Source organism: Anopheles cruzii, chromosome 2, assembly GCF_943734635.1.
Source record: "Anopheles cruzii chromosome 2, idAnoCruzAS_RS32_06, whole genome shotgun sequence".
Lineage (NCBI taxonomy): Eukaryota > Metazoa > Arthropoda > Insecta > Diptera > Culicidae > Anopheles > Anopheles cruzii.
The window spans coordinates 5,879,174-5,950,953 of NC_069144.1; the positions used below are offsets into that span (position 1 = coordinate 5,879,174).

Here is a 71,780-nt window from a genome sequence, read left to right on the forward strand (position 1 = left end):
ATCAGAAATGGTTTCCGCGAGACGCGCGTTTCCGGGACGACGACAAATTCCGACGCAACGCCCGCCTCGTACCAGTGCGTCGCGAGCCACACTTCGTCACCGATTTCTAGCCCACTTTTGGTCCCATTGCCAACGGCTTCCACGATACCGGCACAGGATCGACCCAGCACGAGCGGAAGTTCCGGGTCGTACGTGCTGTTGTACGATCGTATCAGCCGCCGAAGGGTTCGCCCGTAGCCGAAGGCAATGCGTCGATCGATACGATTCAGGGAGGCAGCCCTGACGCGCACCAAGATATCGGAGGACGATTGGAACTGTGGGACGGCCGTTTGGCAGACGACTACGTTGTCCGGATCGCGGAACGAGGTGGAAGCGATCGACTTCATGATCGGCGTTGGTAGGTGGGGTCGGGCGAGCCACATACCGAGCATGAACCCACCGGTCGTACCGAATCCGAGACCGATCAGTAACAGGAACGCATTATGCCGTGCAACTGTAACCGAAAGGAAGGGATTAATTCAAAGCCGCGGTTGGTTCAGGATAAACTTACTTTCGTCTCGAAATATGATGCGCAGTTCTTCGACCAACACCGACGGATCGAGCACATCGCGGGCGGTACTCTTCAGTCGTTCAATCAGCTGGATAAAGCTGCTCCAGGCATTCCGTAGGATTGGACCCGCTTCACTGTTTGCTTCGTTCAGTGCCTGCGGGGCAGAAAATGGGACACGAAGCAAGGTTTTACTTTAGCTCAGCGGATTACGCACCGGTTTACGGCCTTACTCGCATCGCTATGTTGCGTCCCTCGTCGGAGTACTGGCGCACCACGCGCAGACCGCTTTCGGTGGCCATGGTAATGTTATTCTTCGAGCAAGAAAAAGGGCAGTGGAACGTTGGGTTAAATTGTAGCGGCACAGTAGGCTTTCTTTAGTGTCCCGCCTTGTAATGCGATTTGTTTGTGGTTTTCGATGGCTCACTCAATGTGCTGGTGTTTAGTGCTGGATGAATGTACAACCCACGATTGATACGACCGGGTACCGTTCCCGAAAAAGCACAACAAACCGATGGCGATAGAAGAAGTTAGGGAAATGAAAATGGTTACATAAGACACATATCCATCATTTACCACCCAAACCGGTTAGTTAGAGTGATAATTTGTTAGCCAATGTAATGCAATGTAGTAAGAAGCAAAAGGAATAGATAGAAAGTACGGAAATTACGGAATTACCTGCACTTGGCCAACCATATCTCCCACCCGTTGTTTGGCGTTATCCATCGCAGAAAGTCGGCTCGGAACGGTGATCTGGGTAGTGCACTGATCATTAACCTTTGGGTGGTTTTGTACTCCTTCCCTGCAATCGTTTAGAATCGTTCTAATGGGCAGCTCTACGGATCTTTCAAGGTCTTCGAACTTTGGTCGTTTCCTTTCTCGAAAACGAAGACCGAAAGCAGGACAATGTCCTCCGGTGTGCCAAGACGGCGGTGTGCCTCACGATGAGATTTCCATGTTTCTGCAACCAAATTTTTGTAGATTAGATCTTGGGCTTGCGTTTCAATAGTGGCGCAACTACCTGGCAAAAACCTTTTGGAGTTTCACTTATTGCTCCAGACTACCTTTGCTTTCTCTGTAAGTTACTCAGCTGGGTCAAAGCAGAACGAACAAAAACAAAACAAACAGCCACATACAGGAGCTGTCAAAAATGCGCCCGCTAGAGGACGCTTGGGGCATGAGAAAGAAATAGTGATTGTCGTGTTTAAATAAACCGTTGTTCAACAACCGGTGCGCCTATAAACAATAGTTAGTGTTCCAGTGTCAATATTCCTCTGGTTTGCTTACTACTTTAAAAATACATTTTTACCAACCATCGTGACATATCTTCATGACAACAATGGGCGGGTAGATGAGAATGTTATGATTATTTAGGAGTATTATTTGTTTAAATTAAAAAAAATGGGGAACGATACAGCAAACAGTAATTCCATCAACAACATCCGGCAAGGCCTCTTGAGCAACGTGAGCGTGACGGGTTGCATTTTCTTTTTCAGATAATCGTATCGGCAAACAGAGGGAAAAAAGCGATGGAAAATGATTAACGACCCTGGCGCGCATAACATAATAACTTTCAACTGTTCTTTTTTTCGCACTCTCCGTGCCGTGGAGTGTGGAGAGTGCACTACGAGCCTGAGTTTTGCAATCGGACATTATGTTGTGGAGCAGCGGTGTTGTAAGCGTTATTAATTATAAATTTATTGACACCCACAAAACCACCGCGGGCGGTATATTCAGCCACCACTAGCATCACCAGAGTGTGAATAAATTATTGCGCCAGACCCAGGAATCGATCGTGACGTGCGTGCGACGTTTTTTGCTTTGGCTTCATAATCATTGGAAAAAACTACACCGATAACATTTACTTTGCATGTTCAAACGGTGTCAAATGGAGCATCAAAATCTCACCAAAAGCGAGTGATAACACTCGATCGCCTAAGGCACGCGTACGATACGTGGCTCATTTGAGTGTTTGGCTTTCTGGGAAAAAGCAAAGTCCTTAAAATGATCGAGAAAGTGCGACGAGACGGACAGCACAGTTTTCCGTTCACCGTTTTATCGGGCACATAAACGAACGTCGTCGCTCCAAAGCGATAGCAGATAACGAACGAAATGAGTATCTTTATTATGCACCGCTTTATGTGCCGGAAGGGCCAAGTGGAGGAAAACGCAGCGCAGAGCAAAAAATGTGGAAAGAATATAGACCTCTTCGTAAATGTGACTTCCGTTTCCACGGCCACCAAGGACCACGATGGACGGTTGAAAAGCAAGAAAATCGGCGACATGAGCTAGGATTGAGAGAGCTAGAACGAGAGAGACGAAGCGAGAGAAAGAGAGAGAGTAGTCGCCCAGAAGAGGAGACAAAGAACCTTTTTATGCTACGATACCCCCCCGAGTGAAAGAGAGGACAGTGAGACGGTGGAAAAAATAAACGAAGCATAAGCATAGAGTAGCATAAAAGCTTTCAGCCAGTAAGAGAGTCCAAAGAGGGTCAGCCCAAACCCCATCTTAAAAAGCCACGCCTTTTTAAAGTTAAATTTATGCTGCGATGTCGCTTTTTATTTCGCGGTCCATGTGAGGCGCGAAGAGGTTCGTTGGAACCAGCGACTTAGGTTGGGTTTTATGCTCCGGCAGGGCCAGGAGTTTTGGGGTGGTATATGGGGTATATGGTTCGAAATGGAAAACCAGCATTTTTGCCTTTTTTCCTCCTTCAGTAAAGGTGTCCGCAGTTAATATGCTTTAATTTTGCGGTTTACTTTGGCTTCGTTTTTTTTCACGTGCCGTGGTCGGTGCCAAACAAATATGGTTTAACTTTGGTATCGAAAAGACGATAATACAAATAAAAAACAAATGTTTCACTAACTCTGGATAACATAACTCAGGGGCTGCAAAGTCCCGAGTCTAATATAGAAAACGCGTTTGTTTGTTTAAAATTTGCTTTATTCATTAACGTCATCTCATTCAAGAGCCATACAATCATTCCAGTAACGCTCTAACATTTTAATAACACTTTTGTAGAACGATTCATCTTTTGCCTCAAAATAGCCCTCAGTTTCAGCGATGACCACTTCATCGATTTTTGGATGGATGGATGGTCGTTCAAATCCCAAAACACGAGACCATAACCTTTCTAGACAACTAATGTGCTTTATTAGTACAATATCTCATTAACTTATGATTAACAAAGCAAACTTATGAGTAGAATATCATGAAATTTTAACATCCTTCTTTCCTATCCTAAAAAGCGAGGTTCATGACTTTTGCGATCCATGTGTTAGCTAAGAAATGTGAAAAAAGAAATTGCATTCTGTTGCAGATGTTAAAACTTGGAACATAAACCATTCCGCTAGCAACCGGCTAATGAACTGGCCACACCAAAAGCGCGCCCCGAAAGTGGTCGGCTGATCCTTGCCGATCGACCGGGTGAAAAGAAGCGTTCCATATTGCATCAATTATTGGCACTACATCTCCGTCAAAAGTCATTAGCTACTGGCCTCGAAACTGGCGAGCCGGAGAACATTAGTGGCGCGTCCTGGGCGATTCGGGAGACCCATTTTCTCGGAAGACAACTCGGAACATGGGCATGCCCGGGCCTTCTGGAGCCTCCGGTAGGTTGTTAGCTAATTTTTCAATCTCCCACACGACACGTTTGATACTCTACGCCCGGTCCGAGCCGTGGGGAGGCCGACCTAAATATGGAGAAATCTCTAAAACCGTCGCCCGTGTCGAGTGATTGTGTAGCAGCATAATGCATTGTTAAGTATGACAAATTTCCACAGACAGCATCAGCCCAATCCACAGCAGCATCCATCGCGATGGGTGTTTTGTTGCGGACCGTAGTGTCGTTGTTTTCGGCCAGCTGTGACACGCTCTTCTGGGCTGGGGTCCTGTGGCTTAGTAGTGTCACCCAACCGCTGGTGGAGCTGGTGGAGTGAAAATTTGTAAATATATTTATCCTAATCAAGTATGCACACATTATAGGTACACCGTGGCGCTCTGGGCTGCACCCGGGGGCTCGCCGGACTCTCGGCGCTAATCTTGGTGGCGCCTCTGGAGTTGTTGTGGTTTTTGGAAATGCAGCAGCAGAATGAATGAATAATTCCACCGACATGGTCGCAACATAAAACAGTGCTTCCCCGAGCTCGTAAGTCAACCTACAAACCGTTGCGTGGACATTTGACCGCGGTAAGGCATAGTTTGGGCGACGAGTGTTGGTGTGTCAAAATAATTATTAAACCAGTGAGCTGGCCTAGTAGCTGCCTTTGACTAAAATGCCCGATTGCTTGGGAGGTTCGGGACCAAACTTCTCAATTAGGCTTAAAATGATTTAAAGAGACCCCTAGGATAGCCCAAAAAGGAGGCTACAAATCAATAAATTAGCACCACATCGAGTCGAAGGCGCACACTTCTAGCGTGTGCAAATATGTACAAGGGCCAACACTGTCATTTGCGCCACTGATTCCGGAATCGGTACGGAAGGCGTAATGTTCCGGTCTGAACATTGCGAAGTTTTCCCCCGACCGGCAAACAAAAACCGCCTGCAAGGATTACCGAGCTCGCCGATGTCCGGCGTCTAGCCTGGTCCGGAACTCCGGTACCATGTTGGCGGCGTGGTGCGTGTTGATCGGATCGGGGAGACTCATGACAAAAAGCGGGCAGGCTATCATTTCGACATCAATCTTATTACCGCAGTTTGACATCTTTATTTACATTAAATCAATACTGTTTTGCACAAAGCTTATTGGTCCCATGCCGACACACGGCCGGGCACGGTTCCGACCGAGGACTCCATCCGTCCGGGAACACAGCGGGTTCAGGCAGGCACAGGCGGCCCCCAGCGACAAACGGTAGCGGCTGATGGATGCTGGTTTGGTGAGTGAGAGTCTACCAAAAATTGTTAATTAATGTGTAATATTTTTTCATACAGTCGGCACGGGCCAGCCGGTCGGCACCGGCACCATCGGCCACCGCCACTCGGGTTTAATATCGTAAAAATGAAGTTTCCCACCGGAACTGACCGCAGCTCGTTCGGTTAGGCGGTCCCTGGTGAAGCCGAATAAATATTAGCATAAGTTTTTAGCGACCAACCAACGGTGGCAGCTTTACCGCAGTGGCGCTGTTAAGTTTGTGCCCTCTCGCCCTTTTTATTGTGTTGTTCCGTAATTTTTGGTCAATTTTTTTGATGCGCCATACACACACTCACACATGCGGGGCTACGTTTGAGTCTGTTTCGGGTGGGTGAGTTATTTTTCAATCATGCTGCCCGTGGCCGCTATGGCTGCAGTACTCCACACTCCGTTTCATTTAATGATAATAACAGAAAATCAATAAAATATTGATAAACCTCAAAAACAGTCGAAGGCAGGAAGAGGACACGTTGGCCACTACAATATTTTCCAACACAAATACCTTATTTTTGAGTTATCTTGTGGGTTCAAATAATATTTTTTCGAATTACTTTTTACTTCCGATTAATATCCGTTTACTAATCTGCTTCCTCTACAGTTTACCTTTGCACATGCCATTCTTAAAAGTATCCGTCTCGGGAAGGTAACCCGAGCACCTCAGGAAAAGGTTGGGAAAATTGGGCCAATTACCGCTCTTCCAAGAGGGCCAATTAGGCTGTTTGCCAGATTAAACGGTGTGCCAGTGTTTCATCTCCGCCAGGACGTGTGTTCTTTGCCACCAAAGTGCCACGCCACGGTTCCACAAACTCAGGTTAGAAGGCCTCTACGATGTCGACTGCCGCTCCACTGTCACTGCCGTCGAGTTTCAAGTGGTACACTTTCTTCCTCTGATGGGCTCTACCTTTAGCACGACCGAAAGCAAAGCAAAAAGCTGGAAAACAGTTGCACATGAAGTAGGTACTTCTACCCACGAAAGAGACAGTACGCCATCAGGGCAACATCAATAAAAATTCTCTGTCTTTCGCGTGCTTAACCTGGCGTAAAGATCCTTATCGCCCAACGCTCCGTTCCTCCGGCAAACCCAGGATTGGGGCGGGTTGATGGGCCCGTTTATTGCCGAGATCCGTTCACGTTGGCAGCAAGCCGCACACGGGGCCCGACGGACGGTGCCCGGGACAGGCACACGGCTTGCCACCATGGCCGTGTTTCGCAAATGTACCGGGAATATGAAAACATTAAAATTAATATCATCGTGCGGCCTCCGAGGGGATGCGGTGCACACGCACTGGGCGGAGTCGCCGGTCGGTTGCCAAAACGGCCGGCAGTTTTTCGCAATATTAAACCCCGGGAGCGGACTGGGACTTGTTGGACTGGTGTAGTAGATTTGCATAATGAAAGTTTCCCCTGGTGTAATAATATTGCGATTTTCCTACCGAACTGGCTCCCTGGCTCGCGCTTGATTAGGCACTGAACTCGGCCCCCGGCCCGACCGTTGTGGCGAGGGATTTGTGGTTACTGTACTGGCTTCTTTAGGCAAACTTTTTCCCTTTCACGCGAAAAGAGAAAGAACCGAGTTAGCCTAGTGTTGGAGTTATTTTCACACTGACAAACGCAGGCTTCGACACGTTTGCGTGGACGGACATTGGAATCTATTGCCACTTTTTGCCATCCGGCTTCAGGATCCGTCAGCTTCCGCGCCACATCAACTTAATCCAATTATAAGGGTCACCATCTGACAGCGAGAGGCGCCTCACGGCCTAGTCCCGGAGTCCCGGACTGGCGCCGGACCAACGGTCTCCGGTTCAACCTCTCAGGATCAGCTAAACGAAGCGTGGCTGCTAATCCGTGATGCATGAATTCTTTTTATCTGATTTTTTCCCCAACTTGTCCCGCTTTTTTTTCTTCCGCCGTCATAAGGACGACCGGTGGCGATTGTGGCGGAGAAAATCACACTCTTGTCAGAGATTTCACTGTGACTTGTTTTTCACCGAGTTTTATTTTGTGCTTCCGTGACTTTTGGTGCCCGCCCCGATGGACTGGGCGCCGGGAATGTTGTTAGGTGAGAAAGATTTAATTAACTGAAATTACACCTACTTGTTAACGATGGCGTTTGCGTTTGATACGAAGGACACGGGTTTTTGCGCGCTTCCCTGTAAATTGCTCTTTGATCTTTCGGAGATTAATAGTTGGAGCACTTTCAGCAATGTTCTGTCTGCATATTCCGTGGGCTAAAAAGAAGGTAAGTTTTTATAGATTTCTTCAAAAAATATTTTTCATCGCAGCTATTCCTTTGAAAATTGAAGGTAAAAGCTGAAATACTCTAAGTTGGTTTGTACACCATCATATGTCTCTCAATTACCGAAAACTTATTCAAAAATAGTTCTATTTGTGAAAGCCTAACATCTTTTTAACCCACCGAATGCTGTAACGGCAAACGCAAATAATTTACGCTTGTTTTACGAACAAGAAAAAATCACAAACTTTTTGAATTAAAAAACTCAGCGTCTGTGAAAGAGAAGCAATAGACAAAAAAAAATGTGCCAAAGGCAGCCCGGAATCTTATCATTTAATTACTTTCACTTGATACCTTTTGGCCGCGCGGATGCGAAATAAAAAGACACAAGTCCGTGCACCAAACCGTGACAAAGTGTTACCGGGCGATAGTGAAGTAAGAGAGAAATAAAAGCACAAAAAATGGAAAACAGAATTTCAAGTTGTTTTAACTGTTCCTTAATTAAATTATGTGACAAGTTTAAGGTCCCGGATCCCGGCGCCACTTGGCCCCGTCCTCCGTCGACAAACCTTTCTTCTGGGTTGTTGGTTTTTTATCGGGCCGAAAATGGCGTGAAAAAAATTTAATAAGCATACCGAGTCCGAGGGAGTGAAGAATCCGGCCACGCACCGGTCTTCCGGTCTGCCGTTTTTTTTTCCTTCTCTCTATCGGTTGCCCTCGTTTGTATCGGTTTTCTCGCATTTCGGTGTTCAAGTGTCCGGGCGTCGAGTCTTCGGAAATCGCGGGAGAAAGGCATGCAGTTGGAATTGATATCCGGAACCGACGAAAAAAAAGGAGGATAACTCGAAGATGTTTTGCCTCGCGAAGAAGGTGGAAATTAATTAAGCGCCGTTGTCTTCCCAATTGGCGCGCCTCATCCGGCAGCAATTGGAATCTCGGACGCTTCAACACTCGGGACGAAATTAAGTAATATATTTTAAAGCGGATTTTTTGTGTGAAATGCATCCCCCAAAGCAGTCGGATTCCGCTGCTGTTCCGGTGGTCGTCGTGGCAATCGGATCGTCTTCGGAAATGAGTCAAAGCTCATGAAACTGGCCGTACGGCGAGATGTATGTTGTGTGCCGTTGTGATTAACCCCTCGATGTGTTGACTGATGCCCACTCTCGAAGGCAAGGAGACTCGCTCATGGCCCGATCCGCCTCGGTTCGGCCTCGAGGAACGGCATGGTAGCGCACGCAAAGAAGCGGTGCAACCCGCTCTCCAGGGCCAACTAGGTCGAAAAGGAAGTGGGATGTGCGAGAAGTCGGCGGCCAAGACGGGGGACATCGGTTGCATCTTTCGCAAGTAACAATATAATTTGCATTGAATGGATTCATTCATCCACCGATAGACCGCCGTACATAAATATCGCATTGGCAAAATATTTCGCTCCCTCACTTCCCCCCTCAGTAGGCGGCGCGCGTCTGTGTGTGCGTCGCTGCTGTCATCGAAGTTCCCGGCCGGGAACGCTTTAAACGGTTCCGGGGATCGCAGGCGGCTGCTTCCGAAGGTATGCTAAGTACAAGGGCCGGAGCCAGTCGGCTTCTCTGCACGGGTGAAGTGTTGGAAAACATATGTACCCAGCGGCGGCGGCGGCAGCATCGGCACCCCATCGGACCGGCAGCCCAGCGGGAGGCCTCGGCTTTTCCTTCCCGGGGACCGGGCAGAGGGATAACGCCGAGTCGCTAGACACAGCGTCGCATGCCAATGGCGTGTGTGTGTATTGGGCCCCTTCTTTAGTCATCGACCCACCGCACGATTTAAGTGAATTTTTCTTGCGTCAAATCGGCGACGATTGGCGTAGAATGTCCTACTCGATTGCAATCGGAGTTTTATAGCCTTTATTACGTTTAATATCAAACATTTACCCTAGTTGTAAATATAATATAGAAACAGCTTTCTTTACGCTTGTTACGAGTTTAATAAAAATTAGTTTTGACTGAACATTACCAACAGTTGGGATGAATGGAATCTTTAAATTTTATATTATGTTTTGGTTATTTTCATTATTTAAAAAACACTAGTTTTGCTGAATACTTGGGCACTCTTGAATTTGCTTAAAGGACCTGTAAATGATCAGAAATCGATTCTGTAATTGCAACACCCTGCATATGGCAAACAACGCTGTCCACGCGCTGTCCTCGATTGATGAACCGACCTACGGTGTACACAGTGTGGCAAAAACATGTCGAGACCGAGGAAAGATCTCGTCCGTCGGATGTCACTACTCGTTGCTGAGATACTGTTTCGATCTCGAAACATTATGGTCACAGTGTACTCAGCTTCCCTCAGATGGCAAACAAGTTCCGGAAAAAGTATGCTCCCGGCCAACCCGGCGGCACGGTTCGCGAAACCGCCAGCTCCGGAGCGAAGTGCCTGCGCGACAGTCACTTCACGCCGCGTTCACGCCATCAGTGCGCGCCCCGGTGCCGTGTGCCTACGATTTAGCACAATAAAAGCAATGAATAAATTGAATATTAAAATTTCTCCACTTTTATTGTTTTTGAATACCTTGAGCATCCCGCGGAGCTACTGTGCATTCCTCCGCAGGCCTCCTGGCGACATCGTCCGCTCGACGACGGCGACATCGAGACGTCCTTAAAAGGGGTTTTAAGGTTCGTGGTTCGTGGTGTTGGCGAAGTTTCTTAAAATGGTGCGCGGTTTGGGATCCCGTTTGGTGTTTCGGGACAGTGGATGAGGTTGGTTTGAAATTGAAGAATTTCCGATCAGGTTTACATTTGATTGAATTACGCTAATGGCTCCAATACCTGCTTGTTTCTTGTGTTTATTTTATCAAAATCTACTGTTAAATTTAAGGGAAACAGTAAACAGGAAGTGCTTTACTTTTGGCCACGTCTTCATCCAGCGTGCAACGGGTCGACCGATGCAGTAGTGCATTTCGAGAACAATGATAATTTCCAAGATAATTTCCTCTCGCTCGCGACGTCAACCGCCTTATCGCTGGCCGCTTTTGGGCATTAGAGAGGCCAACCCTCGGACCGGAAACAATGGCGGTGGACTTGACTTATTAAATTTCACGACTTATTGAAGGTGTAATGGTGATTAATCGGGCAATTACGATCAAGGAAAACACGCTGAGCTCGAGCCGTGACCGGCCATGGTTACCGCCGTTAGGTCATGCGGCTTCCTCGCAGGACTGTATTAACGAGCTGGCCGTCCTGGATTACCAGTCCCGCGGCCACTCACGCTGCGAAGGATCTCCAGGGAGTCTCCGTGGCGCGTTCTTTTCGCAAGTGCCACCTTCGCCTCGGACTCGGGAGAAGGTGTTGCGATTCGTCGCCAGATGAGGGTTAATGAAACGGCTTTTAGCAAAATTGCCACCATTGTTTTGGTCCGCTGCATGGGGTGCTGCTCGAACGTGGAGTTGACAGTACTGGAAACAGGATCTTCTGCTTGAGAGTAGGGGACAGGGCGGCAGCATTGCCCGAGGGAATGGAAAATGTCACGTCACTCTCTCTGGTTGTTGTCCGTCGTTAGTCGGGCTCCTGTTGATTGACAACGAAAAAACAAGATCGTATGATTGATGTTGCGATGAGTTCGGTGGGAAAATTATTCCAATAGATGCACATAGCTACACAAACTTATTTATTTATTTTTCTAATCTTATTAACTTATAATTAACTGAGTATTAAGAATTAATCAGTCATGAGCCCTTGATTCCCTTGATCGCCAACTCGGAGCATTTTAAATGAGATCGGTGGCGATTCTGGACATAAAGAGTCACAAACAGTCGGTAGGGTGGGACAATTTGGTCCAATACACCGCCGACGGTGACAACACTTCTCTCACAGGACTTTAGCACAGCCGAGACCGTTTAATACTTGATTTTTATTGCCGTGGAACGGAACAAGCAGAACTCCAATTCAAAAAATGTTTGGAAACGATAGTTGAACTGCTTTGTAAATCACGTTACGGGAAAACACACTACTCTTGTGCCTCGATAAAATAAAAGTATCAGAGTTCGGTTGTGTAGGACAGGGGAAAAGAATCTCTTGAGATGTGTTTAGGCTATTGTTCCTGCCCAGACAACGATTGCCACCGATGCTCGTTACACCATTCGCTAATTCGTCTCGCAACCAACGTAAATACAGTTGCGCAGCGCTGCCGTCAGGAGGAATCAATGAGAATCGTTTTGAATAATCAATAAATTACTCTTAAATTAGAGCCAATGAATATTTTAGCGTTCGTTCCCCGTTATTTATTGCCCCTGGCCCGATGGCTGCTTCCTTCTCTGCTTGCCCCGGGTTCCGGAGCAGGCAGGGTGCAGCTGCATCCTAGGAGATGCCGTTGCCCAAACATGGCCAACGAAGGACAAGACTCGATACCGGTCCTCAGGTCTAGGTCCGAGGAAGCTCCCTTTAAGAAGCATGTTCCGTCTTTCGCACACACTCTCTCGTGATGGTGAAGAATTTATTTACTAACAATCGGGCGAATCTGAGGCGAACCCGAAAGGGACTTCGGTCCCGAGACAAGAGAGGTCCTGTTCGATGTGGTGCGAAAAATACACTTATAAATCACTTCATTTGCTCCATTATGCACAATTATCGGTAATCGGCAGCGCGGCAGCGTAATTGGAACGCAGATATTTTAATAGATTTCGGTGGGACACGGGAAAAAGGAGGACGGTGATTTATTGCTCCGTGGCCACGTTGTTTCGCGCAAGGGGACCACTGTTCTAGATCTGCCCGATCTGGGGTTAGCAGGGTCTACGAAACTTTTAAACGCATTCCCGTGTTTTAACACCTCAGCAAAAGCTTCGGGACAACGGGACCGGGAAGTCGTCTCTTGGGCTGTTGGGTTCGGTTTTTTGTTTATGGCGAAACGATTGATACATTAAGAAGCAATAAACGCGTCACCGGAAACGGCGTGCTGGTTTTGGTGCAGTGGCAACAATCGGAAACACGCACACGGGACAGGCCGCCGATTGCAGGTTGCGGCCGGGGTTGTAGAAACGCCGCGGTACACCGGAACCAGCCTGGCGGTATTTATTGTTCTTTTAGCGAAACAACAATGATCCATTTCCTGACTTACCGACGACGGACCGATTAGGGCCGGTGCCCTTTGACGGGCCCAACGGTGCCCCGGGCCCAGGGTCTTGTAAAACAAGCTTCCGCCGGCTCGAGGCGGACCGGAATAGAGGATCTCTCATGCCCGTAAGTGCGGTCGCGCCCGCTCGGGGGTTCGGTTTCCACGAGCCCAACCGATCGCACGGTGGGCGGTCATCGGGCGGCGAAAAACAGGGTGGCCATTGTATGGAAAGGAGGGTAATGTAAATAAATTTCCCTCGTTTCGGTGGAACGCCAAGAAGACGGCGAAGAAGCATCGGTAGAAGTGATCCGAAGTGGGCGAAAGAGTTTACGTTAGCGCGATCCTTTTGAAGCGGTTTCATGTGTCCGACGCGTTGACGCGGCCCGCCCGGGTGTTAATGACGATGACGATGATGGTTATTGAGCGGCCCTCTTTTGTGCTCGCTGCCTCCGCCTGACATCGCCGTTGATCGTTGACACACTTCTTCGGCTCTGTAAAGTGGAAGTAAACAACTGAAACGGCACCCAAAACGGGTCCCGAAATTCTAATGCCACGACCGGAAGATTCCCAGCCCGGGCTGGAAAACGAATGGAAGCTGGGCGTTGGAATTGAATCAATTAGGCAAATTAGAAGTGCCATTAGGCAGGTCCTAGCGATGTTACCAGCCCGGGGCTCTGGGCCCAACCTGAGACCGGGGCAGGCAATAATTAAGTGTGTAACGTTAATCAAACAACGCGCCCTAAGGATTCGTTTCTGGATCCCCGGTCTGAGAAGTGGGAGGTAACTAATTCTTCAAACCACAATCTGCTACCCTCCGGGTTGTGCCCTTCAAAAGGGAATAAAAATTAGCAGTAATTAGACCACACGGCTCATGAGTGCCGGAAGTGGGTGGGCGTGTGGAACTAGCACTATTTGCACGGCTTTCTTTGTCGGAAAGCCAAATCCGGCCCTCTCAGGCCAAACCATTTATTTCGGCGCACAGTGCAAGGCGCACATTGGTACTTCCTGTTGCAGTTGCGATGGGCGAAAATTCTCTCTTTCTCTCGGTCTGGCGGTCGCTCTTTTTCTTCGATTTACACTCTTCCTGTTCCGACGATGCGAGCCGCCGGAGGACATCCGATACTGAATAGAATTCATTAAAAAATTAACACCTTTTTATGAGCTTTTTAGTTAATAGTTCTTGATGGATTTATTCATCACTTTCGGCCCGGAACGGTGCAAAGTGACCCAGGGTTCGGGTCACTCAGCCGGGCGTATTGATGCCGACACGGACGAGCCACGTAGAGGCACGGCCTCCGGTAGCTTGGCAGACAAGAAGCAAATATTTGAAATGTGAAATGGATTAAGATGTTCAAAGTGGCCACGTTGCCGGGCCCCCGGGGTGTGCAATAAACCGAAAGGCAGTGCCGCCGCCGGTTTTGGGACGCGCGTGAAATGGATTCCAGCTGTGGGGGTCCCAGGATGGCGGCGTACAGTGCGGGTCGAGCAGAAGACGGAAGTTCCGAGCGGGCTTATAGACGGTACGCCGCGGTCAATTTGTTTGAACTTACGATTGAGTAAATGACGAGATGGACCACCGATATGATGTTTGTTAATGCAATGAAAGGACAGAGCGAAGGAACATGCCCTACTATATTGAACAAAAATTCTCGGTCACTTAAAGATGCGTGAAAGGATCGCCGCTGATGAAATTTCGTCCGTGACTGTACCTCAGCGACGACGGGGATTTTGATCAACGTTCCTCCAATCCGTCAGTGGTCTGGCCGCTCGGTTGGTGGCTGGCCTGCGCGGCGTCGGCATTTGGTGTCCATCGAACGCCGACAGATCCTAATGAAGGGAAGCTTAGCTTGTGGCCAGCGGCTGGCAGGACTGTGGTGGAGCAGGATTGTAAAATCGTCTTAGACACCGGCCGGAGGAGGAGAGAAACTCTAAAAGGTTGTACCGGTCGATTGTCTTCGCCCCGTCTTCGGAGCAGGGAACGGCGAGCGGTCAGCGGTTGGACCTTGGACAGGATGAAAAATGACCGTCAGCAACTGCTACCGGTGTTGAAGATCATATTGAGGTAATATTTTTATTGATTCTATAATTTGCTTTACAAATTCATTCATAAGCCCGCGAATGGGTAGAGTGATAAAGGCCGAACCGTGAGACGAAGATGATAAAAGTGGTCTCTCTATCTCTCTCTCTCTCTACTTGGAACGAAGAAACATGAATGGTTTGGAGGTGCCTCTTAAAGACCGGTCCAAGATTGCGGTGTCCGAGGAGGACGAGGACAAAACTGGAATATCGCTTGAGTAGTGCGCCAAGCAGTCAATTCTTCGACAGCCGCTTCGCGGTGTATCGCGAACGCCAAACGCGCGAATCGCATGGATCTCTTGTCGCCACCGTGTGTCATGTGAATGAGGTAGCATTTGACAGCGCTATTGGCAGCTCAATTCGAAGAAATCCATCCAGGATTAGAGATAGTGTAAATTGAAACGCTGTAAAACGCTTGGGGCCAAGATTGGCGACAATAGCTGATTGAACTTTTGCGCTTGGTTCGATTTAAGATGGATTTTCGATGCCGCTTGGAATTGCTTCGGCTGGGAAAATCTCACGATAAGACTCTATTTTAGCAAGGATTGGCTAATTCAATACAATCGGCCATACGTTGCCAACAAATATCGCCAAAGACAGCAATTTGACATTTGAAGCAACGATTACAAATTAGCGGATCGGTTTCAAGGATATTATGAAGGTTACTTGGATGTCTGTGTGGTTGTGTAAAAGATTACTGTGTCGATGTTCGGTTTGTTCAACAAAATAACATTAAAGGAAGTCAAAATAGGTGAAACATAACATCTTACCTTCTTTTCCAATGTTTCTTTCGTATCTAGTCAAGAACAAACATCCAGTCTATGGTTTTGAAATAGGAAAGCAGATAAGGTTTGTTTTTATTGTTCTCTATAACAACGATTCGATTAAAGGGGGTAAGGGCGATGAGATGGTGAACGGAGGGAGCAAAGCGTCTCGTCCAGACGGTTCCCCATAAATCACTTTCACACCGCAACATATCCGCTCGGTTATGTCGGTCGGACTTGGTCGCTACACGTCTTCTGCCCATCACATCCACGCGGTCAGGGAGGGTGATGAACACGGGAACAAGGTCCTGATCTGGATCTCTTTTCGCTCATCACCGAAGGGAAACGTAACACTTATTGCACATGCTTCTAAACACTTTCGAGCTCGGAACGGAACGGAGTCTTCGGAACGGATTTCCATTTGTCTCCTGGGGCTTTGACAACTTTGCCAACTGACGGGGGGTACAGTAGGGTACGCAGGTAGGACACTGTTAATTTCGAGTTCGAGTGGTTCGAGTTTTATTCGATTCATAGCTTTCGGCCGTCGGTCGGTGCCCAGGACGCTGCGCTTGGGACTGCGTTTTGGTTTGTTTTGTGGTTGGTTGCGCACGTTGCGCGTTGTATAAAATATAAAAAGCATCGAAATCATTGCCCGCCATACTGGTAATAATAAATACACTAACGATAGTCTAATAAATAAACACCGTTTCCACTAAACGCCCCGCGGGGATGGTGGTTTTTAAGCATGAATTTTTCTAAAATCTGAATTCGCCGTGATGATCTTGCACCGGGGACAAGATTTGGACGATTCCTGTCGAGAGACGGGCAATGGATTAGACTGAGGCTCTGTCTCGAGCGGGGCACAGCGACTTACCGATTCCGTAACCCAACACTCCTCGCACAGATAGTGGCCGCAGATTTTCGATATGATTAATGTTTTACATTTTTCCTGGAGAAACGAAACAAAAGCAAGGCAGCTCGTTAGTGTGGCCGACCGAGTGGGGGCAACGAGTGGGGGTGCCTAGGGCCAAAGCCTGACCTTACATATGAAACACTTGTAGTGCGGTGATCCCTCCAGCTCCCGTATCCGGGCCTTAAGCTCTTCCAGTACCTGCGCCTTCGAGGACGGTTCCGCCGACTCCGAGGTGCTGACGTACGAGTCCGAGTTCGGGGTGGTTCCGGCCGTTCGCGAAGCCATCGAATCGGTCGCGGAATCGATCTCCACCGACGAGGTGGCCTCTTCCGTGCTGCGCCGTCCGAAGAGGAAGAGGCGGCAGAGTGGTTTAGGGACCTGGGGCCTGGATTGCTGGGGAGCGCCTCCGAGCTGACCTACCTGCCATTTTTGTCCTCACGCTGGGTCGCTCCAGGAGCTCCGTGACCGTTGGCCAGGGTCGGCGGAAGCGCTGGTCCGTGGCCGTTCAGTTGCGTCAGCTGGCCGGTTGTCGTCCGGGGCCGCTTGATGCACTCCTCGTCGTCGGTGTTGTCCACGATCACTTCCTCGTCGTTGTCGGTCACCATGTCCTGGCTGTGGTCGTGCTCGTAGTCGACGTCGATGCGCTGATCGCTGCTGGTCGGTGTGACGCGCGTTATCGAATGATCGGTCGGTACCGGTCCAACACCCGGTGGCCCGAGCTCGAAGTTGCTGCCCAGTAGCCGGGGCTTCAGACCCGCCGTTACCCACGGCCGAGGATCCTCCCCGCCGGGCTTACAGCCCAGGGGCAGAGTAAGCCGGGTCTTGCGGTCCCAGTGCGGTACGATGGAGCTGAGCGAACTGATGGCACTCTCCTCCAGTTTCGTCAGGTTGACGGTGTCCGGTTTGATGATGTTGTTGTTGTTGTTGTGGTTGCTGTTGTGAGCAGCGGCGGCGGCGGCGGCCGCACTGTGATGGCTGTGCAGCATCCCGGATGCACTCCCGGTGTGATGGATCACGTTCGATGACATGTTGATCGCTCCGTTGGACGTTTCGTCCCCGTAGCTCTCGACGTCGACCGTTTCGTCCTCATCCTGGGGCGACGATTGACCGGACCCAGGCGCTCCCGTTCCGGACGTCGGTTGCTGCGATCCTGCCGACCCCGCCGACGGGTGCTGGTGGTGCGGATGATGCGAATGGTGCGGATGGTGGTGCGCCGGATGTAGCGGGCCACTCGGGGGTTGCTGCTGCTGTTGTTGTTGTTGTTGCTGTTGCTGCTGGTGTTGGTGCTGGTGCTGTTGCTTGAGAAGTGGGAAAAGCATCGTAAAGGTCTACGTGAGATGTGGTTAGGCTTTGCAGTCGACAGAAGAGCTCACATCCCGCGTCTACTTGGATCGAGAGGTTATTCGAGAGGCTCAGAGCCTTGGCTCCGGATGACTCCGTGGGCATACCTTGCGGACGCACTCCTCGATGTGCTGCGCAATTTCCTCCTGCGTGCGCTGCAACCGCCCGTGGCACACCGGGCACGACTGGCAGTTGATGTTAGTCAGCTGCAGCCCGAAGCCATCCTCGCCGTCGAACTTCCGCTTCCGCAGCTTGCCGCGCAGCCGGTCCTGGCGCTTGTTGCGGATATTTTTGAACGTCTGCCAAACGGGAATGGGAGTGAAATGAAATTTAAAAACTCATCATCTTCGCTCACCAGGTAATCGCATTCGGTGCCGGGCGCGGGTGCAGCATAAATGCAATTGTGTGCGGGAGAGGGCGGGACCGGCGGAACTTACCTCCCAGCGACTGGTTCGGCCCTGCAGGTTGTTCTGGACCGTGTGCAGGTCGACGCTGAGCGTTCGCCGGAGCTCGAGCCGCTCGGCGTGCGTTGTCATCTTCGTGAGCCGCGTCAGCTCGGCGGAGAAGTGGGTCTCCAGGTCACTTGGTGAGAGCTGCACGCCGCAGATGGGACACGCGTTCGGGGGTGGCGTTCCGATGAAGGACGACTTCTTCGGTGGCCCAATACCTACGCGGGGTGGATGAGGTTGGGATCAATTTTCAATGTCGGATCATAGGTCAACGCGGAATTGAATGAAAAATGAAATGAAATGAAGATGCCTGATGTAGACGTCCCAACAGATAAGGTCAGTGACTCATCGAAAGAAAGATATAAATATTGGAGCTTTTTTTCCGTTTGATAGCTTCGGTAGCCTTCAAACGCTAGCCAATTTATGACGGATTCTTGGAGCTTCGACAATAAAATAGTTGGCGTTTAAGAAGAACTATCACAACTCGGGGCTATTTGTAATCCGACTTAGCATCGTTTAAATGAGGACACAGAAGCTATCTATTAATCGTTCTAACCATAAGTTATAGGACGAGTTCTCTTTCTTTTATAGTTTATGATTTTCCATAAAACTTTCCAGAAACTGACATTTTTATTCACGTGCAACGAGACACGGCGACAAATCCCGACACGGCCGGCCCGAACCAACCCAGGTTGATATTTACAGTCCAAACAGATTACACGGTGCAATCGAAAGCAACCTCAGTGTAATGCAATCTCTCGTCGTGCCCCGGCGTCGTGGCCCTCCGGTACTGTGCGGTTTGGCGTCGGTAGCTGCAGCGTAATGAAATTTGACGGCAACGGGAACCAACTTTTGCTCCGCCGTCGCCGGAGAATGTGCATCGGGTAATGTTGCGGAAAATGAGAAAGAGGACCACATTTTCCCAACGAACCCAGGGGCAGCTGCTAGACCGAGCGGATAACAACACGGACACGGAGAACACGGACAAGTTTCCATTTTGCATCAACACCAAAGTGGTGTCGTCTGGCTCGACTTTTCTTGTCAATTGGTGAAATCGGTTGGTCGGCGCTGGTACTGGTGGCGCCCCGGGAAATTTTATGTAAAAATGTCCGTTTCGACAACGACATTCCGGTTCCCTGTGTCGGCCGCCGGGAGTGTGGAAATTTACAGTGGTTAAAGTAGTTTTCGAAAAGGGAAACATATCACTTTCTCGAGCGGGATTAGTAGGATCGTTAGCATCACGATGTGACCACGGTTTGGCCACGGTGATGAGTGTGGTTTTGTACTAGAGCGGGGAATTAGGCAACCCCGAAAGGACACACGCAGCACTCTTGTTCACTTCTAGCACTTGTAATTGTAACGGTCGCCATGTAAGAGTCGGACACCCAATCCCCGGGATGCAGCTGATTGTTACGTCCCGTTCGGAGGCACCATTTTGAGTGTCCGGTTTCTAGAGACATCTGTCCGAGGTTGCATCCGGTGGTGGGATGGCCCAGTGCATGCCGGGGAATCTAATTTGCTCCCGGTAGGTGATCGAAATTTGTCATTAGCACTGGTGACAGCAACAGAGTCCCAGATTGGGGCGTCCCAGTTTGACCGCAGAAAACATATTTGCTCGCCACACTCTGGTAGACTGCGGCCTTGCTGCTGTGGTTGAAGGCCATCCGGAGGTAAGTCCGGACCGGGTGAGTGTTTATGATTTTTTGATTCCCCTTTTTTGGGTGCGGTTCCCATTCGGGTGGGGACGGGGATGACACTTCCGGCACCGGATCCCGGTGACGGGATGATGATGGTCAGCGTGTCAAATGGCCCCGCACGCTCGATGGGGTTCGTTGCAAATTAAAAAGAGATGATTAACTTTTAATCGAAATCTCTGGTCAGTTTCGGGGCGTCACGCCGAGAATCCGGTGCGTGACAAGCGTGTGCGCGGATGCAGTGTGCCAATTTTGTGCCAAACAGTGACCACTCCCGGGGACGCTGCAAACTAACTAGGTGTAACGCACGAACTCTGTATCCTTTTTTGATCGCAAACTTGTTTCTTTTTAAACATCTTCTCTTGTGGTTTGATTTTTAGCTTTTCCAGCCCGGGCCCGAAAAAAAACGGCCTGTAATCGGATTATGGATCAGGCTCGGTGACACCGTCGTTGGGCCACTTAATGAAATTCTCTTTAACAGCTTTGTTTTTCATTTTCGGTCATTTCCGGACTTTCCGGGCTCTCGATTTCATGCTACAATCGCGCCCCTCCGGAAAGGGACATCCTTCGTGATTCTGGATTTTTTTAAGGACATCCGCGGCGTGTTGCCAATTGCGACACTTCGAACGCGCCCGAAGAAGGATATTAAAAGTGCAGTCAAGCGTCTACTTTCTTCTGATCTTTCGCTTCTTGGAGCGTTTCTTTTGCGGGGTCGTTTTCCTTGCTTCGTGTCCGGCGGCCAGACTTAGCGTCACCCCTTGGCGGGAGTGTAGATGGAAAAAAGGTGCGATGGATAAGCCTCAAGGTGGTGGCGAATAAAAAAAAACCCGTAAAAGAACAGTATCATGCTGATCATCTCGTGCGCACAAACTTTTCCTCCCGGGCGGACACTAGTTGTTGGTTCCGGGTTGTCCCCTTTTCCTTGTGCCAGCTGGCGAAGGTGGCCTGTTTTTTGGGAAATTGAATAAAATTGCGTTGCGTAAGGCGTTAAATGGGATTTTTCCTCGTCGTCACAGAGAAAGAGAGAGAGAGTGAGTGATTGAAGAGGTTCCCATTTCTAGGCCCTGGTCCGGTCACGCTCCGTCATGATTCGGCGGCGGACCACGAAATGACCGATTCCGATGACCGATGCGACGGGGAAAAAACTCTTTCGGTCGCCTCTTGGTGGGTAATTGTGCGTGCCAAATTTCGCTTTTCACCTTGGAAAGTAATAAAGGGCTTTTCTTGTATCCCGGGAGGGCCCGAGAAACGGAAGTGCCGTTTTTTATTACCCTCATTTTTTTGTAGCAGCATCACCAAAGGGTTATTTTGGAGAGCGTTTGAGGGTGTCCTTTTTACGTAATTCCAAAAGAAAGTACTAGAGAAGATAGTCTCCGCGAACGCGTGAGGTGCTAAATATCACGTTAAATGGGATGTGATGAATAAATAAGAGCCTGGCTCCACAGATTACCTCGCACGAAGTAGATCCGGTTCGGTCGGGGACCACATTTCACTCACTACCAAAGATTAAACGCTATCGACCGTGCCACTCAATCGCGGTCGGTCACAGCTGGGTCGGGCCCCCTGAGGGGAACCGAACAGTTAGTTGCGAAACAGATTATTCTCGCCACATTCTGGAAACTCCCGTGGCCTTGGAACGGTTCTAAAACTAAGCACACAACTTTTGCTGGCCCCCTCATTCACCCGGAACTTCCCGGGCCACAATGCTAGAGTGACGGCAAGTGGCAGTAACAGCTGTCACTAAATCAAAATCACTAGCCTAACGCGGAGTGAGCCATCGGAGAGACTTGTCCGCGTTCGTCCGTCCGCCCGGTTGGCTGCCATAATCGGCCCAACTGGATGGTGGTGTGCGTCAGCCCACTTGCAAAGGGGCCCCGACAGCAGCGGCAGCAGCGGCAGCAGCAGGAGCGGCCATTTGCCGGGAATGTGAGCGACCAACCGACCGGGAACCGCCGTAATTAGAACATGTACTCTTTTTTTCTCCTTATGTTAATAAATCGACTTTAACTGTTTGCGGTAGAGATTTGCTACCGTGTGCTGTGTTCCGTCGGCCTCCCGAGTGTTGGACCCCTGGATTTTTCCTCGCCGCGATTCGGCGGGTCGGCCGGTACAAACGGGTCTCCATCGCCCGGCCGTAGTTTGAAGAATAATTGCCACCAATAAATTAGCGGAGATTATTACCAGCAGTAATTTATTTATTTACGCTCCGTATTTATCGTATTATGATAGTGTTGAAAGAGCAGCACCGTACGCGTACGGGCCGCGTTTTGTCCGCCGGGCCGGGGTCCCAAGGGGCCGAGGAAAAGGAACATCGAAGGAATGTGTCCCGTCGTTGCTGCCGCAGCAGCCGCCGGAGGAGAAGGATTGGTTTTGCAACAGATTGCCGGAACCGGGACCCGTAAAAGGCTGTCACTTGGATGGTCTCAATTAACACGCGCGCATTCGAACCGGTGGCCTCGAATTCGAGTTCGATCGATCGATCGATTGTCGGTAATAATCGTAATACACACACACACACACCGCGTGTGACACAAATTATGGGACTGTTCCGAATCACGGTGGTTCGGAAAAACGGACTTGAAACCACCGGTCCGTCCGTTCCCTGGTCCGTGGCTGCTCGTCAACAGCAGCAACCTCATAATGGTAATAAGAGTGGCCAGTGGCGGTCACACTAAAAAGGAGTTTCGCGGACCCGCACGGATCCAATTAGGCAACGCGCAGATAAATCAATTTGCGGAATGGGAGCAAAAATGATACGAGCCCTTTTAGTTTGGGCGCACCGTGCACCAGTCCGTCACGAACTGGAGTATCACAAATCAACCCCCGTTTGGTGTTCGTTTTCTTCGACTCCTCTCATCGGTTGATGTCCTTGGTCCCTATGATGCGTGTCTTCGAATCCGGGTGCACTCGTTGTGAAAGTCAGGAGACGATTTCTTCATTATTGAATTAGCCACGACTCCCTGCGAGTGACCTCTGGCTGGTGGCTGCAGTTGGTCCGATGCCACCAATCATGAAACGTTCTTTCGTCTATTACGAGTAAATTGAGTTTGACTCGTTTCGAAATTTCCGGACAGACGACGCGGTACACGCTTATCGGTGCGATTTGCTTTATTAATAGTGTCCTTTCCAGATGATGGAGGCATGTTATTGGGTTTTCCTTTCTTTGTTCGGAGTCCAGTGGAATAAGGGGATAGTTTTTGCTATTCCTTTGCTTTGCTGCTTTGCTATTGAATAAGACAATTGAGTAAAGAGGCATCCAAGATCCAAGAAAGAAAAATTAGATTAACGGATTCAAGAAACGTTTATGTTATGGTTATCCCAGCGGACAGTAACTTAAATGGCTAAGTATGGCGTTGATTGGCGCAGAAACATTAACAATTATGAAAATTGTTATCAAAATGGGTGTCGCATTGACTTTTATGATCGATAAATCGTTTCAATAAAAAGGAATCAATGAAGGCTTTACGGACTCTGGCGCTTAGTTAATTTTGGCAAACACAATTGATCAAAGGACTCTTACAACCCTTCGTTGACAGCTGGGCAGTCAACTATGATACTGAACCGATCAAGTAACCACTGAATCGTATCATATCATCAGAAAACTCCACAACAACAATGTAACGTTAACCGTAGTTAAATTCCGATATTTTACTGCATTTTCAAGCCATGTTTTAACACGAGTGTAATCTTGATCGCTTGAAACACTGCCCCGTTGGGATGTAACAGTTATTGCGACCGCAAACAATCATCAGAGAGAGAACTCAATCGATCGGCTTCTGATCGGAATGCCGCGCTAAACGGACTAACAACTTCATCCAACGCAACTCTGTGAGCGTCTCGCGGTCATGCCGGATAGGGACTGGCCTCGGACTACCTCGGCCACATGGAGTGGATGGCATCGGAAGGGCACACATCTCACATAACTCGCATGACACATGTGTTCGGCGGCCGACATAAGCCTCGAGCGATCGATCTCGCGCACCCGTGTAATTACCTTCGCGATCGCGAATCAATCGACGATGGAGTTGCGAGACATTCCTTCGCGGGCTCGCTGTGTGTCGTCCGTTTTCGTCCCACCGACGTGCAATAAAGGCAACAATCGAGAGGAGAGTGGGCAAAAAAGTCCACCGGGGGCCGCACGCACCGGAGACACTCGGAGGTTCTCCACTTGTTTCCACTTTTATCTGCTCGTCGTGTAGTGTGTATAGTGACATTTTCATCTCACTCGTTGTTGTTTATGGCGCGTTTTTTGTAGCATGAAATGCTGCTCACGCTTTTTGCCCAACATACCCAACCTCTGTGCCCTCTTACGCGCCGCGTTTTCGACAGCTCTTGTCACACACCGTCGACATTCCGTTGCAATCCCTGGCAATTGCGCCCGGCACGGAGTGTCGAAAGTCGAACAACCACGCGCACAAAAAAGCGTAACACAGCGCCAGCCAGCCAGCCAGGGTTCACGTACGTACCACCCTTTTCCGTGTCCGGGACTAATAGAACCGTCAGATGTGTCCAACATGTCTGGCCGTCACCACCAATAACAGCGCTAATAATGATAAAATATTTGGTTCACGTACGGACGAATTTTAAATTGTTATAAAATTTTTCCTACGTGATTTCCACGTGTGTCCCGCCGTGTCGAGGAAGTGTAGTCCGGTCCAGCCTCTCCCTCTGTCTCCCTGTTTTTTCAACGATTTTTCGCTTGGAGGGTCGAGGTCGCGACATCACCGGTGTGGCCATTAGGGGTGGCCCGTGGGCAACGGTTATGATCAATTTAGAAACAACCTTCCGCCAGAACATGATTTGTATGTTGGGCGCACCAGTTGGCCGATTTGTGCACCCGAACACTTTTGTGCCACTGAAAGTACTTAATGTTGGGTTTGGGATCAGCCGGCAAGCGCGGGGAGTCACGCGTCCCGCCTCGCATCGGATGGTGCGGGGCGTTCGGAAACGCATCGACTGATGATGACATTCAAACGTCGATGACCATCGATCACCGTCACATCGTCCGGCGGCCGGACACGGTACTGCCGTGCTCGCTGTGTGTGTGGGAACTAGGGAAGGCAACATAAATGCATACAAAAATTACGCTCTCGCTGGCACCGACAATAATATTGTGCAAACTGGGGGCCGCCGCCACCACATTCGGAACAATGTTAAGTTCTGTTGGAATATTTTTTCCTGTCTCCACATTTGCTTGGTGTTTCTCGAGGCCGATAATATTCCCGCCAATAATTTTTATGATTTGTGTTGTTTCCGAACACCTATCGCCCCGTTAGCGGGTTGCATTCCGAGCGTGTGACTCCTTCTTCGTCGGTGCATTAATAATTTGTTTCTCCGGCGTGCATATTAGCATCGGAAACCTATTGAAATGGCCCCGAACGGTGCTTCTTAGAAACCGGCAGCCCCTCGGACCAGTGCCATATTTGGTACCAGCCAGTGCCACTCCGTGAGGTGCCTCCGTGCGGTGTAGCAAAAATTGCATTCAATTCAAATGCACCTCACACGGGCGCCGCGTGGATCCGATAAAAAGTTAACGGAGCCGGAGCCGGACCCGTGAGCATCGCCGTGTGCTTCACGTCATCATCTTCATCATTATCGGTCATGATGGTCGCCGGTCGCCGTGTCGTAAGGCTTGCACGTCAACCGGCGACATCCGACCGACGGCCCCGTGAGCTATCAGTTCGAAGAGGAACCCGGTCGCATCATCGATTGGTTGGCAAACTGGCCCGGCCCGAACTCGAACTGTGCTCGAACCTGCACACAGTCTGACAGTCTCCTCGGTGCTGCGCCGGGCAATCAGGCATGCAGTTTGCAAATTATCTATTTCAACTCTAATCGGTGCGGCCGCCGACGACGACCCTGGCGCCGCCGGCAGGCGTGTGGGCGGACTTCCGTCGGTCGCAGACATAATCGATCATTTTTCCGGTGCACACCACGGTGCAGTGTGTTGCATTTTTCTGTGCTGCGTGGTGTGTGTGTCTGCAGTGTGCCCCGGCGAATCCAGCGGGTGCAGTTCGACGGTGACACTTGGTGATGTTTAGATAATTTGCGACTCTTTGTGCGAGGGTGGCGCGCGTAACGGGGCGCCAGCTCGAGGAACTCGAGCACAAATCGACCTGCGATTGGCAATTAGTTTTGCTGCCACTAGTTTCGGGGCTGCGATTGTGCAAGGCATATGAGCATTTGAGTACGATGGTCAGTGAGTTTAGTTGCTTGAATTCGGTGGAAATTGAAGTTAGGTTCGAGGAAAAATAGGGAAAATTAGAGTTTTCTATAGTTAACTCTTCTTTTAACAATAAGCAAAGTCTTAGGAAATTTTGATCGGCTTTGATCGATACAAAAGCACGGAGGAAAATATCGTCTTGTTTATAGAGGATCCAGACAATAGTCATTATTTAAATGAGTTAAACATTGAAGGTATTAAAATGTATCTGAAAGTCGTGAAAAAAGAAATAAGGTACGAAAAATTCAATTATCCTCGATCCTTCGATTGCCGATTACACGTCAAAAGAATCATTAAATTAGTTATAGTTTTAGTACATAGTTAATATGAATAGATTCAGTGAGTCGAATTCGACTCAGCCCACAAGAAATTATTAAATTAATCTTTGTTAAGCTAAAGTAGTATTTTACAGCTTCTACTCTAAATATGTTGTACAAAAGTTTTTGTGTAATCGATTCAGTATGTCTACATGGGTCACCATGGACAGATATTTGAATCTACTGTATGAAAAATGGCATTTTAATCCTTTCGAAGCCAAACAAAAAAATGAATGCACCGCGAAGGAGTCACTGCAACATTTGTCAATTCTACCGCACGCGGCTGCGGTTTGCTACATTCTCGGCCAATAACCAATTGAATCCTGCGGGCGACTATAGGCCAAAAAAGGGCTAGGTGCCACTCCTAACGGCTTAGCAGCGTCTTATCCGCTAACCCACCACCACTGCAGTGCCCACCGACAGCCGGACGTAACCACCAACCTTTTCTCCCCCTTATTAGCCCGTTAAAACCCGGGCATTCCGGCTACCGCGGTCCATGGTGTTAACAAAAAAAAAAAACAAGGATATCCGAAGCCAGCCCAATCCGTGGAAGCCAGGACACCCTCCCCGGGACAGGGCAAGTCAATGATAAATACCAGATTATATTATTTTTCTAAAATATTACAAATTGTTTGCGCGACCCAGATGTGCTAAATCCGGAGCGGGCCCCGGACCCCGGGCCAACGAGACAAATGATGGGCACTTCGCCCCCTGTCGCCCGCTCAGGCCGGGCCTCGTCCTTTTGTGCTGCTTCCTTCCATTATTTCCTGCCCTTTTTTCACCGATTCCCAATTCAACTGTCCCTGTCAAAGAGAGGACTCATCGCACGCACAAAGGTAGCTCTCTGGAAAAGGAAAACGCAACACGCAGCAGCATAACAAGAAAAAAGAAAAGTTGGAAGACCATGACAGCAGTCCTCCAGATTTGTTCGCCACTTTCGTTCGCCGTTGTGAGGACTTCTCTTCTATTGAAAAGTTGAGAAGTTCCCTGGCACCCGGCTGACGGCACACAGAGGGAGAGAGAGAGTCCATGTCCGCCTTTTATTTGCGGGTTTTTCCTTTTCGAAGCCAACCAAGCGGGCCGGCAGCCAGGCGAGCAGGCTGGCAGGGGTTGGGCCAGCACATCGTTGTTGACTTTTTTATTGCTATCTTGTCCGGAGTCCCCTCCCGGGTCACGGCACCCGGGGCCGCCGGGGGCCCGTTGTTGGTTTTAAGGATTACCGACAACACCGATAAATCGCCCAAAAGAAGTGCGAGCGCGAGCGAGTGGCCGGAACATTCCTCCGAACATGGGTCCGGGGTGCCAAACGGAGGAATTAAAAACACACGCAAAACGGGCCGCCTTCTGGAGCGAGCGCCCCGGATCGTTATCACCTCCAGCCTCCGGGGGTTGTTCCGGGCTCAGTTCTGGTTGATGGATTCGATAAATTAAAATAATTTTTAGGGCGCTTCCGAGAGTCAGTTTGGTCCTAATTATTGGTCCGGGGACAGATGGCACATCACTAACAGCCGCCGGTTGATTGTGGACACACACACACAGAACCAGGCGCTAATCCACCATGAAATGCACTGCGCGGTTTTCGGTCAAAGTGTCGAAAGCCCCGGGATTCGGGAACGACTGCATTTCACGCTCGGCGGGCGCACACTCGGGCGGTTTGCATTAAAGCATAAAGTTAATTTTTATTTCACCCGTTTCGGCGGTGCATCCGAGAGCGCCCGAAGTGTTAACCGGCCCCGCACCGGGATGCACCCGGATCGTTGATCCGGTGGCAGAAGTTGAACGGCTCACAGCAAAACCGCACACTTCACACTTCAACGGAGCGGCCCTTTTTTGGATCTCCGCTCGATGGCCACGGCTGTGGCACAGTTTGAAGTTGATTAAATTTGAAGATTTTAATCAGGCTGAGAATTTGGGCTTCCTTCCATCGGCTTCTGCCTCGATCTCGCGCGCCCGGGGACTCGATCCGATTTCTCGCACACCGGGCAAGCTGTCATTGGGAGATTAACTACTGGGGGCTCCTCGGTGGGGATTTGCTGTGGCTGGCTGGTTCCCTTCGCTGTTTGCCATGAGAATCGGAATCGGGCATCGGTTGCGATCGCTTTCGCCTTGCTTGGCCGACGGAGGTTTCCTTGTCCGGATTAAGGCAGGCAGCTTTTCACCGGTTGTCATAATCGGTTGTCTGCTTCCGTGCTGTTCGCTTCCACGCCTCTCGGGAAGTCGTACCGGTGTTTTGTAAGTGTGACCGGTCTTAAGATAAGCGGAACCGTTGAAGGGTAGTACGCCGCTCTTTTCAATCGTCGTCAACGAATTAGTTTTGGGGAATTTTCGGTGGGGCTTACGATAAAGTTACAGCAATGAAGTTAACGTTGAGGAGTCGGAACAGATTGAGTGGGGAGTTTACGACGTTTGAGAAAAATCTATTGATTTCATTTGATTTAGTTCCGAAATTATGTCCTTAGAACATTGACTAGCTAAACTTACTGTCAAAGGCCACCCCACCGGAACAGTTACATTCCACCCTTTACAACCGCCCAAGTAATTTTTGGACATTTTTTAATAAGTTACTCCCTTTGCAAGCCCCACGAAGGGGGCACGACCCTCACTTGGGCCATATAAAAAGATTGTAAACTTGCGACTTGCTATGGGACCGCCATAAAACGGCCATGTCAGCCCCCGGCCCACGGGAGCTTCCGAGCTCCGATGGGAATCCGAGCGAGCGCAAGCAAAGTTCATTATATTTTAGTGCACCGAAAAGACTGCGCGACACGACCACATCCCAAGGCAGCAACTATGTAAGGCCGCCCTGACCAAAGTGCTGACCAAAGTGCTGCAGAGAACGAGTGAAGATGAGTTGAGCCGCGCGGATGGCGAGTGAGACGGGAAGATAGCGCCATAAAACGGCTCTGAAGACCCTTGGTCAGAAGTTTGCCGACGACGACCGTGGCGAGTGAACTGTTAAAAGGGTCCGTAAAACGGAAACCATATTCCGGGCCAGGGGGGAAGGTATCGTAAAAGTAAATAAAAATATTAAATAGTAGCCACCTCCTTGGCCGGTGATCGTTTGCTCCTTCTTCCGACGGTTCCGAAAGCGACCGAAGGCGAGTTCCTGAAGCCGGAGCTTTGATCCGGTACCCGGCTAAGTAGCTGCGTTCCGTTCTGGACACGATCGATCGGTTGGTGTGTGTGTGTGTGTGGCTGGGCCACGTTTACAAGCTTAATGCATTAATCATACCGATCGATTGGCCAAGCTCCCCGAACGAGCCAAAGAGCATAAATTGATGGCTCGTCCGCCGGCCCGTCGGAACCGTTACGAAGGTATCTGTGCCGAGGGCCGAGGGCATTCAAAAGGGCCGCATTTTTATTATTTATGGTTCCACAAGCGGTGCGCGGTGCGCGTGCTAATTGAAATTGGAAAACCGCATGAAAGTGAAGTACTCCGACGGCAGCGGCGGCCGGCAGCAGCGAATGTGTCCCTCCGACACGAACAACGGTGTCAACCCTCTTGTAATTTGTCAATTAGGACATTGTTAAAACTCACTCGATACATTGACGTTTCATTGAAAGCCAAGGGGACACAGCCACCGTGTGTCGAAAAAAAGAGGAACGATTCGAAAAAGAGCAATCGTAAAGGTCGGCAAAGGACACCCATTTCATGCGGCGGCTGCCAACCATCCGGAGGGCTGCGCCATCCGGTAGCTCCGTAGGATCAAACGAAATGGAAACGGACGGACTCCGGCCTTGCGTCCCTTCGGCTCGCGTCGGATGTGATAAGAACGCGAGTGTGCCGCCACTCATTATCCTGCTTGTGCGCCAGGAATCGTTTGAGGTTACCATTTTTCAATAAATAACGATGACTTTCAAGAGTTACCCACCGTGTGTGTGTGCGCTTCACGTGCGGCCACATCACAGGGGAACGACTTTTGAAGATTTCGCAGGAGCAGCAGCAGCACTCCGGGCAGTTGACTTTGATTTTACGAGGCCACTTTCCGGGGCAGCTCGATGCTCGAGGAACAAAAACACTACACACGGTGACGATAGAGCCAGAGTGGCCCTTTATGCGCCGGGGCCGTGTTGTGCAGTGAATTATGGCACTCGAGGGTCCTCGAGAGTTTGTCGCTACCGATTGAGGTGAGACTTGCGGTGAATGGGTGGGGCCGTGGCCATCAATGGGCCAGAGACAAGAGCAATGAAGAGCCCCCGGACGATCCTTGGACGATGCAACTGGCTGCCATTGATGATGCAGATGTTGAGAAGTGTCACATAAAGGCTTTTTGGATGAAAAAAGGCAGCCTAACGTTCTGATGCAAATAAAAGAAGTTGAAGTTTTTTTAAGTACATTGTTTTACGGTGAATAAAATGATTTTTGAAACTTCAAACTGACAATGTGTCAAATGTAGATTCAATGTTGCTACACTCTGAGATGACTAGATCTCCGTTAAGCTACTTTGCCGTGACTACTTGATGTGAGGTAGCCTTCGAAATTGCAACGTTTGATCGATTATCCTATTTGACTGTTCATCGATTTTCTTAGCCTTCATGATAATTTACCAAAAAATTCCCTCTAATTTGTATGATATTTTTATTAAGCCTGGCATCTTCCCCAAAACAGGACTGTCGGCCGCACTGTCGGTGTCGAAAAATGAACTTCCGAAGAATCGAGCTCACCGGAAAGTTTATGAACCGGATCGGCAACATTCGCGCCTGAGATCAACGATCAGAGGTGGATTCTATTTTGGATCCCAAACTCTCTCACAGACGCTGAATCGCCGCACATCGCCGGTGCAAGTGAGTTTATCATAACAAGATTTTCATGAACTTGTCGTCGTCGTGGGCCGATACTTCTACGACCAGAACCCGCAGCGACCTGGTTCGGCCGATACTTCTTAGGTCGTTAGCCGTTCCGCTAGGTCTTGGCCGCCGTCCTGTGGAAGCCAAGAATTTCCAGCTGCGACCATATGGCGCGTTTCGGGTTCTTCCACCGATCGTCACAATGGCCACGCACGGCACACTGTTTATGTTTACGATCATTGAGATCGTCTACATGCGCCGTTGCGTGTGTAGTTGCGTGTCCTCCCCGAACACACACGCCATTTGTTCTCCGAGTGTGGTGTAACCGGCCACTAAAGTGAGCACTTCTTTTGTGTGATCATGCTCTTCCTGGGGAGTGAAACCGATGGGCCGCCGTTGTGTTTGCTTTCGGGAGCATAAAAAAGCAGACGGTAGCGGCACCCGACGGCGGACACTTTGCTTATTTTGATTAGGTACGCCCGTAATGCTGTAAGTGCCGCCAGCCGTTGATGTATCGTTGTTGTGATTTTATTAATCCTTTGAAAAATGGGGCCCATTTTCACATTTCCAAAACTTATGACGTTTGTTTTGCGTCGAATGGAAAATTTTAAATTGATTCCGATCAAACGCCGCTCTGCTTTGAAGATCGGCCACCAACGGGCCGGTTGTTTCGAATGAAAACAATCAAACACAAAACGGGGCGGCCTTATCGTTTACGTGTGTACCAAATCATTGACCAATGGCCCGTCGTCCTGGTCGTAATGTAATTGGCTTTCAAAGTGAACGATAATGGGCAACTGCACCCGCGGCCAATTCTAAGCCATTTCACGACTCATTTGAAAGCATAGCAAGGGCACAGGAACATTCCAACGACTAACGATCCGCAACATATGACCGAAGGCACGGCCGGCGGCACCGGTTCTGGTGCGGCAGGCGAGGTGCCAACAACATTGCATACCCCGGGCAGCAGAGCCCGGCTGCATTATTTCTAATTTAATCAGCAATTAATTTGTTGCAATTAAAGCAACTACCAATTAAACTCGTCACCGGGCCCACGGTGGGCTAACGGTGGGCCAGAGCCCAGGCCTAAGCTCAAGAGTGAGTGGTGCGTGTGATCGACCGCAATGGGCGTACGTGCAGAATTTACGACGCGAAGGATGCTTTTGCGTGTCAAACATGCAATTCTTGCTGGCCAAATGACCGGTCCTGGCCGGTCCGGTCCGGGAAGATTATGATGTGGTTCTACAATACGGTAATTGGTCCGGTGTGATCGTCCGGAGAGACCAGCGTACGTTGCCAGTATTTATTACTATCATAATCGTATCATAATCACCACCGAGAGATAACGGCCGAGGAGTAAGTGACCGTGTGTGATCGTGCCGAGTAGTGCGATTATCCTTTTCCACAAGATAGACCGCTCCGCATTGGAGACATTGGAGCCGGCCGAAATTTAGTTTGCCCACCTCACCGTGGGGCCGTCAGTTGGCATCCTTTTGCGGTTTTTGGTCCTCGCAGTATGTTTGTCCGGGTCCGCCGGCTTCCCGTCCGTCCCCTATGACCGACAGCTTGCCGAACGTGACGAGGAACGTAAAATATTTGATTGCAGGAAATCGGTCCGGTCGAACGAGGAAATGTACTGCCCGGGAAAACTCTCCACTTCGACTCGACTGCTCCGGAGTCGGAGCGCTGTAGGGTGTGTGTGTCGGGGGGTTCGGTAATCTCGTTACGGTAACGTTCCAGTTTACACTCCCAGTTAACTCCCGGTCCCCGGTGGCACATCAGGCTGGGCGGCGGGGGGGATGAATTTGTAATTTTGTCGACTCCCTCGGCAGAAGTTAGTCGCTCGCCCTCGCTCGTTGGCGGTGCTGATGGGACACTGATTTTCACACCAATTTGTGACACTCTTCCCGGTCGGCTGCGATGCGAAAATGGGACGGCGAAATTCGATTGATATCCGGGAGAAGTTTCGGGGCCGGTTGCGGTGGGTCGGCCCCGAGGTTGCGAGGTGTCGTCACAGACCCGATAACAGCCAAGGTAAAGTTATTCGATTGAAATTAAACTTCCCTTTGGTTTGATTGAAAAGAGCTCGCCAAGAGCTTCATTCCGGGGGCCGCCATCAAATCGGCCACAAAGTCATTTATCGGAAGTATCAAATCTGCCAAGGACGACGCAATCACAAAAAATCAATCATTTGCCTTTCCGAGATTTGTTTACACCAAGTGGCGCACTTCGGGGCGAACGATTTATCGCCGCCGTGCGCCGAAAAGGAACAGAAACCACAAGAACCAACCGATCCGGGTGGACCATAACTCACCTAATGGAGCTTTTAGGCAAGATTCTTCCTTACGCGAGCGGCAATGGTATTTGGTGAGAATATTTATGATCCCCAAAGCATTAACACCGAAGGCCCCGTAACCTTTTCGGGTGGCTTCGTGAACCCTGGTCGGTCGGCCGACCAGGCTTTCCCGGCCGGGAAATTAGTTTGACAGTTGAAATGGCCGAAACGTTTCCCGGGCCACGGGGCCAAGGAACCATAATTCAACCCGTTAAACGATCATTACCGAACCGCAGCGCGAAGGTTCAAAGAAGGGGGTAAACCATAAAACTCCAAACCCAAATAGATCACTCGTCGATTATTTAATTGTTCCGTGTTCTGTCAACAAATGGTACCATACGGTCGCGAGCCTCTCGCGAAGGAAAACTCTCGAATTCCGTGAAGCGTTTCGTGAAAATGCCTTCTCCATCCGATTTTTCAAACCCGGTGTTTACTCGGGGTTTTTTTTTGTTTAAATCAGCGCGCCTTTCTTCCTGATGCCCTTCCTGGGCACGTGACGCGTGTTCGCGTGTGTGTTTCCTGTAACCTTCTGACAAGTTTTCCCACTCACTCACAGCCCGAAGGCCGTCCCTAGTGGAAGGACTAAAAATAAACCAATCGTCGGTCTTCGACGCCGCGCCGAAGACAGCCAGCTAGCCACGGGAGCGATCAGTGGAACCGCCGGGCAAGTGGAAGACGTCCGGGACAGGAGAAGGAAAGAGTGAAAATTCCATGGAAATTCTTGGGCCCGATTCTCGGGTGCGCCGTGTCATGTAGCGATGAAAAGGTTATTATGAAGTATTGTTTCCACAAAGCACAATCAAAACAAACAACGAGGAAGCGAAGTTAAGTGGTTTACTTTAAGGTGGATTGACGTGGCACACGGTGAGACGAAACGAGATGGACCAATTAGTGGCGGTTGTGTTGTAACGAAACGGTGTTCCAGCAAAGTAACGATCATCGGTTTGTGGTTGAAACATGGCACAAACATTTGTGGTCCGTAAGTCACCGTCCGTCTTTTGTAGTGTTAGATATTATCAATAATCCAAAATTGTTATTTCATTTTAATACAACTTTGAAGTTTACATAAACAACGCTCTCCTATAAATAAAACAAAGATTTTCTTCTAAACAAAACGGGTTTCCAAGTTGCTTACTTTAAGTGCGGCGCTCAGTAAGTCAGTGGAAATTGTCTACCAAAAGATGCGGATTAGACATCGGAAGGATCCGGATAATGGACGACCGGCCCATCGATGATGGTGGCATTTGGAATGAAAAATGTGCTAACCGATTTCCCTCGAAAGCCGGCACGCTTCGGCAATGACCATAAAAGCTAAACAATTTTCAACCGGATACGGCGGTGGCGGCGGCGGCTCTGTCCTACTAAGTGCCCGCAAACAGCCCACAAAGAGCCCGCAACGCCTGCCTGCAATGCGAAGATCCGAAAGGCTTACTCACGTCGGAATCCGGGTGTCTCCGGGCTGCGTTCCGGGGTGCAGATGCGATCCCGGTCGCGGTCGCCCTCCTCGCTGGTCTGTCCCTCGAGCGACTCGTCTTTGGCGGGTGGCGATAACGATGTGCACGCCGGACTGGACGAGTCCGTCCGGAAGGATTCGGAACCCGAGCCGGACGAACCGAACAGTAGGCCCTTGGAGAAGATGTTCTGGGATTATTCTGGGCGAACGGTTCACGTCGGGGGGTATCGGGGCCAAGTGATCGTCGACCGTTGGTCCGACCGGGCAAGACTTACTTGATCGATGCCGAAGCCCAAACATTTCGGCGGTGCAAAGGCCGACGGCAGGGGCAGGTTGGAGGGGAAGGGTTTCACGAACGCACCGCCACCACCGAACGGGCTGGTGCCGCTGGCCGTCGAGACGGCCGGATTCAGCGGGTGCAGAAAGTGGGGCTGGAAGCCGTGCAGCAGGTGGGCACCGTAGCCGCTCATCAGCGAAAGGTGGTGCAGATCCTTGGCGTCTGGCAACTGAAAAGGGAGAACATTTTTTTCCATAAACTTATCTATTTCACTTAAAGCTTGACGGGTTCGGCCCAAACAAGCGAAAACTATCATGAAGAGCTTTGCTAGTATACTTCACTTATAGTATTTTATTGATTTGAAGTAATATGCAAACGTAATTTTGAATCCTTTTCATAATTTAGAGTCTCTCTACATTTTATTCGACGACTTCGTAGAAATTTATTTAATTTAATAAGGTTTGTATCATTGGAGTTTCTAATTTTGCTTCATTAATTGGGTTTCGATGGCTTTTTTGTATTAATATTGATAATTAAATTCCATTTTTATTCTTCTTTTCATAACAGATATTACAGATATTACTCTAAGATTAGCAGACCATGGTACGTGTAAATTAATGTTAGACCGAGGCAACGGTTACAATTTCAAGAGTTCAAAAGAGCATTTTTCTGATCTTTGTCACGGGTAGTTTATAATAATATTCTGTTATTAGTGATCAATGTAGTTATAGGTTTCGTAATGTAATGTAGTACTGAATAATTAAAAATTATTGACTTAATCTATTTAATAGCTTTCTCTTGATTGGGCTACTTCTTAAACTCTTCCAATTGATCACACTCATTAAAGGATCACACAAACTTAACGAAACTCAGTCATTCGATGTCACACTGACTCGAACACGACCATGAAAAAAAATGTATACACTAGCCACATTCACCAATATTCAAAAGGCGTCAAACAGATCATTCGTTTTAATATTATTAATCTTAAACATATTAATGTTTTCAGCCAGTTTCTTTTTCAACCAATTTAAACAAGTTTCACAAACATGTTCCGGTCAAAAAGCGCCGTTTTCTTTATAGCATACGATCGAATAAAAAGCTTACTTGTGAGTGAAACGGCCGCTGTATGCGTAGCGCGTCGCTTAATCCATTGGTCGCCTGGGAGAACACTACCAGCGCGGGCGATGACATGTGTGCGGATCCATAGCTCGGATTATCCATCCTACGGACCTGAACCGGCGCCGGGCGGGCGTTTCTACCCGGTGGACATTTATCTGTAACCTGTGACAGCGCAGCACTATTGTTTGATTATTGTTTCCAGAATGCACTTCGGCCAAACACACGACGGAGTTCACGGATTCACGGATCAGATGCCCTTCTTTCGGATGCCGTTCACTGTCACGTTTCGCGTTTCTTCACCACACACACACGGCCGTCACAAAACGGATCACAATAGGGCGAGGCACTAAACGATCACCACCGAACCACCGAAGAGAAAACCCTTAGTGTGTACTAGATGGTGTTGCCGAGTTGCCGTTGGCAACATTCGCATGTCTCAGCATGTCAGCAGTTAAGAAAGATCGCATCGAACCATCACACACAGCACACGACGGCGAGAAACACACGCGCGAAGGATTCGAACGGATGACGACCGACGGCGGAGAGCACAGAAATCACGTCCTGTCGGAGTCGATACCTAAAATTGTACTGAACCGTTGGATGTGGGTGCGGCCACTACGGACCGCGGATCCGCATCTTCCGCTAGACCTGTTTGCGTGACGACGTATGCGCACTGATCTCGCGGAACCCGTTTTGATCAGCGCCACGTTTGTTTTGTTGCGCTCTCCGTTCCACCAGCGGCCAGGTGGCCTCCACCGCGTGACCGGTTGTCCTGTTCATTCGCGGGAAAATCGGGCTTTTGTGTGTAGGGAAAGCGCACGCGTCCTCACGTAGTAGGCGTGGCCGAGACCGAGCGTTGCTTTGTTATGAACTCGTTAAGTTGGCGTTCCCGAGTCGCGAGTTGCTCTACTAAATATGAACTTTACTCCGAACTCCCGGGCACTACCAACCAAACAAAAAAAAAACCCGGACCGGAGTTCCGGTGTGTGTGCACGGGGACAGGACATAATATTTTTTATCGCCCACCGCACTACCGGTGCTCTCTTTCTGGCGCTCGCCTTCGCTTTTTCCTTCTGGTATCTTTTATGTACACCGCGCCAAGGCTCCTGGCTCCTGGTGTGTCCTTTTTTTTCGCTAGTGCCGAAAGCATAAACTACCCCAGCGGTGGGTCCCGCCTGGTGGGAGCTTTCCTCTGGTGCGGCCATGATGATGGCGACGGTGGCCAAAAGTCCTTGCCCGAAGACGGGCAACTGAACTTCGGTACATACTCTGACAAGCTTCGCCGGAGTCCGCCGCGGCAGTGTTAGTGTGAGTGGATGATGGCGTCGTCGTCGTCGTGGAGGTCTGTTTTCTTTTCGGTTCCGCTACTGTTTTTACTCCCCGGTGTTTTTTTATCTTCCTTTGCTTCTCGGTTCCTTTCGCGGCAGTCAACGGGGTAGTATGTGAATTATTTTCTATTCTAGTTGCGTTCCAGTAGCAGCGTGGTGGCGCGCGGCTTCGGGAGCGGAAGTGGCCCGCCGAACCACCGTCCGTCGTCAGGGGCACTGTTGAGCACAGGAAATACTGTACTCGATAGATACACCTCACTCTGGGCTCTGGCTCTGGCTCCGGGTGCCCGGCAGGAAGGTCCTGGCCCAGGCCCAGGGAAGTGGAAAAGGTTCATTGGCGAAGTCAGCAAAATGTGTGTGGCCGTGTGTGTGTGCTTTCTTTGGTCCTTCCGCCCCGGGCTCAGGGCGATTGCGTTGTGAGTCTTTTGCGCCGGTCCGGGTCTTTGATCATGGACCTGGAAAATGTTTTCCATTCCCGGGGGCGATAACGATGGGACGCCATGCTGTTTTTTCTCGGTTGCCACTCGGTGCCCAAACGATGATAAGAGTTACATAAAGTTTCAGATTGGTACCGCTTTTTTGCCCTCACATCTTCCACTTCCAGTCTCATTTGGTTGCCACATTGCGCAGGGTGGCAGCTTTATGGCCGTTGCGCCGGCGACGGTTGGAAGCAGTTTTTGCCGTTGCTTCGAAGAAGCTTTAATGGTCTCGCTCCGGTGACAACGCCCCATGGTCGGGTAGGCTCGGTTCCAACTTACTGATTCCAACGCGGGAGTCAGCGGGTCCCGTGAGCCGGGATGGAGGTTTATTGGGGCGCAACTAAATTGGTCTTTCGGCTGGGAGTAGCGTTTCCGTTGTGGGAACCGTACCCGTAAAGACCTCGGAAACGGCGTTGCTGTCCGGCGATGGGCGATATTTTTAGCAAGCGGCTACGAAATGAAGTCGTTTCCATTTTCCAAAAGAAAAAATGGAGACTTGGTCGGCCTAAAAGGGTGCCAAGATGCGCGGAGGCAGTGAAATAAATCTTATTTTCCTGTGGAAAACACACTCCTGAGAGGTGAGCTCACACACCTTCGGGTAATTGAATTTAGAATGGACATGTTGGGCATCGGGAAAAGGCAAGGAATACACACTTGAAGTAATATATTTAAGAAGTAAATAAGTTCATTTCCTTAGTGTCCGGTAAGGTTACAGAAATGAATGGCCACTCGGAATTAAATAAATTCCATTTGCTGGCCGACATTGAATGATTAACTTTTGCCAACCATACATTTTAAGCCCTTCGACGTAGTTTTTAAAACAGTTCTCCTCCTCAGTGTCCTCACTGTTGACGTTGAAATGTTGGTTCCCAAAACAAACATGCCCGCCGAAGAACACATTCTCGGTTGAAGAATTTATTAACGGCGACAAAATGGCGTCTTCGGGGGATGCTGTTATTTTTATCTCGGTAGAAGCCAACATTGCAACAGTAATAAAATAACACAAAGGGCAAACCGTACTCAGTGCGTTCGGTGCTCCGCCTAATCGGCCATCATTCAAAAGGTTAAAGACTCCGTTCCGCGATTTTACTTTTAGACTACACTGTTGCAATGTTCACCGAACGCTAATCAGTCCGAGTGACCGAGTGCGGCCATGCTAATAAATAGCGGTCACTTCATGAAAGCTGACTAAACCACTTTTAGCACGGGTGGCCAAGGTTTAAAAAAATTAACCCGCGCTGACAAGAAAATCGATGATTTCATCGGGGCCCAAAGGCCTCGGCGTGTGGGTCAAGCACTTCTTGAGGGAGTGTGTCCTGTCCCGGGTTAAGAGTGCGACCGAGTACGTTTGTTTTATTGTCACTCTGTAGCTTTCCGACCGTGGCTTTCCGATGGTGCTGATGAGCTGGGGGCACTATAAACTAGGATGAGGATGAGCGTAAATGTGATTTATCGTTCACACATGCCACTCGCCACTCGGGTGAAAGATGTCTTCTGCGAGGGAGCACTCTGATCCGAGCCGACCCGGCCCACAACCCCGGCTGAGCCGGGGTGTTGTTTGACGAAAAGATAAGATTTTCTTCTCCGAAGACACCCGGAAAGTTAGCTCCGGGTGTCAGCTTCGACCCGGTTAATTGTTGTAATTAGAAGTTTTGCTCTATCGGATCGGATGTGTGAGGAACCGAGTGGCGGTGGCCCCGGCCCCGGTACTCGGGGATTACACGGGCATGTTTGTGAAAAGAATTTATATCGAGCTCGAGTCCTCTTCGGCAGTGAGTGTGTGTGTGCGGTGGCCATCTCAAGATTTTCCTTCTCCCAGCCGTGATCGTGATATCGTTGTTTTATTATGTGTGCACCGTACAGAGATTAGGATGATTAATTTGCAGAGCAAAGAATTTAGACTACTGCCCACTCCGGGGGGGTATCATGTGCCGTACTCTTTGCGTAGCTGTAATCTCCGGAAAAGGGATTATGCTTCGGTCCGTGTGTCGAGTGGAGGACGGTTAATGGACTGTAGTTAAGAAAATCTTTCTTCTACGAGACGACACGCGTCGTTGCGTAACAAGAAAGCCAGACTATAATCGGACCTTTGAAGGAAATTTTTGTTATAGATGTGGAGCCTCGCACAGCGTCTTCTGAAACAATACAGTTGTAAGAAGCACACCTTAACTTGTTTCGTGCGGGCAATGGCAAAGTTTAATTAAACGTGCACCAAAGTGCCGACCAGCATTCCCAAACCCCGTACTCGGGCCGAGCCACCCGTTTTGGGAAGCCGAAGCGCAAAACGACGCCATTTCGGTCCAATTTTCCATGACACAAGAAAACTCCTCGGCCCCGAAGCGGGGATTTCTGTTCCGTTTATGTACATCGAGCGAAGAGAACAGACTACACAAGAAAAAAACACTGAATCACAACAACAAAAAACCGACCGACCGACTCGAGAACCCAATGGCAACCCGGGAGCAGAGCTGCTACTGCTCCGGTCGAGTCGGTCGCAGCATCGTGTTGCGCACCGAGTTCAGCTAATAATACCGACGGTGTGTGTGGAGTGGTTCTACCATAACCGAGAGACACACTCTTATGGTTTGTTTTTATTTTTTTTTCTCTCTCTCTCTCGTCCTCCTCCTCCTCCTGGGGTACCTCTCCCGTCCTGAGGTTGGAAAAGTCCTGAGCATTCGGAGCAGCAGCTGTGTGGAAAGCGAACGAAACCACTCCCTTTCGGCCAGCGCGGAATGTGGTCCGTACCGGCCAAATGCGGAAAATCAACCTTTTTGTGTTACGATACGGTGATACGCGGACCAACTCGCCGCTGACGCTGCTACTATGTATTTGCTCACCTTTCGGTGAACAACGCCATCGGTGTATCATGATATTACTTCCTTTTTTAATGGCCAAGACCTGAGACCTGAGAGGTTGGTGCAGCTGAGAGGTGCAAACAGAGGTACTTGTACTTTGATATAAATTTAATATTATTTCCAGCTAGATGTAAGTGAAATCAATTCTAAATAGGTTCATTTCTACTCCGTACCTCGTCGGAAACGGTTGGCAACCAGCCCTTAATAGGATTCCGGCACTTCCATTGTAGGTATTGGCCCCAAGTTGGCGTTCCCTCCAAGAACACTCCAAGACTCTGGCCGGTGGCCGCCCGGTGAAGCCAATGAAAAATATCACTTGAGCGTGTAACCATTTATGTGCCAGTGTCAGTTTCCACACCCCGAGAATTCGATCCGGTATGCGATCCGTCGGTTCGCTGTTCCCCAATTTGGTGTGTGAAACTCGCCCTCGCTCCGGGCATGGCTTGTGTGTTAGCTCCGAGCCCATTGCTACTAAAATAACTAGTACCAGCTGCCAACACCGCCCTACTGGCACTACTACTTCTGTATTAGGTCGCTCCGTTGCCGCTTTTTCTTCCTTTAGAGGGCCGCCTTTATGTACGAACCTCCGGAACGGAGGTTCGTTGACGATGACGGCGGTACCTCCTCGTGGGCATGGCATCTGTTGCGGAGTGTATACATAAGCGCACCCAGAGCGAGCGAACGAAATGGCCGGCTACGAGGATATCTGGCACTGGACCGCTCGGGTCGGGGTCGAAGCGGGGCCAATCCCGCCACAGCAGAATCGATAGCCACTTTGGAAGGAACGAAGGTTGGTTGTTTGAAAATTTATTGCCCTCCCTGCCAACGGCCGCCCGTACGGTCCCCCGGGCCAAACCCAGGTGGAGTTAGTCGCCCTTCGCTTAGAGCCGGCGGCCATAGATATTGGAGCTTTGATCACTCTCGCCTCGGGCTGCCCCGTGTTAGGCACCCCGGTCGGAGTACGTTCCGGAGTAGAGTATCGGGAAGTTGAGTTTCGGGAGTCAGTGTCGTTGGAAAACAAGCAAATAATTTAGTATTTGTCATCGTCCGATGCTCGGTCCGCCTACCCGATCCGCAGGCTCGGTTTTCGGCGATTGGGGATTTTCGGACGGCCCAGCAGCGCTTAGAGCGGCAGGAAGTAAATTGCGTTGGGTGGCCTGGGGGTCTCGGGGGGTGTTATCTTCCCCGGGGGGTCCGAGTGGCGAGTGGAGAGTTGTTTTATGGCGGATTGTACGATTGCACTCCAACCGAGAACCAATGTTGGAATGCACGGCTCGAAATGATTTTGCACGCCTTGAAAGCTCACCAAGAATTTAATATCTTAAATTTGGACTCAAACCTTTTTCTCAGGCAAAAACTCGGACAATTATTGGTTGCACCGACAAACCGACCAACGAACGAACTCATGCGGTGCGAACACTGCGGACAGTAATCAATTACAGAAGTATGTTCATCGTTGTTGACAGTCGACGGAATTACACACTTCACTCGATTCGGCTATCGGCAACCCGCTCTCTAACCGGATCTCCCGCGGACCGTAACGTGAATGCCGGCATATCGGCGAGGTGTCGCTGAATCGCTGGAGGTTTGCTGATTTGACTTTTAAATGTAGCCAATTATCGCGCACGCCACGGACCACGCAGCAACGGTCAACGGTGTTGACAATTCCCGTTTAACACTCGACTGAACACCCAGCGAGCGGGCCACAGAGTGATCGATGCAGCCCACCCCCGGCGGGTTCAGCTCCACACAGCGGCAGGACCTTATCAACAGGACCTTTACCGGCCAACTAAAACACACACACACCTCCACCGCCTTCGCCGCCACCGCCAAAGCAATGGCGGCGCGGCATAATCGCAGGCAAATTCGTTTGTTCGTTAGCGGAAAACAATCTGCAAACAAATCATTTGAATATTTGGAAATGGCGGCCTTTTCTAATAAATATTTATCGTACCTTTTGTGGACGCGACGGCGTCCACGCGGTGCGGCATTTGGTCACTCGCTCCTTCGCCTTCTTCGGTACACAAGAAATCCGATACAGGGTGGTTCCGTGCCACAGTTGCCGTGACAGTTTGCCGTTTGCACAAGAAGTTGACAGCCGGGTGTCGGTCGGTCGGTCGGTTGGGTTTCTTTGCAGACGGATTAAAGCGGCGCTGATTGCCACAGGCCACCGCCGATGGCTCGTGGCTTTCGTGGCGAAAGATGCAGCCCGAAAGGGCACCTGGGGCCCGAATTGAGTACATTTTGAAGTGCCATTCTGCTAATTGCACGCTGGATGCGTGATTTATGCTTCTCACTTTAAACGGGAACTAGATTAATTGGACTTGCTGCAATTTAAGTTAATATTTTGAACTCCGAATAATAATTGTAATACACACGGCATTTGTATTGGCAAAGCTTCTCGATGGTTTACTTTGATAATTGTTTTGATCGAATGTTGCCTCTGATAGTTTCATACACAGAAGGCATCAAAGAAGTCCAAGTTTGTTGTTCTCATTTTACAAAACTTAATATTGTATTTTTCTTCAAAAATAAATATTTTCAACTACATGAACACATGAACATCACCAAAAAGAAACGCTTCCCTGCTTAGTGGTGCTTTCCTTTGGTGTAGGTTTCTTTTTTGGTAATGGTGACCTTAATCGGGATATGCTTTTCGACAATGATCGGCTTCTCGATGTAGATCGGGTACGGTTTTTCGACGTGCACGATTACCGGCTCGGGGACGATTTTCGTGTGCATCTTCCGCTCTCGGGTGGTCACTTTCGTGGTCTCGTTCTCCCTGGTTGCCGACACTTGTTTCACCTTCTTCTGGCGACTCATTTGGCGCAGTTTGGCCGGACTCACATCGAGCGTGTGGGGCCAATGTTCCATCGGGACGGGGTTATGTTGGGCGGCCACTGAACGGGTTTCACTACCCTCGCTTCCCGCAAGACTCGGTCCGTTGTGCCGGGGAAACGTGATGTCCCGCAGGGGGCTCGGTTTGAGCGATAGGCCCACGCTAATCACTATCACCGACGATAAGACGCACAGGACCAGCTGGAAAACGATACAGTTTTATTTGTTTGACGGGAGAGGGACGAGGGACTTGATGCCCAAAAACCTTACCTTCATCGTTGGTGTTTTTCGGGGGGCTGTCACGTTCGGGAATGCCAGACCAAATGCCACGATTGTGTTCCGCTTACTAACTATTTATAATGAAAAAAACTCGGCCAACAGCTAACCAGCCCCGGGGAGAAACGGTGGGGCGCGAAAGTAATTATGCTAGCATTGGAAATTGATTTCCACCAAGCTGCAGGGCGGAACACAGATTGCGTAAAGTACATCCGACAAACCGGAAAGCTGTGCAATCGACCAGAACTCCGACCGTTGCGTTGCGTAGCTCCCCCGTGCAACGGCAGTTGGCCGAACCGATGTTAACTGAGTGAAGCGGACTGATTATGACGCCGACTCGACACTTGCCTGTCGTGTGAAACGAGAACGGAATATGTTGCCAGCATAACCCGGCCCACGGGCCCGGGCCGGGAGACAAGTGTCTGCGAAGGGCAGAACCAAAAACGCCACAAAAAGCACCATAAAACAAAACAAGGCGAAGCTTCCCAATTATACCAGTAGCACTTGTATCATGCCAAGCGAGCTGCTGCTGACCGTCGCTGGAGAATACATATTTATAGCTGTAGCATTTCATTTTCTTTTCGTCACTTGTGTTGAAGAGTCTGCGACGTGCGAAAATTCACAATTCGCTCCGTGTCGCTGTCAGAAAACGTCCAATCGCCCCGGGAGGGGAGACTGGAGCAGAGCGGGACTGTAGCCGATGTGGCCACATTGGCTCGTTTAAATCGAATCAAAACCATTCGGGTGTCGGTATCAATATGGATCGTTAAACTATCGTGTCCGGCATGTTGATATCTTCACATCTTAACTTTAATAGAACGTTGTTCAAAAACGATTTGCTATGATTTAAATGTTTAGTTTCATAATCGAAATATGTTTTATATAAACAATAATTTCTTATGAAAAATATACATAATTAAATTACAATACCTTTTCCCAGCTCACCAGTACTACCAACCATCCAGCAGCCCCACAGTGGCACCGGATTTTTCTGTTGTCCTCGAAAGCCCCCGGAATCAGCGATGGGCGGCATTTTTAGCATTCTGGTCAACATAATAAAGATATCACTTCAGGTGAAAAATTTCGTAGGAATCAATAAATAAAGACGTTTTCAGCATACTTTCAGCACTCGGCTCCGCAGTGACATCGCAGGACATCGCCGAGTTTGTTTTTCTGGCGCGGCCTGATGCGCCCGTTTCTTTTGTGCCCGTCCCTTTGCGTTCCTCGCGCGCTGCATCGGTGTTTCTTCAGCGGGTCCACAGGCCAGTAATAGATTCGTCCTGCACCGTTATCGTGATGGCCATTCCATCGCCCCGGACCGGGCAGCTTGTCAGCGCGTCCACGGGCGCGGTGAGAAATTCAAGTTTCACCTTGGAACGCGGGCTCCTTTTAAGTGGAGCGCTTGAAGTGTCTCAAATTTTAACCTATAAGTCATTTTTATGGCCTCGAATTGGTAATATCGGCCAGCGAAGATGGTGGAAGATCGAGAGTCTTTGCTGCAAAATTCATGAGCTTCTGGTGAAGCTGATTGAATGTGCGGCGGCGGCGGCGGCAACAGAAACACTTCCCTTCTGATAGCCGCCCCACCAAACGGGGTCCGCAAAAAGCGGCACGATTCGATTCCGTTTGGTTTAATCATTGTGCCGTTTTGCCGTGGTGTGGTGTGGCGATTCGATGTTTGGCGTGTTTCGTACTTCCCCCAAAAAAGCACTGCCTCCGATGGCTTCGTTCCTGATCAAGTTCCTGATCGGCACGGCATCGGGGTCCGCTGGGATTGTTCTTGGCGTCCGCGACAGCACAAACTTTACGCCACCTTTTTTCTTGCCCTTTTTCATCGTTTCACGTAGCGAGCCACGGGCAATCGAATTCACACACAGCAAATAGGCGCAGAAGGGGCCCCAAAGCCGAGCGGACGGGGTGAGATTGTGCGGGGCAATGGGCGGCCAACATCGGGAGGGACATAAAAATTCTTCTCCGATCGCTGCAACTTGACGACATCATCAATCAACATATCGACAAGTTTTTATCAACCGATATTGCGGATCGCGGCAAGTGTCGCGGCTTGCGGCCGAATGTAACGCGGTTTGGCGCGGTTCTTCTCTGCCGGGTTTTTGTCTTAAGACTCCATCGTCTCGATTGTCGTGGTGGCCGGGGCAAAACAAAAAACCCGGACCCATTTTGATGGACCCCTTTCTGACGAGCGCAAAAACACCACCACCGCCGGTCGCCGCGATCCGAAACGGTTCGAAAATATTGCGGATTCCGTGGCCGGTGGACCGGGAAGGGGGGGGACCATTGGTTTGACAGTTTTTAAAATACGAATGTGGCGAACTGTATTTTAGCCGTGCCATAGTCAGTTTTTCCCTTTAAAGGAAAGAATTACCGGTACCGTAAGCGGAATTTGGCAGCCGATGACGGCAGACGTCCGGTGTACGCCATTGGCCACGTTCCTGAATTGGCAAAAGGAACTCGTCTGTTGGGATTCGACACTGTATTTTTCGTTTCGAGGAAAGTTTTCTATGGGAGGTTCTATACCGAAAAGGATGGAAATATTAAAATGAAGGTTTGGTAGCGTCATGATCCTCAAAACATCCTTATTAATAAACATTTAATCCACAAAGTCTGTTCACTGTATTAGGTTTAATCGAATTTTTAGTTTTTAAATGATTTCTGTGAATGACAGTTATTTAATGCCTCTAAAATTTAACAGCCGCCATGGACAGAATGATGATTTTTTAAAGTTTATGAACCGTGAAAATCGTCCCCCGTAAACTCAACCTGGGTTGGGCGGTCCGGTTGACTTATGGCCGTGACAACAAACGGGGCCCTCGAAATTGGCCCTCAAAAACCACAAACCTTGTCACCTGGACCGTGCTATGTGCGTGTCGAATCGAGCTTTACATGAGCCTGTGACAATGTTTACAAAACAACGTGACACGGGAAGCGGCCACCTATGTTAAGGAGCGTGAAAATTCGAGGATTCGCCCGGCTCGGCCGCTGATTCCGCTGGTTGCATCCGAGGGTAGCGACGGTAATCAATAAACAACTTTTCCACTCGCACCGAAACCGTGACGACATTGATTTGAGGAACTTGCCACACACATAAATCATGCTGCAGCCCATTGTTCGGCCATCCTTAGCGCACTCCAGCAACTCGCACGCTGTGCACGCTTCTTATTGCGAACATTGGCCGTAACTGGCGCGCAGGAGTCTTGCTCCGCCGCCGTAGGGACCGCCGGCATGTCTACGCCGGCGTAAGGTTCGACAAACAGCCGGTTAGTGGTCGGAACCGTGCAAATCGGACCCGATCGGTGGCGGTTTTTTCTTCCCGGAGGCCCGTTTTGTTGACAACCTCCGTCGGAGCCGGAGTCGGATGGGAAAATGTAGGGCATAGGTTTCGGTTTCACCGGAACCGGCCCCGTTTGTTGTTTGCTACCCGCTACGTGTACAAATGTGTGTAATTTGATTTGGAGAAAATGTTCCCGGCCCGCAGCGCAGATTTTCCGTTTCATTTTCCTCTGCGAAGGCCCTGACAGACGCGAAGAAGATCCCGTTGCCAATCGATTTCGGGGCGATTTCGGAGCCCCGGCACCCCGGCACATGATCCTGTGCAGGGATTCGGATAAGGGGGGGTGCCTGCTGTCGTACGCCGTCGGTTCGAGCGCACGCTCGAGTCTCGAGCAAAGGTAACGTATCAATTTGATAAGGTGTCATAATATGAGTATGTTTTATGGATTTTTACGATTGAATTGGCGTCACCCGGGAACGAGTCAGCCCCGCACTTCAGGCGCTCAAATCGCTTGCAACGACGATTCATTTCCCGAAAGTGCTGTCAATCCGCGCGGAAAATGTATGTTTCACACCCCGTTTTTTCGACACTTCCGCCGGTTGGCCCGCCGGGGGTTATTGACAGGAAATTTATGAGCTTGTTTACATACACGCCGCCGCGAAGTGTCCGGGAGCACCGTCCGGACCACCTCGTGGCCTTGGCTGTCGGGCTGATTGGAGTCAGTCGCGACATGACGCACAGGACCAAAAATCGTTTTTAGTTTTCGTTCGCTGGCTATAATTGGACGATAAGTAACTGGACACAGCATTCATCATCATGCCGATTCGATGGCTGACAAATGGCAGTGCTATTTATAACCTGGGAAGTACCAGAATCAGAAACTCCTTCCTTACATTTTTTACTTTAAATGAATGTGAATGTTTTATTACAAAATGCTTGTCCTTGAGCGAAACACAACTCTAATCCTTCAGACCAATTTCGCATTTTTAAGACACACGCATCGTCGTAGATTACATTTGAAAAATTGGCCAAACCGAGCGAAAGGTTGATTGATGTACATAAAACATTGCATCACTTTCACCTTGGTCAATTCACACCACTCAGCCGTAATGATTTGGTTGATTGCCAATGAAAAACTGTCCCATCGCTTCCCGCTCCTAGAGTCGAATCCTGGTGCCATGTGAATTCCATTCCGATTGTTTCCGGTCCCGGTCGGCACACTTCAACGAAACGCCGCTCCAATCGCTCCCGCAGGAGCCGAGGAAGCGACAACTCCTGTGGAGGGAGTATGTCATCATTCGTCGGCATTTATGGTGTAACACACGGACGATGGCGTGAACGCCCTTCCCGCTTCACGCCACGCCGGGTCTGGCGTCGGAGTGTGGTTCGCACGCAACGCTCTCTCTCCCCAACGCGCCGAGCCGAGCCGAGGATATGCTTCATCGAGCTTGAAACTGTAAATTTAATTTAGCAAACAAAGCGATGGCACTATAAAACAACACTCAACAAATCGTCCTCTCCTGCGTCCTCGGTTCGGATCGAGGGGCCCGGGGAGCCATCATCATGTGGGGAGTGTTCGGAACGGAGCGTCAGTCTCCGGCGCTCGTCTTTAGCAAATGAAGGGATCAAAACAAGGACTTTACGGGACTTTGCGGGATGCGATGAGGCGTTCCTTTTTTTCTCGATTTTCCTTTGGCCGCCATACAGAATGTGGAGTGGAAAATATGTGTCACAAAGAGTGGAAATTTACGACTCCTCGCGTGCCGTTTTGTTGTTTGCGATTTGATTTCCACACACACAGACACGTAGTGCGAAAATTGAGGACACTTTTGCGTTGGTTCACCGTTTTATGGGACTGTCTATGCGAAACGAGTTTTCGTGTTTTCTTCATAGTGCTCCGAACTCGGCGCTGGCGAGCTTAATTAAATTTAAATTTCCAATCAATGCCCACATGTGTGTGTGTGTGCCGCGGATCTTCGGTGTTCCGGTGATTCGTAATAAAATGTTTAAAATATCGATACACGCCGGAGAGTGTCAGCCGCTGATTGGGTTACGGGAAATCAAACTCCTGACATCGCGAATTGCGTTTGATGTCCTTTCTGCAATGTTTCGCTCTGTTTCATTTTATAGCTTTACAACATCAAGATCACCATCGCCACCTTTTAAATTACCAATAAAAAAATCAAAAGCAATGAGCAAAAGCAGGATATTCTGTACATTTTACTGTAATTGTAGTGATTAAGCCCCACTAAACGGGTCCGTTAACATTTTTCAACACTCGGTTTTCGGTTCGGTCCGGTCCGGTCCATTTGGTCCGCACTTTCTGACACAAAACTGTGTTCCGGTCGCCTCTGTGGGCACCCCACGCGTCCGCACGCCGTCCATCGTCCGCCCCGGGGTAACTCAATATGACAAAATGATAATTCCTTGAATAATTTCCCAACACTTCACTCGTGCGATCATGCATTCTGGGATCACGGGGTCGCCTCGCGATCGGGCGGCCTTTGTATGCTCTCGAACAGTGGGAACACTGGGCGATCCAGGAAGGCAAAAAAGTGCGATCTACAATGGTCAGAAATCGCAACGGTCACGCGTTTTTCGCGTTGTCCTTGCATCGTGGTCCGGTAGCGCTACATACGCGCAAACGCGGAAAAAAAACTCCGATCCACTGGAACTGGAACCGGAACACGCGCCCGGTAGCCCCCGGTCGGAATGTCACCGAATGGGCCACACTACTTAAACAATTGACTGCGCTGAATGTTGATGCCAAAGCGCGCGCGAGACCGAACGCGAACCGAACGGAGACCATTGAATCTCCGTGCCAACCGTGAGCACTGATTTATGTTGGCTCCAGTGAGTCCCCGGTGGTAGTGTATCCTCCCTGCCAGGAAATGTCCTTCGGTGGATCGCGACGGGACGCGGGTTCGCGGTGACGGGATTAAATTGTTTTCCGAAAGAGAGCAAAGAATTTGCATTCAATGGCCGGTGATGGTCCTCCGACAACGTTGGCCAACGGGTTCGGTTCGGCCGATTAGCCTCCGCGCGTGAAGCGCTCGGCCAAGATGCCAAGATACATTAGCGGATATGCGATGCTCCGGTTTTTGTGGTGAGAGGCCAACAGAGGGACACAGGGTGCCACTCGGTTGGCGGTTACAAAGGACACAGTCGAGTCGGTGAAGTGTGTTCGGGTGAAGTGTTGTTGGCAGCGCGCTGAGAGCTCCCGACGCGACGCGGAAAACGCTGAAACCGAGCAACCGAAGTGTTGCCCAAGTTGTTCAACATCGTATTGAATTTAAATACATTATGCAAAGTTTTATGTTAATATTTCTTTAGTATAACATTTGTGCACCGGCGCATAGCAGCAGCGGGCGGACACGGTCATAATCCCGGGCCGCGTCGGCCGAGGATTTGGATTTTCCTGTTTAAATACGCTGAGAGTGAACACAGGATGCTGTCTACTGCACGCGAAACCGATACCGTTTCCGGTGCTGGGAACTTTGAAAAGCGCAAGGCTCAAGAGTAGAGTGCACCCTGCACGGTCGGGATTCGCTGGCTGTCTGGCCCGACAATCAGCGCTACCGTTTTTAATCTACCATTCATCTCCCGCGGACTCGCGCCGGGGACCGCTTCTTACTGTGGACACCCGGCCCCGGTCGGTTGGTTTGACGTGGCCGTCTTCGCAAGTCGCGCCCGCGGATTAATGCGAAGCGAAAGATTTATTTTCCTGTCAAACGCTGAACCGACACCCGAACCCGAAGTACCGTTTCGAGTCGAGGCGCAAAAATTTGACTGCAAACAGTTCCCGGTTCGCGGTGGTGAGGTGTTGCAGGGATTGCAAAAGTTAGAAAGACACGACCGACAGTTTATGAGTGGACCGAACACTGACCGCCGTCAGTACGTGCCAAGTGTGGGCAGGGAAAGGGCCAGAAAAATAGCCAGTGGTCCGTTTCGGCTTTTTGGGCAAATAATGGCCGGCCAGTGGGAGTGGAGCCCCGTTTTTGGGGCGAAATTAATTCGAATGTTGAAATTATGATAATTTTCAATTGAATTAATTCCAATTTTACATCACGATTGTGTGTGTGGTGGGACGATGCATACGTGCATTTTGGTAGAGCTCATAAATGAACCCAACACCCGCCCCCCCATTTGTGTGTGGCCACTCGGTAAAGTTGTGGTTTTTTGTACGGGTGTTCAGCTGTTTTGGCTGCAAGAGTCAGATGCAGGCGAAAAATAAAACTCCGGAAGCGGTCAGCGCGTAAAAGCGGTGGACAGCGAAAAAGGAAAGAGAGGCAGAGTTCTGCACGTTTCTAATTCACACGTGCGCGTGATTTGCGCATTTTTTTACCATACAATTCACATAAATACGCCAATTGGCACGTGAGGTGCATGTAAGCAGCGCTGGATGCTGCTGCTGGACCGCAGGTATCGCCCATTTAAATGAAAATTTCAGATTCTAGCGCATTCCGGAATCATACCGAACCCCAAATGGATGTATTAAAATTGGGAAGAAGAACACATAACCCTGTGGCCATTCAATGGAACATAAAAGGAACCGTGCCAGAAGTGGACCCTTTTGAAAATTTATAAAACTTTGCTTTTTTGTGTGTTTACGAAATTATTTTTTGTTGCAGTTTGTTGAAGTTTCTAGGATACACATTAATGACACCGAGAGTGCAATTTTCTCCACTTTAAAGGGATACATTCGTTAGATTAAAATGCTCCAGCATGCATCCCATCACGTAACCTCCACGTAACGCTTCCTGCCTGGCATGGCGTCGACGGGTGAAATTAGATTTTGCTGGCTTCCGGTACTCCGGTGCCGTCATAAATCCTGTGCACAAATCTTCTTTGATGCTCGCGCCCCCGATGGTGCCCCGGCGATGATCCTTGGGCGTGTGGGTTTTTAAATATCGTCACAATCAGTGGGGCATATAAATAACTTGGTCCCCGGTTCCGGAGCGAAATTGAAGGAACACGACCGGGCACCACCTTCCATCCTGCCGATCGCTATCACCAAGACTAGACCAATTCGTTAGGAACCCTTGCTGCGCGCTGTAACGTCATTCCTTTCTTTCCCGAAAAAAGCCCCGAAAGAAAAACATCCAATCGGCGAAACGCATATGTGCTGTGCGGGGGTTTCAAGGACCAAACCCCCGGCCAGGACGGGCCGGGCCGGAAGCAATTTATGCAAAATACCGAAAGCGATAAACGATTTTGTAATCGAAGGCTCTGGCTTTAAAATTGAGGTCGCCGTGCGTCGAGTGGCTTCAGGGTGAAGAGTTTGAATCGGCCACCCGTCAGCGCGCGGGCCCCGCTCACGATAAGAAGGTCCTGAAGGTGGAGGAGGATTTAGGGACCAAACGAACGAAACGAAAAAAACCTGGACCTGAGAACAGGAGCGCTACCCACCCGTCGCACATACGCCACCAGGGCGTCGACTGCGCTCGACCCAATATGCAGCCACACATGCATAACCGAAAGGACATGGAAACGAATTACGCCCGAGATGGGAGATAAGTTATTCTGGGTGGGTGACACCGGGCCAGTCGGGGGTTGCGTTGCCGCTGCCGCTGCCCTAACAAATGCAAATGCCGCCAAGGACACAAATTTTAAATTGGGCCATTTGTAAACAAATAAAGTTGTCCAGGATTAGCGTTCCCGCGCGCCCACGGCTATCGGCACGGGCCACGGGTTACACATGTGATCTAATTTTTCCAAGTCAGCTTACAGTAGATAATCGTAGTTGATGTTATTACCAGCGATTACTCCAGTCCGGGGCGCACTGCGGCCGCTGTGTGGCTTCGCTGTTGTCACCTACGTGCCGAAGTGCCCGATAATCACTAATGATATATCGGGCATATTGCTTGTGCAACGTCGAAAGCAGATTGTCGGGTAGGATGTTTGGCTTTTGTGCTAGAAGATGGTGGTATTATTTAAACCTATCGCAAGTCTTTCTCTTGAGCCTTTTCCAAACCGGGCCGATCCGTTGCGGACCGCGTTTTGTGCATCTTGATTTCCACTTGACCAAGGCCGTTCGCGTTCGCAGTGCCGCCCAAGTGCCAATAGTTTCGACCAGAAACCAAACGAAGCTCACCAAAACGCCACCCAAATACAGGCACCAAACGATGGACAAATCCTGCACCGTAAAGGCTCGAGCTACGAACGTTTCGTGCTCGTCACCCAGCGCCCGGTGAGAGATATTTTTGTAGTACTGATCGAACAGGCCGGACTCGACGAAAGCGGTCACGAAGAAGGGGAACATTTCCCGTACTAGTGACTTGTGCAGAAAGTAGTACATCATGCGAAACGTCAGAAATCGGGTGTCGGCAATGCGCATGTTGCGTAGGAAGTAGAGCCACGCGATGTTATCGCTTCGCCGTGAGTGTTCTAGCTGCAGTGCGGTCATTATGCGATTGTCTCTGCTCGCATACGTGTAGCATTTATGTCTGATCGCTCCCCGTTCGTCTGCCACTTCCTCCGGTGAGGCGTGAAACTCTAGAATGTGGGCTATGAAGTCGTGGGCAGGGAAGAGACAAGTATTGCGAATCTCGTCGACCGAGTTTATCTCCGGGTAGTAGCGCACCCTCGATAGATATGAAATGATGAGCGATTGATACGAGGAAACGATCACAATCGTCGCGAGGCACAGGAGGGTGATTAGATGGTTCTCGAACCATCCGCCATACTTGCGCGACGGTCCAGAGAGAATACACATGATCAGCTCCAGAGACACTTCCACTACGTTTAGCTTGCCGAGGTACGATCCGAACAGCGACAGCACAAGCGCCAAGGAAAACACCATGACGAAGAGCATCAGCCAGCTGTAGTAATCGAACGGATCGACCACGATCGAAACAATTGGCTTTGGCTTACTGCGCGGTACCAGGACGCTTGTGTACGTTACTCCGGCGGACATAACTTGTTCCGTGCCGTGCAGTGGTACTCCTACGTTTTCGATAGTATAGTCCGTGTCGTAGTCGGCGGCTTCCACCACCTCGAAGGTTCCGTTTCTGCGATTGGCAATCGTTTCGCCCAGATACAAATCAAAGGTGGCCATGTCGTTGATATTCCTGCGTACCGCCAGTCGAAGTCGTCGGCCGTGTAAGTTTTGCAGATCGTCCGGCACGCGTATGTTGTGCGGATCCAGCGCTATCGTTTGATTATTGAAGAAGTTTGCATGTAGAATCTCGATCGTGCTGTTGTTGTACAAAATGTTGTACGCTTTATCCAGTATCAGTGACTCGCCTTTGGCCTGATCGTCCATGAACAGGTTCTGGTCCAGCTTTGGTTGAAAGATTAAGTATCGACTGCCGAAGTAGGTGCGCCTTTCGTCAGAACCTTTCTGTAAAGAATGAACGCATACACAGTGGTTACTACAATAGATTTATCGATCGGGTTCCATTGCTATACCTTCAGCCGTTCGAGTCCGCTTGCCATGATGATGGCACAACGTCGCTGCTGGTACGTCCAGTAGACAAATCCTGAACCTTCACTCGAGAGGATTTTTGGGGGATCGTTCATCTTTAAAATCGCAGTAAGAATGTCTTCAGAATAAGGGTCCTGGTTGTAGTTTAGGATGTAGAACTTTTTGAATCGCCTCGGAGGACACCACTGGTTCTGGAGTTCCACAAACGTCCTTATGATGAAGCTCGTGTTATACGTTGGCGGCGTTAGTAGTGGGTATGATGTAACGTTGGCTTCAATCGAACTAAAAGCCACTGCCATCGAACAGAAAAGCGTAGTCGAATGTGTTAACATCATGTTTTGCCTGTCCTTCTTAGAGTGGTCTGCTCGTGATGAGCAGAAGGTTACGACTGATGATAGTGCAATAGAAAAACACCACTCGACGGGTGGTGTACACTTTTAATAGAATTCAAACAATTTTCCGCTATTGAAATTAATTTTTCATAGTATAAAACTGTTTTAAATTGCTGTTAGAAGGACATTGGCCATTGGGTTTGACGGTGAGTTTCTATTACATTTGATGGAGTTTTCAAGTAAACTAATATAGGATAATCCATCAAGTTTTTGGATTTTAAACTACCGATTACTTAACCAATTGGAAATTATAAACATTTAGTAAAAGCTTTGACATTTATGAAATGCTGCAGGAAATTAAGAAATTTATTTCCAAACTAGCAAGTCTTCGTACCCCACCATTGACTGATTGGTTCTTCGGTGAAATTGAAGCTGAAATCTTCTGAATGTCGCGAGATACTGAAGCTGTGGACGTGAAGCTGTGGACGCAACATCAACATGATTAGTGATCTTCAACTTTATGCTTACGAAAGCAAATGCCTTTTCGGAAAATGGTACGTTTCTTCCATTTATCAGAGAGCTTTCCTGCAAGCTTCGATCCCCAGTAAAGAACGATCTCCATCACAAACCAACCGAAACTTACAGAGATGCCTCCCGCATATAGACACCAAACGACCAACAGATCGCTCACAGTGAAAGCTCGGTTTATGAACGTTTCGTGCTTTTCATCCATCGTCAGAGTGCTCAGGTTCCTGTAGTAGTGGTCGAACAGGCCGGACTCAGCGAAGGCCGACATGAAAAACGGAAACAGCTCACGTATGAGCGACTTTTGTGTGAAGTAGTACAGCATCTGGAACCTGTGGACACCTTCCTTGGCGATGCGTAAATTCTTTGCGTAGTACAGCCACGAGATGTCTTGCGTTTTCCGCGTGTAGTTCAGTTGCAGTGCGGCCATCGTTCGACTATCCCGGCTTGGGTAAAGGTAGCACAAGTTGGGGATCATTAGTGGGTCCACATTCGAATGGGGCAGACTCTTAAAATCGCACATATGAGCCAACGCGTCATTGGACGGAAACACGCAAGCATTACGGATTTCTGGCACCGAGTTTATCTCGGCGTAATAGCGCACCGATGAAAGGTTCGAGATGATGAGCGATTGATACGAGGAAACGATCGCGATCGTTAGCAAGCAAAGTAGAGTAATGAGGTTGTTCTCAAGCCATCCGCCGTACGTAAGGGAGGGACCGGCGAGAATGCACATCATCAACTCGAGAGACACTACTACGATGTTGAACTTTCTAAGGTAAGATCCAAACAACGACAAGAGCAGGGCCATGGAGAAAATCGTAACGAAGATCATCAGCCAGCAGTAGTAATCGAACGGGTCGATCAGGACCATGATAATCGGCTTTGGCTTGCTTCGTGGCACCAGTACGCTCATGTACATACTTCCGAGGGCCACCACTTGATCCGTACCGTGCAGAGGCATCCCGACATTTTCGATGAAGTAGTCCGTCTGGTCGTCTATCGACGGCACCAATTCGAAGGTAGCATTTCGACGATCGGCAATTACTCGACCGAGGTAGTCATCGAAGGTTGCCATCTCGTTGATGCCTTCACGGACCGCTAGTCGAAGCCGTCGGCCGTGTAGGTTTTGTAGATCGTCCGGGACGCGTATGTTATGCGGATCCAGGGCTATGGTTTGATGACTGAAGAAATTTCGATGAAGAATCTCCACGTGCGTTTGATTGTACAAAATGTTGTACGCTTTGTCCATTATTGTTGACGTGCCTTTGGCCAGATCGTCCATGAAGAAGTTTTGCGTCAGTTTCGGGTGAAAGATAAAGTATCGACTGCCGTAGTAAATGGACCTTGCGGAACTCTATAGGGTTATACAACGGTTACTATACGAGCTTTATCGACAATGGCTGAATACTACACCTTTAGCCGCTCAATCCCGGTCGCCATGATGACGGCGCAACGTCGGTGCTGGTACGTCCAGTAGGTGACTCCAGTTCCTTCACTCGAGAGGATTTTTGGAGGATCGTTCATCTTTAAAATCGCAGTAAGAATCTCTTCCGAAAAAGGGTGCTGGTTGAAATTGAGGATGTAGAACTTTTTGAATCGCCTCGGAGGACACCACTGGTTTTGGAGTTCCACAAATGTCTGTATGATGAAGCTCGTGTTGTAGGTTGGCGGTGTTAGTAGAGGATATGATGTAGCGTTGGCCTCAACTGAACTAAAAACCACTGCCATCAAACAGTAGAGTTTACATAGACGCTTCAACAGCATTTCTTTTACGGTACGGTTTGAGTACAGTACGGAGCGATTGTGATATTCCAACTGCGATGATGACAGAACACATCGCTGGAGGTAAATCGTAGTTTTGTTAAAGGAATTACATTCATTTTTAATGTCGTTCGGGTAATTTTCGTGCATTATGGTGAATCACAAGCTATCATTTCAATATTCTGTCCACAAAGCTATGCTCAAGGACATGTTACTCGCAGCTCTATGCCCCATATCGATTGCGCCCCTGCTGTTTGCTGCCGCTTCATACTTCTCACAAAACGTAAAGAAACCGACCGAGGGTTTCGATGCCCGATGTTCGGAACAATGGTCTATCCAGTTGCGATTGAAGATTCCTCATCGATGACTGATGTTTGCCGTGTTTATGCTCTTCACCCGGCAGGGATCGAAAATTTGCAATCCACTCTGACAAATTTATGCAAAACCCTCCTGAAGTCGAGCTCCAGATGACGGAGCTCGGAGGATGCGTCAAGCGTCGGCAGGATGCGTTCTCGAGAAGCCACTCGAGCAGCAGCGGCCGCCGCTCGCCCGTGCGCCCTTTAGACAAATAGCATTCGGTCGGAGAGTGAAGGAAGAATGAAGGACTGTTATCAACATTGTCATCGGCTTTGCGAGTGGAGGTTGACACATCAAAGCCCTTGCCTCAGTGCCCCGGTGCGCCACCCTGGTGGCCGCATCAGCGACAGTCAATGCGATGCAATTCCTGGCGCACAAACAGCGGTTTCCGTCAGCATTTGCCTGCCGGATCGGTTCATCGGCAGTGAGTCAGAATAAAAACGCGGGCGAATGGCAACACGCGGCGAGTGGTTTGATTGATGAATGACACCGAAGGCCAGTGCGCGAGAGATCCAGGGTCGTGCGTTGCCGTCTGATTTATGCAACCATTTAGCGGCGTTTAGCCCTCGAGCCGGTAGGGTGCCCGGTACGATCCCGGCACAGGTGACCCACTGGACCGACTGCATAGAAAATGTTGGCGGCACTATCGAGACGCTGCGATCTAGTTGAATATCAATTGGCGGAAATGCATATTTTGATCGATATATTGTGTATGACGGCCGTCTGCCGGGAACAGTGGGCCCGGGTTGTCTGTTCCGAGGAGTAAATAAAGCATTACACAATTCGCTTACTCACAATATCTAAAAAGCCTGCCAAAGAAGTGTTCCCGCTATTAGTAGAAGGAAATTGTTTTTAATGTAGAACTTTGAATAATTTTCATTTACAGTATTAAGCGAGCTGTATAGCAATAGGGTTCCACTGTTCTTCCACCACAACGCTGGCAGCTCGATCGCGTAATCCTTCAAGACTCGGCACGAACGGCGATCATCTTGTTACACTCCGATTCTAGCACTCCGGTCCGGTTCGTGACGCAAAGCTGGACCCTTCCCTTTTTCAGTGCCCAAAGATGGAAGAGTGCCAATATTTAAATCGACTATTGTTTGCGACGGGCCCGGGTAGTTGTTGAACAACAACGAGCCAACACGAGCGCCTGACTCCAGGCACTGGCTCACACAATGGGTGATACGAATTTGCCTATCGCCGATGTCGAGCATGGTAATGAGAAAAATTGGCTTCACACTGGCTTTTCACGGATCTTCGCGGGCCCAAAAAAGGGCAGATGGTGATGGTCACGGTATCGGGTCCCTATCCAAAGCCCGGGCAGAAGCCGCGCAAGTTTAAGGGCTACATTGCTTCTAGCAACATCTGGTAGCCCTGTAGAATCCAGCGCTGCCATGGCAACGGACGGGAAAGGAGTTCATGAAAGTAACGCCAAGCCACCGAGAAACATAAAATTTTAACATTTAAAAAAGTTCTAAACTTGTCCAAGTCTTCTGAAAGACACATAAAAATATTATTTTATCATGCTGCCCAATCGCAAATAGTCACTCTCCGCAGGATGGCGTGAAATATTAGCGCCCCCATTAAACATGCCACAGCATAAGCCGGGCCAACCTTCGGCCCGTTAGGCCACTTATCAGTGGAATAATTTGCCGATTCATTCGGATTCTTGATGGTTGAGGCAAAACCACACAACACAAAAAACACTTCAAATGAAATGTCTTCCACCCACCGGGAACCTTCTCATCAAGACGCGCTTCTTGCCAATTTAGCTCCCAAATGAGCAGCTGGTCGCGGCGAAGTGGTTTATCGTTCCGATTGTTCCGAAGGGTGTCGTCCGCAGAACAAGACGTCCAGGGTCGGGCCGCAACATAGCAAGTGCTCCCTGTCAGGCGCTCATCAGCGGCCATCAGCCCCCTAAGGGTGGCGTGTATCAAAAGTTATATAAATGATAAGATTACGGGCGAGTATTATGGAGTTATTTTTCAGGGGATTTTTATGAGTTTTTTCATCGTCACGGCACAGGTCGTGGTCGTGCGGCGGGCCCTGCGCGAGTTATTATGGAGGCCTTTCTCTTAGTCGGCACCCTCCCCGAATGGTCGCTGACAGGAAGTACTCCGTTGTTCTAATGCTGCCGTTCGGCCTAGCGATGCATCTTCGGGATGCCGGCAAACCGCACCGGACACCGAGTGCTCCGTGGCGGTAATGAGTGTCTCTGTGATACCGTTTTAATGCCACCGAGACCGCCCCGGTTTCGGTGGGGAGGGTGCCACTGCAAATGGTTTGATTAAATTAAATTGTCGAAAAATTTAATATAAATTTAAGGCACTAAGGAGGCGCGCCCTCGATCAGGTCCTTCCCGTTTGAGGGGGCCGCCCGAGCATTGGAACAGATTTTTCCTTGAAGCATACTTCATTAGGAATTTTTTCCTTTGTGTAATTAGAAGCTGATTAAACGGTGCGCGATAACGACGCGAACCGACGTCCGTCGCCGACGGCACCGAGGCAATAAGGAAGTGAAGAAAGAAATTAATTTTATCTCTCCTGCTTGAGGGCCGTAGCAAGGACCTGCCAAGCGTCGTTTGGAAAATCCCGAAGGAAGCGCAGTCGCAAGATCTCGCCATCGGCGCTCAATACGGAGAGCGTGTCGCCAAAAATGTTTAAATTATTACACACGATTGCGCTTCTCTCAACTCACCACCTGCACAGACACTACAGCATATATTTTTGATCGAAACTAATATTCATAACTCTTTCTCGCGTTCGCACCGGAGAACGGTAAATGCCATAAATTTCCCTTAACACTCTTGACGCCGTATGAGCTCTGAGCTTCGGTGGACGCGCACACCGCGTGGGTTCGCACTGAATAAATCTTGCAAATAATAAAACATAATTTCATTTAACATACCACCCAGCCCGCCCGGGAAGGTGTTTCGGCCCGGCAGGATCACTGCGCCCTGTCGGTGAAGGAATGCGTACGTTGCGGGTGGCCAACCGGGAGATTTTCCCGGGCCAAAACTGTCGCCCGATACCCGTCGCCCGAACTTCATCATGTACGGCTGGTTTGTGGCCTGGTTTGTGGGTTTGCGAAAAATTATTACAACCCTGGGCTGGCTGGGCTTTAATAGTCATGTTTATGTACATTTTTATTATTAAATTAAATTCGCAACAACCGACACGCGAATGGCGTGGCGTGCGAAAAACGAAAATCCCGAGAAAGGTACGGGGAAACCCGTACCCGCGGGCGAGCTCTGGCCGACGGGCGATACTGCCACGGCAACAATTACACTTTATGTGGGGCTTAATCATGTGTGAAATATTTCGCTACACGAAACGCCGGCACCCAGCGACGGTGCCGGGGGTCTCCCTGTGATCCCTCCCGACCGCGCCGGCATGCGATGATGGGAAACCGTGGAATCTCGTGGTGCCACCCTGGTGGGACCACCCGAGGGCCAAAGGGCCGAGATTTCAATTTTGGTTTGGTTCGCATTCGCACACCGTGGGGTGGAAATTATCGCTGGCAAGGAATTTACCTCTGGGCAGCCCTCTAGGGTTGCTGGATGCTGGGGCATGTTTGGCAACAAGGGTTTGTCCGTCCGTCCACATCGATCTTCTGTTTGCCCGGGACTGAAGGATACGTTAGTTTTTGGCGAAACGACGAAAAAGTTACACCAGAACCTTGGCGGCTCTCGGACCATGTGTATCCTGGAAAAGTTCAAAGACTGCTTTCGCTTTTGCTCGGTTTTTAGCAGTCTACAAATCGGTCGACATGAATGCGGCATAAAATTACAAACCCCTCCGGTGGTCGGTGGAAATGCCGGAAAATACGCAATTTTCCTCTCCCTCGTACCCACTTCTGGGGAGGGGGTGTGTAATGAGCAATTTAGCGAGATCCGTAATAAGCAGTAATCAATAAATATTGTAGCGGAATGTATCATAATCGCAAAATCGTTACACACGTCAATAAAAACGTTGCTCAGCCATAAAGTCACTTAGTCCCGTTACGATCTGCCGGTGCCGGTGGCAGAGTACTCGACTTCCGATGGGGCAACTGCTCGCGGTCCCCTTCCGGGAAGCGTGTAGCCCCGGTCTCGAGTAGCGCGATTAGGTGCAGTTATCAACGAGGAATACAGTCGAGGCCGCCGAAGGGACCGCAACCACCGCCGCCACGTATGCTACACATCCATGAAATCACAATTTATATTGTAATTAAATCATATTTATTACGCACGGGATGACAGCCTAAGCAGCGTGCGGTCGTCGACGTTGGCCGCTTAGGTTGGTAGTTATTAATAAAATAAATAATCGTCGTAATAACGGGACGGTGGGAAGATGGATGGATCGGAGCCACTCGCCGTAGAGCGAAAGGTGTCCGTACTTTCTTACCGACCCGATAGTCGATAGTCGACCCAACTCGAACAATGACGAGCCAAGTAACAAGCCTCCCAGGAGCAGGAACACACAAGGGTTACACACTCGTTCCTGGTCCTCCGGGTTTTTTACGCTTCCTGTGCGAGGTGCCCAGGTCGGTAACACTCGCGCACTAATACGACTTCCGAAACTGGAGTCATTTGAGTTGATTCCGATGTAATATGGCCGGCCAGCCGGGCGTGATTGTGCGTTTCAGGATTTACTTCACGAACACACAACCCGGCAAGTTATTTGATAAACTTTTGGCCCGTAAGGACCGAACGGCACAAGCGACAGCAAGAGAGAGAGCGAGAGAGAGAGGGTTCGTCAACATGCTGGAGGTGATAAATGATCCAGAAGACGGCACCAAATGTTGCCACCGCCGCCGCGAGCGAGACGTTGGCAACTTTTCAACACCACATCATCATCATCATCAACGACGACGACGATGACGACGGTACGGACGATTGTGGCACTTTGTGGTCCAACCGGGATTCTGGGGGATGGATGTGGATGCTGTATAAACTTATCTAATCGAATCGGCTGGCCATCAGGTGCCGCAACGTGCGGCCAGTGCGAAAGGAGTTGAGATGCACAAAGAATGAAGCCTGCGCACCTCCTTTCGCAACGATAAAATTGCAACGCACGAAATGCATTCCGTTGACAAATGGCCAGCGATATGTCACGGGGGGTGGGGGGGCCCGGACCGGACTGCCGGACTAAATGATTTGTAAATAGGATCGCCGCCAGTTTGAGGATCTCGGTGCAGCGCGGCCCTAGGTTTATGATCCTGTTGACACAGCCCCCGAGGCCAGGCCCGGCTCGCCGACCTCAATATTATTAATTTGCGAAGGAGCTGCGTGTGGTGGTGGTGGTATGGCATGTGAAGCGGATGGCAGGACGTGATAAACTTTCGCACCTTAATCTCGCTACCAAATGTCACCGCTCTGCGGAACGGGCCCGTTGCTTAGATATGAGACAACTTTTCCAGACGATGACGTCCCCGGTGCGCCCGACGACGTCAGAGATAGGAATTAATAAAGCAATACTCGGGCCCCGCAGGATGTTGTAAGGAAGGTTCTGTTCCCACTTTCTCTGGAGCGCGCGCGGATCCATCAGACATGTCAGCAGCAGTGTATCTCATTAGGTCCCAGTTTCCCGGTTCCGTTTTTATATTCCACAGAAACCTCGCAACACAATTCACCGCCAGAAAGGCGGCCCCGTGTAAGTTCTAATCACCCGTTTACTGGGTGACGTAGCGTGGCGAGAATCCGGGATCCGGGGGATCACAGTCGGCCGTGTTTGTTTAGACAGCACGATTAGCAGAGTGACAGCAATCGAAACACACGCAGGACAACCCACGGGGCCGCATCGGGTTTCGGGTTGGCAGCAATTAGGATATTCATAACGCCGGGGCTGGTAGGTGGTCCATCTGCAAATGAATAGATTGGCGCGACTCTGTGGATTCGAGCTCGTTACATGGGGCAATGCAGAACTGTGTTGCTTGCTAGGTACCGCACGGCTGCGGTTGCTGCGATGCGAAACGGAACATTGACGACGGTTGATGGTTACAGAACCAACAAACCGTCACACTGCAATCATAAATTTAAATTGGCGACCGTTTGGTGTTCGCTGTCGAAGGCGCCGTTGGCGGTGATTAGTTGAATGTTAGTTTGAATATTTATTAGTCAAAAGGTTACGTTACGTTTACACTTTATAGTATCGATTTTGATGTTTGAGATTTGAAGTTTTTTACTCAACAACCTTGATTTTTGACACTTATTATTTTTTAAATCTTGAAGTCGCAAAATTAAGTCCCTTACAGTCGCAGTCACCTTCTGCGGAACCGTTTCGAAGCAGATTATATACTCATACCTACTGGAAGCCCTTCACATTGCACGACAGCGTGCAACCACCGTGCCGAAAGCGCTTGACGCGAAAATGATGGCCTCGTAAAATGTAATGGCATTTCAAAATTAAATTTTCGCAATAATACACTTCAAACCACTTCAAATGGCGGCGCGCTGTGGGCGATGTGGAACCGAAGATGCCAACATACGTCGATGATGATGGGACCAGCCAGCGCAACCAGTCAGCCACCCGGCCAGTTGGCCAATATTTATTCACAGATTATGAAAAAGCTGTTGATGAGCGTTCCGAGGCGATTCGAAGCATAAACAAAGGACCTCGGAACCCTCCCAGAGAAGGAGCAAATCAAACGAATCGTTTCTTTCCCTCGTTAGCGTCGGGTGGCAGAATCCCGGCAGAGGAGTTGCGGGATTTGCGTAAATTCAAGTCCAAGGGCCGGGCCACAAGGATCAGGTGTTTGCTGCAAATTCGTTTGGCCGTAGGGCGGAGAATCCACTTTTTTTTTCACCGTTCTTTCGCTCATGCTCACCGCGGACGGTGAGCGGGTGTATCGATCCCTTACGCAAACTTTGCAGCCAAACCACAGCGATCCGTTTCGGGCGGGGAGTGATAGTTTCGAATGCCCCCGGGGCCCGTGTAATCCTCGATAATTTAATAACGTACAAATCGATAAAAAATGCCGGTTGATTTGTAGCGGGATAAGCATCGGAGCGAGAATGGTTCAAGGATATTCGACAAGGTGTGATTACAATTCTTGAGACCGGGTTTAGGAGATGTCTGTTGACCCGTGCGGGGTACGGAACGCAAACATTCGATATTGAAGGGACATTTTAAACATTGCTTATTAGATCGTTTCAATGTTCAAGCGAAGACACTTAACCGGAACTTGTAGCAAAATTAAACGTGTGTCGGCGACACGACCACAGCGACGGTCCCGTTTTGGGCAGCATCTCGAAATCTATTTCCCCTACCGTGCTAATCGCTTTCCACCCTCTTTTTAATGCCCGTCCGACATGATGTGCTGGCTTACGGGAATCAACAGTACAACTTGCCAACTCCTGTGTGTGTTATTTATTTTGTAATACTATTCTATTACTGCCACCGTTGCGTTGCGCAAGATGTGCACCTCGCCCGACATTTGAATAATATGACCATTTATCATTTGCGAATCGGGGAAAATTCGCACCATCTTCGCGACCGACAAGAGAGAGAACGATTTTGAGGGGGAAATCCGTTTTCCCAACCCATCGGATGTGGTGGGTGCGTTGGAATGTGATAACTTCTGGCACGACGCGAAACACGGCCGAGCATAAATTGAAAATCATCAAACGCCATACGATAGCAATTAGGGCAGGGCAGCCACGATGCCCGTCGCTGCATTTTCACCAAAGCATAAAGCGGAAAATATTTGTTTGATATTCGGCGCCCGGGTTTAATTGCAATCCAAAGGCCCGACACCGAGCTCCGGTCACTCCGAAGTCAAAACGCATGTCCAGCCAGTCCAGAGTTGTTGCAGTGTAAGCAACGCGTTCCACATAGAAGCCGAGTTTGGGGTGGGCAAGAAAACGGCAGGAAGCCCGTTTCGGACACGCCCGTTACGGGGAAGCCCTTTGCCGCCGTGTAACGCACCGGTGCCCGTCAAAGCGGCAAAGTGGCAGTGGTTTTTCTAGTATTTAATTAGAGCATTTAATTGTGTGATCGTTACGACACGAATTCTGCACCTAATTTATTTAATACAACAGCATAATTACGCACACATTTCGCAGGCCCGCGAAAGGGGTTGTGTCACGTCATGGCGCGGTGCGGCCCGGCACCCGACCCCAAAAAGGGTTGGCCCACAGTTTGTCGTAATTTTTCAGCATTAAAAGTGAAATTGATTAGGTAATTTGGTTGTTTTCGTCGTCGTTGTGCTTTAACTGTCATGGCGTCGGCGGTCGAGCGCGTTTTGGAGTTTTGGGTTGGCGCACGGGCAGAGAGAGAGAGAGAGTGTTACGGTCGAATATAAATGGCCACCGATTTGTATCAGTTGTAGGTAATTGCACTTTGATAATCATTAGTAGTGCGCAAAAGGGCGCTCGGCTCGGTACGGGACCGCTCGAGAGTTCCGAGAGGTGCTTGGGGAACAACAATATGTTCAGCAACGACAATAAGGAGCATCACGAACCCGTGGCCCCAGCGAATCCTATTAAGCGTGTCAAAAGGATTTGCCACTGAAACGGTGAAAGTTAATCCTTTGTGTAATGTGTGTGTGTGCCCTCCCGAGGGTTCGGTGTTGTTTTAGAACTTAATACTTTACTGAGTTTCCGGATGCTCTCTCGGAAAGATGTTCTTTTGCAGGAGATACTTTTGGTCCTCACCATTTTACTGTCACTTTTACTGATTTCTTGTGTATTCGGTGCATTATACAGAGTTTCCAGATGTTAGCCATACTACAAATAAAGATCATTTTAGTACACAACTACTTGATTTAAAATCCAGCTGTGGCTTAAGGCTGTAAGCATGCTCCAACAAATATGCTGCAAAAGTTATGAATCTTTCCGCATAACCCTATCACACTCTAAAATGATTTGCGTATTTCATTAATTACTTTACTGCTCTACTGCTCTTGATGGTTTCATTAACTATCGACGTCTTCTCTAAATCTATTCTGATCGCCCAAGTGGCAAATACAGTCACGCATCATGAACCCAAACGGTTGCAAAACGGTTTCTGCGGCGATCATCGTGCATCGTTTACGCCATCCAACAAATCACAACCCCCCGGCTTAGCGGGGCGCACATTAGATTCTATCACGCGGGCTGGCCCTTCCCGGTTGGCATAATTAAGTAAAAACCTACCGCCTCCAGCACCCGGACCCTGGCCGATAAATGGCACCAAAAACAAGGCATAAAATTAAGGCAAACATCCACCGAAACCACATGTACTTCGTGTACGGTGCGCGGTGCGGTGCGTATCGTATTAATTACTGGCCAACTTTATCCGGCCACCGTGGAGGGGAGAGTGCGTGCGTATGTGTGGAGGCATTTTGTCGGAATTACCTTAGATTTTCCCATCAACAGCTGCCACCTACTTTAATCTGCGCCGGATCTGCGCCCCTGCGTCACAGGGCCGGAAAATCCTCGGGAACTCCCGAGCCCGAACCCCGAGGTGGGTCACGGGGATGGAAAAGTTTTCCACTCGAGAGCGCACCGGGTCGGTTCGTGGTTTTGTTTCGGTGGAGCGTCGGCGAGGTTACGAGTGGCTGAGAAGCTGTTGACTGTTGACAACTTCCTTCCTGTTGAGAAGGGAACCGAACCATGCGTGCTCCTTGGTGGTTGTCTTTCGGCCGTGGAGCGAGTGTCTTAATTTCTTTCCCCGACCCTGTCCCTGTGCCATTGTGTAACGAGGGAGGAGAACACGCCCGTGCGTTGGGCGAGGAGGCGCTTGTAAGTGGCTTGTAATGATGGAATAATGCCCAAAGTCAACACGTTTACAAGCCCCATTAAAATGCTTACACCAGCACGCGAAGGAACCCCGCTGCCGTGGGTTGGCGTAGGTTTTGGGCGTAGATCGTGGCAATTTTTCGACCCAGCGTGGACTGCCACCGATGGTCAGGCTCAGGGGGTTGACGCAAAATCCACTTAGCCCGTGGCAGGCCGGGGATTGCAGCGGCCCACTGCAGCAGCGCTATCGGTTCCGGTGCTTCGATCGCCAAAAGGATACGTCATTTGGTGGTGATGAAATGGTTTTTCCTACGGGGCGCGCAGGACGAGCGCTCTGAAGCGTTTTATGGGCGTCTGGTAAACAGGGGACAGTGGGTGATTTATGTACTGCCGGGTGATGTGGTGGCGGGTGGACTCGTGGCAGGAAGATGATGACCATCGGGAGATGCCAAGTGCCTCCTGGCAAGGGTGGCAGTGAATTGGTTTGCCGGTTAGTTGGAGGTTGGTGATTTCCGCGAGTTGCAATAGGACTGAGACTGATTTTTTAACAACAACTTGTTTCATTGCTTTTGGAACAAGATTGAAAAAATACGGATTTATTTAAAATTTATTTGATTTAATCTATTATGGGATTTTATTTAAATTGATCTGGAGAAACAAAGAGTATCGTCACAACCTTTAGATAATATGTGAAAATCTGCTTTTATTTTCTTTTGGAATTGTCGATGTTAGTTTAAGGTTCTGAGAGCAAAATTATGACGGTTAAATGACATTTTGACTTTGACTGGATTCGGACTGAATATGGGCTGACAGTTTCAACGCGTGCTGGAAATCGAGACCCCTTACACACCGGCAAAAGAATGATAGAAAACCCGCAAAAATCAACCCCGAGCGGAATCGGGTAAAATAAATCAGCTTCCCAACGCCGTATCTTAATGAAATATGCCCCAAAAGTATTGCACCGGGCGACCGGAAGTGGCCAGAAATAAAGATAATGAAACGAGGTGCTAAATGTTAATAATGCAATCGTGGCCAGCGGCCCGACGAGCGCAACAGAAACAGAAGCACACCAAACAAAACCAGAAAAAAAGTTGGGAACGAGAAGCATCAAATGAAGCCGCTGGCCGCAGAAAAAAAAAGAAACGGAGAAATCCTTACAGGGAGGTGTGTTTTTTGCGTTGGCTGATTTCCTTCCTCCTGGGAACGCCGAGTGGGTCGAGATCATAAAAGTAATGAAGAAATTATCATAAAGATTGCAGCGACCGGCCAGTTGCTTGTAGTGTTGTGTGTTTTTGCTTTCTTCCTTCCGATTTGGGACCACATTTATGGTCTAGGAATTGTGGGCATCCTTGGTTAGGCGAAACGGACAAGAAGGAGAAAAAACCCAAAAGGATGTTTAATATCAAAAGAATTTCCATCGCGCGCTGCATCTCTTCTGCTGCCATTGTTTGCCGTTTCGGGTGGCAGGTGGAAGGTCTCAAAGGAATTGGCTCCGGTTATCCTTTCGCTCGCTCGCAACATCTTAATCTGCCTTGCGCCACGGTGTCCGCGCTGGGAGCCGGTCCGGTCCCAGTGGGCAGTAAATCGTTTTAACGTTAATCAGGATAATTAAAACACGCTGGGAAAATGCGAAGAATGTGTGGCGCATCCTCGTCGGCGGTCCCTTTTTTTCTTACACTGCGAGAGGTGCGAAATACAGGAAAAAAAGGAAAAACACCCCGTGGAAGCAGCAGCAATAAAAGGGGTTCGGAAAATGGCCAGCAAACGATGTTGATGATATCGTTTTTATTGCAGTCCCGCAGTCCGTCGACGGGATGGCGGGGTGCAGCGAATTTTCACCGCAAGCGGCGCCCTCGTGAACTCGCCCTGCGGTCGAAACTTTTCGCGGAGGAAATGAAAGCAACGATGGGGTTGTCACGATGAACCCAGGCCCAAGAAGGTGGCACTTTTCCCGCGGAATGTCTCCGGTGAAAATCGTCGCCGTCGCCGTCGTCCGTCAAGGATTTTCGTTTCGGTAGTTTAATTAAACGTCCCCGGGACGCTATCTGACCGGGGACGAAGGGTTTTATCTGCTTAGCAGCTAGTCGAGGACAACGTTAATGCTTGCTTTCTTTTATGCCGGGTCGAAATAACTTTGCAGTTGCCATTTGGGAAGAAGTTGAAATTAAATTTTCCATCTTGAAATTGTATCGCAATCATAATCGTTAAGCGTTAAGTTGTATCAAAGAGGCGCCCACCGGGTCGCTTATCCTTTCCTTTGAGCCGCGGTGCGCTTGATCGAAGTTAGACAAGATGGGTATTCGATCAGAGGGTTTAATGCCATTTTATTCGATTATCTGTTTTAATTAAAACCTGGGAAGCCCAAACAGAAGTCCAAACCAAACAATTAACACATAAAAGTAGTAGATAAGAGAACATAAATTAATAGAAATACAAAAAGAAGCATCAATGAGCCGTGATAGTGCAAAAATTTAAACTTGAGTTGAAGTCGAAAAGCTCTTTCAAATACAAAACAAAATTGTCAAATTGTGTTTCAAGAACCGGGTCCACTGTTTGGGCCACCGACTTTTCCGCTACAATGCTTCAGTTTCCCACATGCACTCCGATATCCGATGCAGTTTTCGCAGTCGGCAATAAACTACGCCAGCCCTTAAGCCACCAGCCACGAGACAGTGACGGAGCGGTAACGCCGATAACGTCGTGCGGTAAGCGCTTTGACCCTTTGGCGTGTGTGTTTGAAAAAGGGTGGCCCAAAAGTAGACTACCGTAGCCCATAACGTATCGGTTTTCCCCGCTTTTAAACTCTTTCATTAGCCCCGGAACGTCCCGCGCCGGGCTTAAGGGTGCAGGAAAATTTACTACCTCACCGGCGGCGTCGAGTGCCGTCGGTTGACAATTTGCGCCGGTAAAAATAAACACCCGGGAACCGGGTGACACGTGGAGCGCACTGTAAAGGAGTGTGATTGGAAAACAGTAAATACGGGACTTTGTGGCGGGACAGCGGTTTCGGTAGATCGTAAATTTACCGCGTCGCGGAGGATCGCTCCGTCGAGCACGGTCACGGAGACGCAAACTGTTGGGGCTAATGGAACATTGTTCGGTGGAAGGCAGCATTTATGAAACAGTTATCTTAAAGTAATCACTTTATTAGCTCCATAAAGAAGCGGGTGGCCATCTTACGGGGGAAACTGTGGCACCAAAGGTGGCAGGCGCTGAAAGGATGGCCCGTCGCCCGTAGCAACGTCTATTAGCCACCTAATCGGAGTGGAGTGTGTTTAATTAAAATGTATTGGCAAACAACCGGAGCCGCGTGTTGGGCACACGGGGCCCGGACCACACGATATCAACATCGTACGCAGTTTGATTTACAGCCGAGAGCCGTCCGAACGGTTGCCGATTGCTGGCAATCGAAACAATTCCCAACAATCCACTCACCTTCCGAGGGCCGAGTGGGCCATCGGGTCCGGGTGTTATCGGGTGTTTAAGTAGCATAGCGGAGCAATAAATCATTTAACGACCCACGCGCGTCATAAACCGCAGCCGATCCGGAGACGATCCTCTCCGGCCCGCGAAGGTAAATACTCCACCCCGAGGCCCTCGGGCTGATAAGGGGTCCCAATATGGGGGCTTCCCAATAGTTTGGTGGAACGAAAATTATGTCAAATAAGCGAATCAATTGTTGCATGTTCCGTGGTTTTGTTGAGCTCTTTTGGCCATTCTTTTCTCTCTTTTTCGCTTGGCGAATCTTGGGTTTGATGATTATTAAACTTTTTCTTTCGCGCTTTCTATCTCTCTCTGGGTGGCCGAGGATAAATTAATCAAACATATGGCCACGCGTCGAGAGGGTGCAGCAGTGAGTCAATGATTTATTATCGATACCGATCGGGTCGGTAGGGGGCCGTTTCGGTGATAATAACCTGCCACCAGAACGGTTAGCAGCTCATCAGCTACCGGGGCCTTCCGGATGGCTTCCATGGGTAGTTAGGATAATTTTCTTTCGTTCCCGTTGCTGGTGGAAAACGATTCTGTTCTGGGAGAAAATCAATATTTTTTTAAAGTGAGTGGCATTTTCTTCACATACTCC

General features: G+C 49.5%; 2 protein-coding genes across 2 annotated transcripts in view; both read right to left on the bottom strand.

The window, feature by feature from the left end:
• The window catches only part of LOC128277903 (reticulon-4-interacting protein 1, mitochondrial-like), a 2,693-nt gene extending 1,064 nt beyond the window's left edge, over positions 1-1,629 (bottom strand). Inside the window, exons 1-5 of the mRNA XM_053016506.1 lie at positions 1,569-1,629; positions 1,226-1,508; positions 781-861; positions 551-704; positions 1-493 (exon numbers count right to left, since the gene is read on the bottom strand). The exon at positions 1-493 is cut by the window's left edge and continues 221 nt beyond it. Of these exons, the coding sequence (XP_052872466.1) occupies positions 1-493; positions 551-704; positions 781-861; positions 1,226-1,273 (776 nt within the window). The 5' untranslated portion in view covers positions 1,274-1,508; positions 1,569-1,629. The remainder of the gene's footprint in view (positions 494-550; positions 705-780; positions 862-1,225; positions 1,509-1,568) is intronic.
• Positions 1,630-16,337: 14,708 nt separating this feature from the next.
• On the bottom strand, positions 16,338-36,630 carry LOC128267704 (uncharacterized). Its single transcript, XM_053004594.1, has 9 exons — positions 36,513-36,630; positions 35,404-35,634; positions 35,112-35,316; positions 18,307-18,536; positions 17,977-18,168; positions 16,949-17,826; positions 16,655-16,862; positions 16,490-16,564; positions 16,338-16,426 (listed from the first exon to the last, which is right to left on the bottom strand). The coding sequence occupies exons 1-9, from the start codon at positions 36,627-36,629 to the stop codon at positions 16,355-16,357; spliced, it is 2,208 nt and encodes a 735-aa protein (XP_052860554.1). The 5' UTR covers position 36,630; the 3' UTR covers positions 16,338-16,354.
• Between the last annotated feature and the right edge of the window lie 35,150 nt (positions 36,631-71,780).

What these genes read in the sequence shown, in the direction of transcription:
- LOC128267704 (XM_053004594.1), bottom strand. Translation starts at nt 36,629, where the DNA reads ATGGATAATCCGAGCTATGGATCCGCACACATGTCATCGCCCGCGCTG. An exon ending in GCCGAACCAGTCGCTGGGAG is followed by an intron (nt 18,169 to 18,306) that starts GTAAGTTCCGCC and finishes CCCGTTTGGCAG; the next exon opens with ACGTTCAAAAATATCCGCAA. An exon ending in AGTGTTGGGTTACGGAATCG is followed by an intron (nt 16,427 to 16,489) that starts GTAAGTCGCTGT and finishes GTCTCTCGACAG; the next exon opens with GAATCGTCCAAATCTTGTCC.